At 43.4% G+C, this 72,089-nt stretch overlaps 3 protein-coding genes and 1 pseudogene across 3 annotated transcripts; all 4 read left to right on the top strand.

The window, feature by feature from the left end:
* Positions 1-2,281: 2,281 nt before the first annotated feature.
* LOC136487886 (glycine-rich cell wall structural protein 2-like) lies at positions 2,282-3,300 on the top strand. Its single transcript, XM_066484987.1, has one exon. The coding sequence runs from the start codon at positions 2,282-2,284 to the stop codon at positions 3,062-3,064; it is 783 nt and encodes a 260-aa protein (XP_066341084.1). The 3' UTR covers positions 3,065-3,300.
* Positions 3,301-4,900: 1,600 nt separating this feature from the next.
* On the top strand, positions 4,901-6,279 carry LOC136459294 (uncharacterized; annotated as a pseudogene).
* An 8,541-nt stretch (positions 6,280-14,820) lies between these two features.
* Positions 14,821-19,198, top strand: LOC136459275 (glycine-rich cell wall structural protein 2-like). The gene is made up of 2 exons (XM_066459151.1): positions 14,821-15,131; positions 18,874-19,198. Exons 1-2 carry the CDS (start codon positions 14,821-14,823, stop codon positions 19,196-19,198), a joined length of 636 nt encoding a protein of 211 aa, XP_066315248.1.
* Positions 19,199-24,862: 5,664 nt separating this feature from the next.
* LOC136459263 (uncharacterized) lies at positions 24,863-58,542 on the top strand. Its single transcript, XM_066459141.1, has 5 exons — positions 24,863-25,033; positions 25,154-25,226; positions 25,299-25,367; positions 25,440-25,494; positions 58,337-58,542. The coding sequence occupies exons 1-5, from the start codon at positions 24,863-24,865 to the stop codon at positions 58,377-58,379; spliced, it is 411 nt and encodes a 136-aa protein (XP_066315238.1). The 3' UTR covers positions 58,380-58,542.
* Positions 58,543-72,089: the final 13,547 nt, after the last annotated feature.

Raw genomic sequence — 72,089 nt, 5'->3', positions numbered from 1 at the left:
TGTATTTTGCCGAGTGTTTCGGACACTCGGCAAACTACAGGAGTCCGGTAGTGTATGTTTGGGAATTGGTTGACTGGTTTCAGGAATAGTGAACGAAAACTGATCGTTGTGGGTGTCGCTGCTTTTTTGGGGCTATTTGGTGTACACGGAATGTTTTTTTTTTGTTTTTAAAAGGAAATGATTTATTTATTTTATTCCATGCTACCTTCATGGGAATATACTGGTTGCGGTTTAGGACCCTTTTGCAGTGTGAGGATGCAAAGGTGACCATCCAATTTGAGCAATAAAAGACTTTGCTTATAAACTCATTTTCGCATATGGTCATTTAATGGTCTCTAGAAAACCTCAAAAATAAAAAAATTTATGATTTCAAGGAACTGAAACCACGACCTAGCTATCATTCAACAATAGTATACCTCTCCGCCACTACACCACACACTCATTTATCACTATATATAATATGCTATCTTTTTATATTAATATTTTGTAATCTATATTTTGGCTAATAAATGAACTGAAATGGAAATATTTTTAACTAGAAAGTCTTAAATCTTATCACGCACTAAAAGTTTGGCATAGGATGTATCTCCATCCAAGATTGTTTAAAAAATCAAAAATTTGAATATCAAAATATGTGAATTTGAAATAAATATTTGAGACTCTAAATGACTTCAAATGAAAAACTTATCAACATCAAACATGTAGCCCAGGTTGTCCACTACAACTTTGGTATTAACTATGTGAACATTCAAGGTCATTTAGGAATTCTAAATTTTAAATTTGAAAATGTAAACTTAACATATATTTGGGACTCTAAACGACTTCAAATAAAAAAAATTGAACTACAAAGTTGTAGACTGAATTGGGAACTGTAACTTTCACATAGACCATGTTAACATCTGAGATTGTTTGATAATTGTAAATTTCAAATTTCAAAATCTATGAATTTACAACAATATTCTGGGACCTAAACAGTTTCAGTTCAAAAACTTTTCAACTACAAAGATGTAGATTGCGTCGAGAGCTACAATTTTGATATAGAGTTTGTCTTCACCCGATTTCTTATGAAAAAGTTATAAATTATTTTTTGATGCAATTATTTATAGAGACGGATATCTAAGACGCTCGCCTCCGTAAATCGAATTGAGGAGATGGACGCTTAGAACAACCACCTTCGAAAATCATCGATTAATGGATCTTGTTCATCTTAAGATGTCACCCTCTGAAAATCAATTTATAGAGACGAACATCCTAAGACAACTGCCTTCCTTAATCGCCTTATTAGGACATTCGCCTCTGTAGATGATTTTTGGAGATGGGGATCTTCCTAGAGCCCTTTTGACAATTTACGGAGGTGATCGCCAGGTTTGCCCACCTCCAAATTAATTTGACCCTGTCTTCTAAAATCAGTTTTCTAGTAGTGAACTTGGTTGTGTGCATCACAGACGCCAGAAACATTTTCTATTTTCTATAAAAATGAATGCTATGAATATTGATAATTTGTATTGAGTTTATATTGAGTTTATGTAGAGTGCATGATGGTTCGAATCTCAAATAATCCTAGAGATAGAGATTGGAACTAATCCCATCCTACATAACAACCCGATTCTTTCAGATCCATGCCATATACCAAGAATGAAGCCGGCCAGCCGCAACTGCAAACATCTTCTTGCCAATATAATTCGGTCAAATACTATTATTCGTTGGGATTATTCTGACAGGGTTTTATTGACACGTTCATTTGATTTGGAAATTTTAGACGTAAAACTAGTTGCCAGGTTTATAAGTAACACAGAGTTCCGCGAGTCATCAGTTGATCACTGCGAACCCAAGCCATTGACTTGCTTTAATCTCTGCGAACCCAAGCAGTTGATCACTGCGAGTCATCAGTTGCCAGGTTTATTGACTTGCTTTAACCTTCAGTACCATCTTGGACATATATGTGTGTGAGACATCGTAGAAAAGTTGTACGAGCTTCCCAAATAGTATGATTCAAAGCTCCATTTCAGAAAAAAAAAAACTTGAAACTATAAGCAATAAGGAAAAGGTTGAAGGTTAAAGCGCAAGCAAGCAGCAAGTCGCTAGGCAAGTTAAGCCTGTGGCAAAAAACAAATTAGTCCAAGAGATCACTAGGAATCAAGTTAACACATGGTGGGCATGCATCAAGGTGACAGTAAGATATTGCAACCATGGACTACCGCAGGGACTATAAATAACCATGGAACCTCCTATTAGCTTTCATCATCTCATATTTCCTCTCCTCCGTAGCTACTAGCTAGCCATGGCTACTTGTAAGCTCTTAGCTGTTAGCATCACTGTCCTGCTAAGCATTGGATTAACCAATGCTATTAGGGTGGTAAACCATGCCACAGCTGATGCCCAAGGCAGCGGCGGGGGTGGGGGTGGGGGAACCGGAAATGCTTATGGCTCTGGCTATGGGTCTGGGTCTGGCTATGCCTCCAGTGGTTCCTATGACAGCAATACATATGATAGCGGAGCTAGTGAGGGCTCTGGCTATGGCTCTCCAGGTCCAGCCCCACCAATCAGTTCTGGCTATGGCTCTCCAGGTCCAGCCCCAATCAGTGTCGATGGCCCCACCGGCGTTGCTGACGGGGGCCCATTCGGTAGCTTCACATCTGCTAGCGCAGCTGGTGAGGGCACTGGCAGTGGTGGATGGGAAGGTTATGACCCATCCGCGTCGGGGTATGGAGCAGGGGGTGCGACTGGCTCAGGCCATGGCGACTCTGGTGGCCTTTATGGTAATGGGGCTTCCAATGCAAATGGAAGTGGTGGTGGCGGTGGCTCTGGAGGAAGTTTCGGCAATGGTGTGGGGAGTGGTCATGGATCAGGAAGTGGGGAAGGCTCCGGTTATAACAACGGACCATATGGTAACAGCAACGCAAACAGCCGTGGCAGCGGAGGTGGAGGCGGTGGTGGCCGCGACGGTGGGTTTGGCCATGGTTCTGGTGGTGGTTCAGGTAGCAGTAATGGCTCTCCATGGAACTACCGTTATGGTCCATGGCAGTGGGACAACAGCTATGGTGGCAACAACGGACATCCTTAAAATGTCATTTATTTGGAACAATGTCAGCCTCCAAGGAGACACATATATATATAGTGTCGCTCCATCATGATTGAGCTAATGTTTTCTTCAAATAAACCGTGTCTTTTTTGTTAGTTATACAACTTTAGTTATGGGTTGTACTAATTAACAATCTGGCCACGTTATGATGCATGCTTGCGGCTGATGTGTCAAAGCGTGCATGTTTTGGTTGTAATTTATTAATCGTACAATATGAATTCTTTGCTTTCATCAAGAAGTAATGGATTTGGTTTCTTGATAAATGCGCATCATTTCTTCTTATGTTCATGGTTTGCCTGATACGTGGAAAGCTCGTTGTTAGCACCTAGCACCTAAATGTCCAGGATTTTTTTTTTGTATTTTAATTGGAAATTACGTGCAGTCTAATGGAGAATATATTGAGGTTTTTAATGTCTCTCCTAACATTCCATCTACGGTGATTTTTGTCTCAGCCAAAACTAGTGCAAACAACATAACTATCCAGTTTGTCTCTTATCCATTTCTTTCATTGTTGTATTGCTGACGTCGAATTGGGTCACACACCAGTAAGGGCTAGCATGCATGAGGTCACACAAGACATTGATTGCAGTGAGAACGCAGCGAATTGACAAAACTGACCGACGAGCCGGTTAGCCCGATATTGAGCCCGTTCTTCGCTTGGTAGACTCCTGAAGTCCTGAACACCTACCGAAAAGACCCGTCGGGGAGGAGCACGTGGAGGTTGTCCCAGGGTTGACAAGGCCACCTAGAACACCACAAAATCTCGTGGGGAGATGTGACGAACAACAAGGCAAAGAGAGAGTTAGGGCAAAGGGGGTTGTGTTTTTTATGATTAAAAGTTGGAATACTCAATCTATCATTGATCCTTTCGTTTATATAGAGGGGGTGGTCTTATCCCAATAGAAAACAAGTCCCAAACGAAATCTCAAGTTTCCCACGTGCAAAATAGATCCAAAACCGATTTAAAAATATATTGGTTTGGACAAGGATAGGAAAACCGGCCATCACGGTTCCCAAGCCGGCCTCGCAGATTTTCTCAGGCCAGGCACAGTGCCCGGCTGAGCACTAACATGAAACTGGCCTGTTTTGGGACTAAAACCGGCCTGGCTGCTGGTTCAAGCACGGCTGGCGCCATCTCCTTCCTTTTTTTTTTTTGCTTTGTTCTTTGAATTTTGTTGCACCAAATATTTTCCAACATGTTCTTGATATTAGAAATTTGATGGTGTAACCCAATTTCCATGCCGACACATTTTTTTGGTGTCAACATATGCCCCCTGTTTTAGGTGAAATATTTACATGAACCTAAAAACATAAAAGCACATAGAGCGATGTCCAACACATCGGCTATCTAGCATCTAAGGGCCATGTCTACATCGGCTATATTTGTTCTAAGGGCGATACATGTATCGGCCATTATTTGTTGAGCACTCTAGGTGCTTCTTGCTAAACACTTGGAAAATATTTTTTCAAGAGTAAAGTCCACTGGCGATCCTTTAACTTGCACAGCTGTGTCAAGCCGGTCCCCAAACTCGCAAAAAGGGCGTTTCAGTGCCTAAACGTTGTTTGGGTTTCACTGTAGTCCAATCAGGCGCCTAGCCACGCGTCATTTTTTGCAAGGAAGCCCTTGGCTGATGTAGTACCTCTCATTTCTCCCCCATTTCATCCACGACTGTTCGTGTACCTCGGCGCTGGAGGTAATTCCATGGCTCGGGACGACGGAGGTGATCGACGGCGTTAGTTGGTGGTCGAAGGCTAGAGAAGTGGTGCACGGGTCGAAGCCAACCACGCTGGAGGTGTCCGCATCGGCTTGTTGGGAGGATGCCACTGCGATTGCGAGGGAAAGCGGAAGGACTACCGTCGTACGGTGAGTTCATCATTGCAACCAACATCTAGGGTTATGGATATTCATCTGCATTTTAGTGTTTTTTAGACGAAAGAATAGATTTTGTTTGGTGGATTGTCAATTTGGTGCGATTTGTTAGGGTTTTCCATCGATTGGTGTAGTCTACTGATTTCTGGTAATAATGTAGGTCCTGAACATAGCGATTCATTCACGATTGAGTTACACCATGGGGGTTTCTTTGTTGGGTTTGGTAATCTTCGATCTTATGTTGATGAGAAAGTTAACTGGTTCGACTAGATTGAGTCTGATACATGGTATGTAGTATGGTTTAAGGATTTCTTTGAGGAACTTGGTTATGAGAGTGGCAAACATCAAGTTCTATTGGTTGCTACCAGGGTTAGATTTTAGTGATGGGCTCAGGGTGACTGAATCAGATAGAGATACTAATGCAATGGTCAGTGTAGTTCACAAGGTCAAAATTTTGGTTGTCTATGTTGATCATGAAGACAATATGAACAATGTGGACTGGGATGATATTGTTACCAATCCTGTTAATGAGCTACCAAAGGTATTGAGTCCACACAAAGTTGTGTATGTTGACAAGAACCCAGCAGAGAAGTTACCTGTGATCTTTACTGATTTGAACAAAGGCAGAGTAGACCAAACTAGATCAAGAAAAGAACCTGATGATGCCAGTGGGTACAACAAGATTTTTTTGACAGTGGCTCTGAAATCAGTGATGGGGATGAAGATCTTTTCGAGGATGCTATTGATGTGATTGTGCCAGAGGTTAAAGGGAAGAAGAAGAAGGCCAAGGGTAGCCCAGCTGAAGGCTATTGAGATCAGAGTACCTACTGCAGTAGATGATGATGCAGACATAGAGGATGATGGCCTGGATCTTCCTGAGTCTGATGGTGAAGGAGAAGTGAGAATGAGATTCAATTCTTGGAATCAAGAGGACATGAATAACCCAGCTTTCTCTGTTGGGCTTGTCTTCCCTTCAGTTGAGAGTGTCAGACAAGCAATTATAGAGTACTCTGTTAGGAACAGAGTGGAAATCAAGCTTCCTAGGAATGATAAGAAAAGAGTAAGGGCTCATTGTGCAGATGGTTGCCCCTAGAATCTATATGCATCTTGGGATAGCAGAGTGAACTCTTGTGTGGTGAAGACATATTATGGAAGCCATAACTACCGGAAAGAGTGGGTTTTGAGGAGGTGCACCTCTAGATGGCTGGCAGATAAGTACATAGATTCTTTCAGAACCAATGGGAAGATGAGCATTACCAGTTTTGGTATAGTCATTCAAAAGGACTGGAATTTGACACCTTCCATGGTCACATCAATCAAATCATGAAAGGTAAAGTTCAATGCCCGTTGATAAGTAGCACCCGCATTCTTCAATCAAAATATCATCACAACCCACTTAAAGAGACCAACAAACCCAAGACATATGAAGGTCGTTTTGGACATGTCCCATTCGGCCATAAAAATATAATTGTAGCTGGTGTTACCGTCAAGAAAATTGATAACCCGATGTCACGAAATATTATTAATTAGCATATCGGCAATAGGCATGGGATATTCATCTTTCGGAGTAGCTCTATTTAGTTCTCTGAAATCAACACTCCTAAAACATTCTCACCTAGGTCAAGCTACTAGTTCATACCCCCTTTATAGTACGGTCAAAGGAAAACAAAGTTCTAGACTACTCTAAGTGTCTCTCAATTCTAAACGACCTTAGAACTAATTCATCCTTAACCTCGTTGTCCATCCTTTGAAACCAAAATGATTTTCATCGATAGGGGCATGAAAACCATTTATTGCTCAAACAATCACCATTATTCGTGACCTAACTTAAATTACTTCTGCAAAACACACTTTAATCACAATAATATTGTGTAGACATTAATCACAGAAACTCACTTAGGGCCCAGATGCTTTTACGGAGCTTGGCCCTTGCGACGAGCTCCAACGAGAACTAGGGGAAAGTGTGAGCTTCTCGATACATTGGTAAAAATACTGGAGTCGTCGACAGGAGCTTGCATCTCTATCTCATTTAAAGCTTCAACATTTAATTTGTATACCTAGGTTGTGTGCTTTCATTTCTAGTTTAGTTCACTAAGCTAGTTGATAGGATTGAATCTAAGTTGCATAATTCTTGTGTTAGAGATGGCAACACACTTAGTAAAACTTTAGTTTCAAATCTAGAACCTAGTTTGCATAATACTTTATTGCATAGGTTTTGATAAGTGAAATTTAAAGACCATAGTTTAGAGTAGAAGTTTTAAGTTGTCTAATTCATCCTCTCTTAGACGTCACGTTCGATTAAGTGTCCACCCCGTATAATAAAGATGAAAACAGGAGGAAGCTTAGCTCTCCTTGAGTTTCGATGGATGGGAGAGCGTTGTGTTATAAAATCGCTAGTTTCGTATGTTGGCCTGCGGCGCGCGGAAGCAAAAGATCGGAGACTCAGCGCAGCTGCTGCCGGTGTTTGGTCTTTCCCTGGGGTAACAGCGATGTAAACCATATATGCATGCTTGATGGGTACGTATGGAACGCCTAGATTGTATGGCCGTGCGCGTTCTCGGAAGCAGAGGTGAGTAGTTTAAACTTATCCCAATTGTTACTCAAATAATGCACTACTACACTACAGTTATGGATGACCGCATCTCAGCGTTTTGGTGAAACCTTGAAAAGGTGTTTCTCGGTACGGATTCAATTACATCATCCAGTCGCCGCAACTCACAGCTCGTAAGCTTTATGCATTTAACGTGGCTTGCGAGCTGCTTCGGAGATTCGAGTAAGCAATGCATGCATTTGGCCATGAGTAAGAATCCGATCAGCTGTGAGAATTTGAATGCTGTGAATATCTGATAATTCGTATTGAATCCCAAGCAATCCTACGTAGAGATAGGGATAGAAACTACTCACATCCTACATAACCGGATTCTTTCAGTCCCATTCCATATACCAAGAATACAGCCGGCCAGCTGCCAGTGCCGGCCCTAGGGGTAGGGCACGAGGTGCGACGGCCGAGGGCTCAAGTGGATAGCAGGTTCTATAGTCTATTAGGCATTAGCAAACTAACGAGAAGAGAGACATAGAACTGGTCAGGCGGTCCAAAAAGACAACATCGTCATTTCTTTCCTAGTTTTCTTTCCCCACAACCCTTGGATAGAGAGGAGGCGAGGAGTCACGTTGCACACAGCACACTCTGATTGTGAGTTCGCGACGTGTGCCTTACACACGCAGAGATAGCGAGCCGTGCCGCCGCGAAGAGATAGACTACGGGAGACACGGACACGGCGCGCGAGGACGACGACCAGGCAGGGCTCCACGATGACGACATCTTGATTCTTGGTTTCTTACGAATTACGATCACCGATCAGTTGTTTAGGCCCAAGGTATTTTTTCCTTTTTATTTTTAATCTAAATTAATTATTTGTATAGTATTTTAGACTTCTAGTACTTTGTATTCATATAATCATATTTTTCTTCTAATTTATGTGTTAGAATTTTAGAATGTTACCTAAGAAACATTTGTCATGGGTGAGAAAAGAAAACGAATATATTACTTTTTTAATCTATATTGTTCCTCGATAATTATCATACATCTACAAATATATTGCTTAATCTACATTGTTCCTCAGTAATTATCAGACATGTTAAATTAAAAATATGTTATTGAATTTGCTTTCGTTTTACAAGTAAAATTAGCGTCTATATATTATAAGATTTTATACATGGTCAAGAGGGACCATTACGACAAGATCGCCAGAGGGCCCTGAAAATTCTAGGACCGGCACTGCCAGCTGCAAACAACTTCTTACCCAAATATATAGAATTCCGTCAGATACTGTTTTTTTATTGACATGTTCATTTGATTTGGGAATTTGAGATGAAAAATTCAGTCACCATGTTAGCGACGAGTCAACGTCTGCAGATCACTGCGAACCCAAGCAATTGACTGACTTCAATACCAACTTTGATTAATTTGACAGACATACATGTCTGTGACATCATAGAAAAATTCTACGAGCTTTCCAACTTGTATAATCCAAAGCCACATTTCAGAAATTAAAAAAAAAAACTTGAAACCATGCATAAGCAAAAAGGAAAAAGTTGAAGGTTAAAGCGCAAGCAAACAGCTAGTCTCAAATCTCTAGGCAAGTTTAGCATGTGGCTCAAAACGAATTAGTTCAAAGATCTTGAGGAATCTAAGTTAACACAAGGTGATTAGTGGGCATTAAGGTGATCGTAATGCATTGCCGCCGATACTATAAATTGTCAGCCCATAAGATCACCGGCTCAGGTGAGTCGATCACTCACAAATCTTGCCGAGCACCCGCTTGTGGTGCCGAGCACTCACTAGCTATGCCGACCACGAACAAGTGTTGTCCGGCCATACCTATGGCTAGAGATAGAAGAAGAGGAAGAACAGAGCACACACACAGCACCAGCGTTGGCTGGAGCCCTGTATAGGAGATGGCAAAACTAAACTTTCTTTGTTGAGTTGTAGTGGCAAACTATATGTACAACTCTATTCATCTAGTCCTAGTACAGCTGCCCTGCTGCAACAATGATTAGGTAACACAGCAAGACTGACTTCTGCGTCTGTCCCTGCATGTGGCTATAGTCCGGCAGGTGAGCCGTTCGACGTCTACCTCTACAGCGGCTACAGTACCATAGCAGGGAGTCTTTTCGGTGCCGCCTTCCCTTGTTGTGTGTTCACACAAGGAAGCAGTAGATCATCTAACAATTCTTCCCCTAATCCTACTGCTATCCCTTGTACCCCTCCATGCCGATCATCTCCTTCAGCTCCGTGAGTCGAAGACGTCCGAGCGGCTTGGTGAGGACGTCCGCGTGTTGCCGACCAGTTTCGACGAACTCGATGATGATCTGCCCTCCATCGTCACAGTCCCTGAGGAAGTAGAACTTCACATCGATGTGTTTGCTCCAGTCGTGCAGAACCGGATTCTTCGCGAGGGCGATGGCGGGCTGGTTATCCACCATCAGTGCTGGTGGGTGAGCTTCTACGTTGGTCAGCTCGTCCAGCAGCCGGCGCAGCCACACAACTTGGCACGCTGCTGTGGCCACCGCTACGTACTCTGCCTCGCACGTAGATAGCGCGCACCACCTTCTGTTTCAGCGACAGCCATGAAATTGGAGCCGACCCAAGGAAGACGAGCACACCAGAGGTGCTCCGTCGTCCGTCGATGTCCCCCGCCATGTCTGCATCGCTGAACACAGTGAGCTGTAGCCTACTCCCGCCGGTCTTGGGAAAAATGATCCCCTGATCCATCGTCCCCTTGACGTAGCCTAGTAGCCGCTTCACCGTAGCCCAGTGATCCTCTCTAGGATCTTCCACGAAGCGACTGACGTAGACCACGACGAACGCAATGTCCGGTCTCGTGTGGACTAGGTAGCGCAGACCATCGATGATGGTCTGGTAGAGTATTGCATCCACCTTTGCCATGGTGCTGGCCTTTGTTAGCTTCAGTCGCTCCTCCGTCGGAGTCACACATGGCTTGCACTCAGCCATGCCGCTCGGCTCCAACAGCTTCAAGGAATATGTGCTCTGACCGAGCATGAGTTCCTCCTTCCCCTGTCTTACCTTGATGCCGAGGTAGTAGGAGAGTGCACCGAGATCGCTCATTCGAAAACGAGCCGCCATCTTGTGTTTGAAGCTGTTGATGTCCTCCATGTGCGCGCTGGTGACGATCAAGTCATCCACATACACGCCGACGACGAGCTCCTCCTTCCCCCATTGCCACGTGTAGAGCACATGTTCGGTTGTGCACCACTGGAACCCAAGCTTACCTAGCGTGGCGTCAAGCTTGGCGTTCCATGCTCGTGGGGCCTACCGCAGCACGTAGAGCACCTTGCGTAGTCGGAGCACCCTGTGCTCCTCTCCCTTGATGGCAAAACCTGGAGATTGCCTGACGAAGACCGTCTCTGCCAGCTCGCCATTGAGGAAGGCCGATTTAACATCCAAGTGATGGACGCGCCAGTCCTTTGCTGCTGCCAAGGCTAGTAGCAAATGGATAGACTCCATGCATGCTACTGGCGCAAAGACTTCCTCGAAGTCTATACCCTCATGCTGAACAAAGCCTTGGGCGATGAGGCACGCCTTGTGCTTGACAATGGCGCCCAGCTCGTCCCGCTTGACCTAGTACATCCACTTCAGGCTGATTGGATGGCATCCTGGAGGTGGATCGATGAGCTTCCATGTCTTGTTTTCCTCGATCGCCTTCATCTTCTCCAGCATTGCCCGTCGCCAGTTTCCATCACGCTCGGCCAACGTGAACGTGGGTGGTTCCTTTGCACTGACGAGCAGCAGCTCTTGGTCATTGAGCAGCCGACCAGCCAGTCCTAAGGGCCCTGTGCCACCGACGATGTTATCCAGCCTGTGGAATCGCACCTCCTCACCTTCGTGTAAGGCATCCATGAACTCAGTAATGTTACTTGGAGGTGAGGTGAACTCAATTGGTATCAATGGAGTTTGTTGTTCTGCCTGAGTGCTCAACACAGCACCTGGAGTGCTCAGCACCCCAGTTGTAGTGCTCGACACTACTCCTAGACAGCTCGTCACCACTCCTGGAGTGGTCTGCACCCCTCCTGGAGTGCTCGGCACACGTCTTGCAGTGGTCGGCACCACTACAAGATCCCTCGGCTCCACCACGGGAGTGCTCGGCACCCGTCCTGGAGTGGTCGCCACCACTATAGAACCTCCCGAAACCACTTCTAGCGTGTTCGGCATCCCTCCAGGAGTGCTTGGCACTCCTCTCGGAGTGCTCATCATCCCTCCCGAAGTGCTCGGCACTGCCCCAGGAGTGCTCGGCTCTGCCGCTAGAGTGCTTGGCACCTCTTCCCCAGCATCTCCACCACTGTGGATGACCAGGTGCTCAACGATGAGGGTGCTGGTGAAGCCACCAGCTTCCCCTATACTTGGACTGTTCCAGTCCCAAGCCGCCTTCTCGTCGAACACGATGTTGCGAGACAAGCACCTTATCTCCGCATGGGTCATAGAGCCAGTACGCCTTGGTACCCTTCGCGTAGCCTAAGAACACCATCGGTGTGCTCCTGTCCTCTAGCTTGGTGAGGATCGACTTCGTCTTCCTGATGTGGCCGACACAACCGAATGTCTGAAGGAAAGACACGCTTAGCTTGCGCCCATACCATGCTTCAAACAACATCTTGCCCATTAGCGCCTTGGTCGGTGCATGGTTGAGGATGAATACCGCTGTGGTCGCCGCCTCACCCCAGAACCTTGCTAACATGTCTTTGGCCTTCATCATGGATCGAGCCATGCCGACTATCGTCTGGTTCTGCCTCTCCACCATGCCATTCTATTGTGGCGAGTACGGCGCGGTGTGGTGTCGCACCACACCCTAATCCACGCAGTACGCAGCGAACTCCACCGAAGTGAATTCGCCACTGCGATCAGTCCTCAATACGTGGAGCTTCTTGCCACTCTTGGCCTCCGTGCGCATCTTGAACTTCTTGATCGCTGCCACCGCTTCGTCCTTGATCATCAGGAGTTGCAGCCACATGTAGCGACTGTAATCATCCATGAGCAGGAGGAAGTACCGCCGACCACCATTTGTAGCTAGCGTGATCGGCCCGTAGAGGTCGCCATGGACGAGCTCGAGAGCTTTCTTCGCGCGATACTTGGCCGCCTTTGGGAATGGTAGCCTCCTCTACTTCCTAGCCAGGCAGCTATCACACAGCTCTCCTCCGTGCTTGATGTGGGGTAGCCCTCGAACCATCTTCTCTAGCCGACCAAGCGCATCAAAGCTAAGATGTCCAAACCGGGCATGCCACAGCCATGGTTCCTCGGTGTGCCTTGCCGCCAGACACACCGGTTGCACTACCTTCAGGTCGAGCAGGTACAACTGGTTCTGGGACCTTTTCACCTTGGCCAGAAGTCATTGCTCCTGGTCTATGATCCTAAGGACTCTGTCCTTGATCAGTACCTCGCTACCGCTCTCATCCAGCTGACCAATGTTGATGATGCTTGAACGTAGCTGTGGGATGTAATATACATCTGTTAGCATGTGGTGCTCCCCATTTTGGCACCTAAAGATGATGGTGATGCGCCCTTGGATTGCCACCCTTAAGCCATCACCAAACTTCATCGTACCGGTAACATCGCCATCAAGCTCGGAGAAGGCTGCCTTGGAACCTGTCATGTAGTTACTGGCACCAGAGTCTAGATACCACCGCTACTCCTGGTCAGTGCCCACACGTTCGAGGTGGACTTGGGCACGTGGTTCGTCAAGGTTGACAGCCTTTAGGGCCTTCCTAGGTCCTTCCATCGTCGTCGCCTCTACCTTCTCCTCGACCTCAATGTCGTGTAGTGCATAGAACATCGCCATTAGGATAGTGGCCTCATCATCATCATCAGCTTACGCTAGATGAGCCTCAACCTTCTTCTCCTACTTGTGATTTGGGCAATCCCGTGCCCAATGGCTCGTCTTCCCGTAGTGTTGGCAGGCGTTGGGGTCAACCTGCTTCTTCTTCTTCTCCGAAGAAGCCTTATCATGGCGATTGCCATCGCCACCGTGGCTGGAGGTGGCTACCTTCCCGAAGTTCCTCCGAGCAGCCCACTCCTCCTCTGCCAGCAGTAGTTTGCCGCTATCCTTCGTTACTATCGCCTGCTCTAGGCGCTCGTCCACCACTCGTAGATGGCCTATTACATCCTCAATGGTGAGGGTGGACAAGTCCAACATCATCTCTATGGAGAGAGCGATCTAGATGTACTTTGCTGGCACAGAGTGGAGGTACTTGGAGACCACCTTCTCTTCGTCGATGGTGATGCCGTGGCTATTCAGCTTGCTGATGAGTGTCTGCAGGTGGAGGGAGAAATCCTCCACCGTTTCACCATCCTTGAACTTGAGGTTGGCGTACTCCTGCTTCAGAAGCTGGGCCATCGCCTTCTTTGTGTGGTCGGAACCGACATGCATCGCCTCAATGGCCTCCCACACCTCCTTAGCAGAGCTCTTCACCCCCAATGGCTCCCTGTACTCCATCGGTACAACAGCGAGGATAGCCTCCAATGCTGACATGTCATCTTTCTCATTGTTGGTGCCCTTGTCAATAGTATTCCAGAGCCGTCGGGCGCTGAGCTTGACTTTCATGGTCACCGACCGCTCTCCATAGTTGGTGCGATTCAGCGTCGACCAACTGGTGCCGCTGACCTCCCGCACCATGCGAACAACGACCTCCTGTCGTGGTTGGGTAGCCACAGCAATGCCACTGTTATCGCCCATCTCCGAACTGTTCATCATCGCCAGCGGTTAGTCAGACGACGGCGCTTGTACGGCTTTGATACCACTTGTCAGCCCATAGGATCACCGGCTCAGGTGAGTCAACCACTCACCAGTCTTGCTGAGCACCCGCTAGTGGTACCGATCACTCACTATTTATGCCGACCATGAACAAGAGTTGTTCGACCACACAAACTATGGCTAGAGATAGAAGAAGAGGGAGAACAGAGCATACACACACAACACCAGCATTGGCCAGAGCCCTATATAGGAGATGGCAAAACTGAACTCTCTTTGTTGAGTTGCAGTGGCAAACTATATATACAACTCTATCCATCTAGTGCTAGTACAGCTGCCCTGCTGCAATAGTGACTAGATAACACAGCGGGACTGACTTCTGCGCCTATCCCTACATGTGGCTATAGTTCGGCAGGTGAGCCATTTAGCGCCTGCCTCTACAGCGACTACAGTACCACAGTAGGGAGCCTTTTTGGCGCCGTCTTCCCTTGCTGTGTGTTCACATAAGGAAGCATTAGATAATCTAACATAAATAACCTTGCAACCTCCTATTAGCATTCATCTCATATTTACTCTTCCCTGTAGCGACTAGCTTGCCTTAGCTTGCCATGGCTACATGTAAGTTCTTAGTTGTTGGCCTCACTATCCTGCTATGCATTGGATTAACTAATGTTGTTAGGGCGGTAAACCACATCGCCATAGCTAATGGGCAAGGCAGTGGTGGGGGTGGGGGTGGGGGAATAGGAACTACCTATGGCTCTGGCTATGGCTCTAGCTATGGCACTATCTCTTCTTTCACCAGTTCCTATGATAGAGATACATCTGTTGCTGGCAATGGCAGTTGGGAAGGTTATGACCAATCCGCATTGGGGTATGACCGAGGGGGTGCATCTGGCTTAGGCCATGTTGACTCAGGTGGGTTTTTGTGGCAGAACCACCCAAATTATGCTGGCCCATGTGTACCCGTCATTATCCTAAAGACTTCTGACTGTTGTACACGAAAGCCAGATAATCTGGTAGTTTGTCGGGTGTCCTCGGGGAACCCCGAATTATCCACATTTTACAACTCATACAGGATCAACAATGTACTTACCACAACATTACAACATTGATACAAAAATTTCATAAATCAGAGTTGCGAAAGATTTACAACAGTAGGTTATAAAACATGTTTAAGTAAAACTTAACTTTAAATCCAAAATATGAATAGGACAGCGGAAGCAAATTAGAAGATGCACCTAAGGTAGAAGAGACATCTAGATCATGTTGAGCCCACCGACATGACCTTGATTAGCAGCACAAGTCAGAACCTGCAACAGGGGTTTAACAAACCCTAAGTACATAAGAGTACTCAACAAGACTTACCCGACTAAAAGAAAAGACTCCAAGGGTACGTAGGCTTAAAGGGATAGTCTGAAGCAAGATTAACTTTTTGTAGAAAATCTTACTACAAGTGGATCCTTACTTTCAACTTTTAGTTTCAAACTTAAGTTATTTTTAGTATCTGGTTTTCACCTGATCTAAATCAACCACTTCTTAAAGCATCCCACCTCATTTCATCTCATATCCATAAGTAACCATGCTCCATTGATTTACTACGATGCAGAGTAGTGATCAAGTTTTTCACTATCCGAGAGAGATGATGATTCGAATCGATGTACATACAGCTAGAGTAAACCTTAACTAGCATGATATATGCAGGTCTCAGACCTACATATATCAACCATTCCCTCGGATCCTCCAAAACATGAACGGGTTCGCGCCACCTGAGAGCACAGTACTCCACCGCCCTGCTCCATCCTGGACGGTTAACTCATAGGGTGGGCACACGCTACTCCCACCTTCTCTCCACTCCCAGTGTGCGGTTGTCCTTTTGCATAATGGAATAGCCGAGGTACTCAGGCTTACCGAGGGCATGCAGTTAAGTACTTTCAATCTTGATCATCAAGTCTATAATCAGAACGATCCTTAATCTACACAGGTGGAGCACTACATCAAGACTCCATTCTTGATGCAGGCTAACACCTGCCCAGTCTCATATTAACCATGTCTCATGTTCCATTAATTTATTTTTGAGAAAAGAAAATATTGGTTCGAATGATGAACTCATCATTCGACTTCTAGAAGCTAAGCAAGGCTAAGCATCTCTAGCCTATAACTACCAAAGGGTACCAAGGAAAGTATTGAAATATCAAGGTAGGCATGCAGAAATTGATACTTCAACCAATTCCTATATCACTTAATACACATGTTATAGGACTCAAATTATAAAAGTATTTGTAAATACAAGGAACGATTTAGATGCTTCGGGGCTTGCCTACATTGCAGAGAAGGTTAGATTCCACAGAGGATCACATGAGTAAGACTTGGCACCAACACCACTAGTGGATGAATCTTCTCCGAAGCTGGTCCACGAGAACGTTCTCACTCTCGTTTACTACACGTAATAATGATGTATGCTTTAACATGATGAAATGCAATAAACATGATGCATGATGTAAGGCACACAAGTGCTTAGATGAACTCAAACAAAGCTAACATACTTGAGTACAACTTTCCTTCACTAAGAGCTAGGGATTACATTTATCAAAAGTCATTTAATGATTAATCCTAGTCATTTTGGTAATTATTAACAAATAATAAAGGCATTTAAATTAAGTGAATAACTAAAAAGATCAAAATAGTACCAAACTTTTTTTGGAGCTAGGTATTAGCGCATGACATTTACACAAAAAGTTTCATGATTAAAGGATTATTATTTTGGCCTACAAAAATCTTACATCTAGCATTTTCCCATTAAAATATGGAATTTTTAAGCATATAACAATTATTAATTTTCATCACTTCATATTTAGATCATAGCATGAAGAGACTACACAAAAATTTTCACAATTTTATCACACTCCTAAAAATACTTATGAATTTAACAAGAAACTGCACATTTATTCAATTTTTAGAAATTCAAAAAGACAAAAATTCCTTTTCTTACTCACCCTCAGCCAGCCAATGCGGCTGATAGGCGGGGCCTGGGTCAGCAGCACAGTGCGCCTGCATTGACCATGGCGCGCATGGCCATTGACCGGTGGGTTCTCGCCGATGGCGACCTCGCCGGCGACGAGACCTACACCTACGTGTTCCCCTCGACCTTAGGCACACACCTAGGCTACCGGTCGAACGAGTTAGAGCTCCGCACGAGCTCGCCCATGGCCATGGCGGCACGACAGCGTAGAGCGCGGTGGCACGATAGCGTAGAGCACGGCGGCACGGCGCTGTGGTAGCGACCTAACTAGGGCTCGGGTTAGCACTAGGAGCTCGCCGCGATCACGCTCGGGTACTTGGTTGAGACGGGGACGTGGTGGAGAGGGGTGACCAGTGGTGATGGCACGTGTGGCGGTGCGAACTGGCGGCGGTGGTGCATTCTGGTGCGTCCTGAGGAAGATCAAAGAATCAAGCAAGCCGATGACGAACAAGGGATCATGGCGAACATAGCGCAATGGAAAAGAGAGAGGAATATGCATCGGAGCGAGCTGGCCATGGCGAGCGGCTCACGGCGGCCATGGCGGACCGCTGCGATAGGAACGACGTGTGCAGCCGATTCCGGCGATGAGGAATGGTGCGACTGGGCCAGACAGAGGCGCAAGGAGGAGGTGGCTCTGGTGGAGGAAGGAATTTGTGGAGGAGGAGCAGCAGCGATGAATTTCTCCAACGACCGGAGATGGCCGGCAGTGGGCAGAAGAAGACTGCGACCGGCGCTGGCATTTTAAAGGGCGAGCATGACGTCTCCAGGCACGCCAGCACCTTCATGAGTGGGCCACGTAGGTGTCCGCGCGTCCAAACACGAGAGGCGGCGCGAAGTTGGCCAAACGGCGCATGGCGGTGAGGGAGGCAAGCGAACTGCTGCCGGGTTAGTGTAGCGACAACAGCCCCTCTTCTCCTCTCTTGTTCTCTTGATTTCATGCAGAAACTTGTCAAACTCCAATAACCAAAGTTGTTCATCTATGTCAAATCTTCATCTTTGCTTCAAGGACCAACATCAAAAGATCAACAAATTGAGAGATTTTGAATTTTGAACAGAGAGACTTGAAACTGAAAACTGAATTCGGTTTAAGGTTTTGGAAAACAGATTTAATTAACTAAGTTTGGGTAATTAATTAGTGATCAACCAGTTAGCAAACAACCCAAACAATGACACAACATCAAAGTACAAACTTCATACCAATTTATAGATTCAAATTTGCATAATTTTTATTTATGAAAATTGATTTAATAAGTCTCCAAACATTGAACTTTATAACTAAAATTCAGGGACTTAGTAAAAAATGGCCAAGTATCAGAAATAGTTATTGAATTCAATCTTTGAGCTCAAATTCAAACATATTTGACTTGAAAACATGCCCCAACTTTGATTTCATTTTAAAGCACATACTTTCTACTACAAAATTTATATTGAAAAATTTTAATTGTTTAAGGAAATTTCTAACCATAAAATCACAAAGAACCTTAATTAATGTTTTTCATAACATTTCATGCAAGCACATCTCAACACATATGCAACCTATGAATGCTATAATTAAAATATGCAATGCATTTATGTCTTAATACTTCATGATTATGCATGATGACGAATATGATCAAGGTTTTAATTGCTTTTTAACATCTAGGATGTTACAGTTTTATGGCAATGGGGCTTCCAATGCAAATGGAGGTGGTGGTGGCAGTGGCTCTGGAGGAAGTTTCGGCAATGGTGAGGTGAGTGGTGCCGGCTCAGGAAGTGGGCAAGGTTCAAGTTTTTACGGCGGTCCAGATGGTTCAAGAAACGCAAACAACAGTGGTGGCGGAGGTGGAAGCGGTGGTGGCCATGATGGTGGATTTGGCTGTGGTTCCGGTGGTGGATCAGGTACCAGTAATAGCTCTCAATGGGACAACGATTATTATGACACTCCGCAGGAGAAGAGTTATGGTGGTAATAACGGAACACATCCTTAAAATGCCGTTTATTTGGAATAATTGTTCCATCTTGTTTGAGATAATGTTCCATCTTGTTTGAGATAATGTTTTCTTCGAATAAATCGAGTGCCTTTTTGTTAGTTATACAACTTAGTTATGGGCTGTACTAATTAACAATGTGGCCACGTTATGATGCATGCTTGCTGCTGTTGTGTCACAGCATGCATAATTTTCTTGTAATTTGTTAATTGCACAATATGAATGCTTTGCTTTGATCAAGAAGTAATGGATTTGGTTCCTTGGATATAATAACAGTGTTCATCATTTTTTTTAATTTTCATGGTTCGCCTGATCCTGGCATATGTGGAAAGCTAGCTCATTGTTCACACCCCTAAATGTCCATGGTTTTTTAACTTAATTGAAAATCGCGTAGAAGCTAATCGAGAATATTGAGTTTTATAATCTCTCTTGTAAACATTCCATCCACGGTGATTTTGTCTTAATTAGCCAAAACTAGTGCAACAACATAACTATCCACTTTGTCTAGAAGAAATAAATACATATCAGAATTTTTCCATGGCGGATGTAAGGAACATGAGAGGTGGACTAAGAGAGCACGGCAGAATTAGATCACTAAAAACATTTTAACATAAAAAGCTCCACCTGATTTCCACTAGAAAAAACACAACCACTAAATATAATTGTGTGAACTTAGTTTTTCCAGTGTTCTCTACTTACCAAATCCACCAAGAGTTTTGGAACCAAGAGCCAAACATATCAAGTAGTCTAAACTAATTTAGAAAAGGTAAAGGCACACAAAACAAGTATAGGCAGAAACATAAATGCAATAAGGAAAGAGCTCAAGTCAAGAGGGTTGACGATAACATGACGCCCCGGAATTGTCCATTGAGGACATAATCAGCTCCTCCCTAGGCATTGGCTGGATCGGGCCGACTGTTAGGACATAGGAAGTGGCTACTGGAGGGGGGTGTTGAAGCCAATTACCATTAAAAGCACAACACGAGTGAAACTTTGGTTAGTAACAAATGAGGCCCTAATAATTCTACCTCTAACTAGTGTTTTGCGGCTTAGGGTCACAAATCCTAGTAGTTCTACTCTAGGAAAGCAAAGAACTCAAATTAAAGCAAGGAGAGATCAAGCGATACCACACAAGAAACACACGATGGTTTCCCATGGTATTGGTGACTTGCCTGTCACCTCTAGTCCACGTTGAGGTGAACTCAAGGTTCACCTTTCCCCTACCAATACTCAACCCCTCAAATTTGTCTCACCACTTGAGAGCTTCATCTCGAGCTGGCTAGAACATGATAACTATTCACACCCTAATTCCACAAGAGATGTTATTTGCCTCTCCGACGGAGATGATCTTAATAGCCCCCACACAAATCCTCCTCCCGAGCACTACACAGTCTCCTCTTGTGTGCTTGACAAAGTCTCGCAAGCTCTAAGTCGTCTAGATGGCAGCAACCACTAAAAATAACAACAAATCACATATGCAGTATGATCTCCTAGTGTCACTCAATAAAATCTTTCACTGTAATGCACTAGCATCTTGATCTCTCACTCAAAAGATGAAATTCAAATCAAGATTAGTGGAGAGACTTAGTGCTCAAGTTTGTGTTTAAGGTGTACCAAGGGTCCAATATAGCTTACATGTCTGGGCAAGGTATGTATATGTAGCCCAACCACTCAATTAGTCATTATGCTCTTACTGGGCAAAATAATGTATACACTAGATAGCTCCGGTGAGGATCAGAGTCCACAACCGGGTAATTCCACCAACCATAACTAATACTATGCATTGTTGTTAAAACTCCGGTGATCTCTCCCGTGTGGCACTGGGGAGTTCAGGTGTGTGTTAAGCTCAACTGCGCACAAAAACACCTACTTTGTTGGACCACTTTGGTGCAAAACTCTGATGCTTCACCAGAGACTTCTGGTGCACACTGATAGCTTAGGGTTTGCTTGGTGCACAGAGTCAAAAGTCTTGTGACTACTGGTGTCATAGGTTTTTGCCTCGATAATGTAGATCACAGTTTTGTGAGTAGGGGATCAAAGGGGTAACACAAGGGGCACGGACGTATATTGGTTCAGGTAAAGTGTACTGTCAACGCAAAAACGTGATGACCGGCGTTCGACACACCGAGCAAGCCGAGAGAAACTACGTAGAGCAGGTCTCGAGATCTCCTCGACTTTGAACACCGGACCAAGTGGTCATAACCGAGGGCGTGCCAGTCAATTTGACCCTGCAATTGACAAAGAGGAGAAAAAATGATCAGTAATTTAAGGCGAAACATGCCGGTGTTGGTCCAAACAGTTCCATATTTGCGGCTAAATAGCCGATAAAACAAAGGCTATCGACCAAAGAGTCGACATCCAGCATGCTTATGATAAGATAATAAAAAATATATGTTATCGGCAATTATTAAGTATTAATCATGTAAATCTAATAGTTAACAATCATGAAAGCATGTAGAAACACAAATGGATGATTTTATAAGTAAAGACATTTGCATTGATTGACATCATACCAGCTTCATTAACCAAGACAAGAATAAGTACAATACGGAAACCAGTATACATGTAGGCTATCGGCTAAATAACGGATTCCGGTAGTTTTGTTGTGTAACATACAAACACTCGGTCATCTGATATGAACAAACCTACGGACTTATCAAATCTAACTCATCACAATCAACAGTGAGGTTCGACTGGATCGATGACAGCTATAATGATAATGACAAATTAAACTCTCAAAGTAAGCAAGTCTATTCATACTCCAACAAAATCGTGAAAGCATATTACACGCATGAGAGCTCAAACTGTCGGCTGAATAGCCGAAGCATATGAAAATAGACTCATAATACGTAAACAATTAACTATTTTAATATAAGCAAATCTATGAACTCATCAAATCTAGCCTATCATCATTAACAGTGGGGTTCGACCGGATCGATAGCAGCCGTGATAATGATAACAGATTAAACTCTTAAAGCAAACGGATCTACTCATACTTCAATAGCATCATGGATATGCATTATGAACATGAAAGCACAGGGGATCGGCTAAAGAGCCAATGCAAGCATAGCAAGTAATCAAAAGTCAGTGTTTGACGGTAAGCAAATATACTAATTAACAATTTCCAATCTACTTTGCTATCAGTGGGGATCGACCGGATCGAGGCAGCCATAATAGCGAACTATAGACCAAATCTTGTTAGCTAGTTGACCTACTTAAGCTCAAACATACTTTTGACCCCATGCTATGCACGATCAAGATTGAAATAAAACGGTCGATCTAATCACCGCCATCTTCTGTCGGCAAAGTCCATTCTCAAGATGATGACGTCACAAAACATCCTAAATTAAGATAACTTCGACTTCAATCTTTCCCTTCCATGAAGTCCGACGTGTCTTCTCACTTCTAATCACCGCCATCTTCTGTCGGCAAAGTCCATTCTCAAGATGATGATGTCACACTATTCAGCCAATTTTGATAGTTTTCAAGTTAGCCGATTCTACATATATTTTGGCTTTTCTCAACAAATCCCGAAATCCATGGTCCTGTGTACCGCTCCAAATTTTGGTGTCAACACATGCCCTCTAATTTTGGGATAAAATAATTTTATTCCAAAATTACCACTTATGACCATTGCATATGCCGTGCTCTCAACCGTCCATTCCGAAACCTTCGCTCAGTTTCCAATTTTCAGGCCAAAAGTATATATAAACTTCAAAAGTGCCCTTGTCTTCTCCATTCGGCCATTTCACCTTCGCTCTCCTACTTTCGCATCCGCTAGCCGCCGGAACCTTCCAAGCTTCAAACCCTAGCAAATCCAGAGCTTTAACGCACCAAAGTATTCTGCTGCTCTTCGCATCCCTGGAGACAACAACTTAGTCAGGAGACCGCTGCACCAAAACCTATCCGCAAATCCGGATCCAATCTTTCAAGTTCGTCAATGGCGACCGTCGACCACGTTCTAGAGGTATGAATCAGGAATCCTCTTATCAACTGTTTATGATTCCCAATTGGTTTTAGCTCGTAGATTCATTCCCTTCTGTTCATTTTAGGAGCTTAAAAATGAAATCCTGATTCCAACCAATGTTGAGAACATAAATTTTCTGGGACCCACGGGTGATCTAGATCCAACTGAGCTTATCAATTTATAGACATATAGGCTTCCATTCAAGCAATCCACCATGAATTTGTTAGCATGGAACAAAACTTTCAGAGCATGGCTTCTCCCACATGACAGATGGAGGGATTGGTACCTCAGAGTGGCCAAAACTCATCAGGCCAGATGGGTCACCTACGATCTGGACCAATGTATAGCCCTGTCTCTATCAAGTATAAAGAAGAGTGAACCCCTGCTGAAATTGGCTTCCTATTTCTGGTCCAATGCCTTTAATGCCTTCTTATTTGGCCATAGGCCAATGATAGTTACTCTGGCTGATAACCATATGTTAATGGGCCTCAGAATCACAGGACCCCTCCAACCTTATAATCTTATCGGCAAACCAGAGCATAAAGTTCAGAGCATCAGATCTGGAGGATGGGGTGGTTACATTACCGCCTACAAGGAGACCAAAAACAGGAATCCTGATCCCAAAGAACACACAGCTTTCTTGAACATGTGGCTAGAAAAATACCTCTTCTGTGGATCAGCATGTAGCCCAACCGCCAACCATTGGTATCTAGCAGAGCAGTTATTATCTCGCGGCGCCGATATTCCACTAGGAAAATTTCTGCTTTGTTCTCTATATCACCTGATGTACTTGGTGTCTTCAAAGTTGATAATGAACGGACCAATTGGCACAATTAGTGGACCATGGTGGCTTCTGCAAATGTGGCTGAATTTGCACATGCCAAAAGCTGCAGCCAATGATCTCGGGACCTTGAGCTTTCCCTCCTTAAACTATTCAGAAACTCAAGAGAAAAATCTGAACAGAGAAGATAAATTCCGCCGATGTCAGTCTTTTGGCGAGGCAGCATCAGCTATTTCAATCAAATGGAGCACTGGCCAATTCTTCAAAGGATTCTACAAAGGACTCCCTGTTGAAATCTTGACTTGGTTCGTCTACCCAGAGATTGCTGAATTTGAGCTCCCAATCTCCTTCAGATTCGAGACTGCCTCCTCAGACAAACTGTCAACTACAATCTTCTAATGTATAGTCAAACCAGGGTTGCTCCATGTAGAATTCAAGCATGGTCGAGAAAAGCCACCAACGTCTTATGAATTTTATAATTCATCCATTGCTGCCCGTGAACTTGGTTTTGGACAGCTGCCCCGGGGGCTATTTTTTGCAAATAAACTAAGGCCGAGGGAAGCTGTAACTCAGCCATGGGAATTCCTAGGGATTTGGCAGTTTGAAGAAGCTTTACCTCAAATCAATGCCGAGGGATGGAAATGTGGTCCTTTCTCCTCGAATCTATTCAATGTTTGGTGGCAAGAATGGGCTCAACATTTGTTCTGCAGCTCAGTCACACCTTTCTGCCAGTCCCTGGATCCCAACTTTCAACCTGACAATGAGGTAGACATTCTGCCTGTATTCATAACTCGTTTTTCAGTATAGCCAATGCAATGCTTATCATCACATTACTTGCAAGATCTCGATTCTACTCCTCCAACAATCAGCAGGAGTAACCGGCCAATCAAATGTCATTTGGTGTCCAAATCCAAGGATGCAATGCCAAGCACCTACTCTGAAGGCCGTTCTAAAAATGCAAGCTGGCCCTATTGTGACTCCGCCAGCTCCAACCTCTAAACGCAAAGCTCCCAAGGGCCAATCCACAAAGGTTATTTCACGCAAGAAAGCGCGAAAAGATCTCACAGCATCATCATCGGCTACCCAAGTAAGTCTTCAAAACATTTCTTTGATAATCATTTACTGCACTTGTTAACTTTATTTATCCTTGTAGCCAACAATTGCCAATACTTTACTAATAAACCGCACGGCAAACTTGCTGGCCCAGGCCTTTGGAGCAATAGGATCATCGGCTACTGCTGAAGAAACAGCCAATGATCAGCGCTTATCAACTTTGGCTGGTGCTGTTATTGTGGTTGCACTTTTTTTCTGTCAATAATCTGACTTTTCACTAACTGATTTCTCACCGTTAGGCCAATCCCTCACCAAATATGGAGGAAACAGGACAAAATCCACAAACTTCATCACTGGGAGGAACCGAGGTATTTCTTGAAAACTGGCCTCACTCGTACCTAATTTGCCAAGTATAAATAATTAAATCTGATCCCTTGTAGATTTTGTCTGGAGAATCATCATGAGCAGGGCTCCCAGGACACATCAACCACTCAGGTATAATAATTCCTTCCAGAACCCAATTCACTCAATTGCTTCATTGACCATTTGTTATCTAGCTAATTGGTGATCAAGAAGAAGAGGACACTGGGAATGCTGACAAAAGCCCAGTTAATTTTTCTGTTCAAGAACTCCGTCATGTTCATCTCTTGTCTGAACTTGTGTGAAATGTCTTGTTAGAATTGATCTCGCGTGATCTATTGACGTCCTCTCAAGTTAATCCTGTGTGCACAACTGACATCTTCATGAATCAAAATTTGCAGGACTTGTAATTTTTTGTGTTTTTGCACTATAGGCGATGCATATCGCATTGGCTTTTACTCCCTTAGGTTAATGCAGAATTACTCGGTTTTTTGTTCTAGAGGCGATACTTTTCAGTATCGGCTATTAGAGCCGATGGCAACTTAATCGGCCGTTTTTCATGTATCAACCCAAACATTTGGGTAATATTTCTTAAAAGGTTTTGCAAAGCACGTAGCTGATCGAAAGGATCAAGATGCTCAAGAGGGAAGTGAATTGGGCTAATTCTAAATTTCTTTGCAATAATTAAACTCTACGGTTAGCCCAATTAACCCTTTGTGCCTAGAAAGTATTTCTATTGATCTAACGCACAAAAGTTTAGCACCCTAGGTTCCAATCCTACTCTAGCATGGTAATTCTAGGAATGTAAAAGACAAGAATTGAATTGCTCAAAGTAAAGAGAGAAGGAGGAACACGACGATATTTTACCGAGGTATCGGAGAGTCGTCACTCTCCACTAGTCCTCGTTGGAGCACCCGCGCAAGGATGTAGCTTTTTCTTGATCCACGCAAGGATCAAGTGCTCTCTACGGGTTGATTCTTCGACACTCCATCACGGTGAATCACCCACAACCGCTTACGACTTGAGTTGGGTCATCCACAAGCTCCTCCGGATGATCACCAAGCTCTCCAATCACCACTAAGCCGTCTAGGTGATGGTGATCACCAAGAGTAACAAGCACGAACTCTCACTTGACCACGACAAGCCTAATGAGAAGGGTGGATGCACACTTTGCTACTCTTGATCTCACTAATGAGGGCTTTCTTTGAGATTCTTAAATCTTAATCACCTCACTAGGACCTTGCTCTTCTTGGCACTCTTAAAGGTGTTTCTTAGTTGTTGGAATGAGTAAAAGTGCCTCACACACGAATGGAGGAAGTATTTATAACATAGGCTGAAAAATAAACCGTTATGTGCCTCTGCGGGGTGACCAGACGCTCTGGTCATGTTGACCAGACGCGCCGGTCAGTTCACCTCGAACTCTAGTGTTTACAGTGTGATCGGACGCTGGCCAGCATCCGGTCAGCACTGACCAGACGCGTCCGGTCACAATTTTGCCTCTGGAACCTTACTAGAGTCGACCTGACGCTGGCCCTCAGTGTCCGCTCACTTGACCTCTCAGCGTCCGGTCGCACCAGATGAAAATATCTCGGTCAAATGAACTGACCGGACCCTGAGCCAGCGTTCAGTCAGTATTTGACCCTTCATTCACTTCCAACTCTCGAACGTACGTGAATAAAGTTTGCTCCATTGGATCTAAGGACTATTTTGGGGCTACCTAGTGCTAGATTTAGCAAGTGTACACCATACCTAACTCACTAGACTCATCTAGGTCAAGCTACCCGTCCATACCCCCCTTAATAGTACGATCAAAGGAAAACAAAGTCCTAAACTACTCTAAGTGTCTCTTCAACTCCAAATGACACTTAGAACTAGTCCATCCTTAACCTTGTTGTCCATCCTTTAAAAACCGAAACGATTTCCATCGTAGAGGCATGACCACCATGATTGCCCAATCGATCTCCATTACCGTGACCTAACTTAATTGCCTCTGCAAAACATACGTTAGTCACAGTAATCACGTATTGTCATTAATCACCAAAACCCAACTAGGGGCCTAGATGCTTTCAATCTCCTCCTTTTTTTGTGATTGATGACAATACTACCTCAAGTATGTGAAAGAGATGAGGTTTTTAACAAGCTTGGTTCATATAAGCTTTTGACAATAAGAACAAAAAAAGTTAGGCAAGCTTATATGACCCAAGCCAACATAATGTACTCAAAAGATATGAAATAAGCATGAGTACAAGTAACAAAGCTCATTCGTATCGGAGTAAAACACGGAAGCAAGAGCAAATGAGCTTAGCACAACTGATATGACATGTAAATAATACAAAGTAGAGAGCACACATGTCATGTATCACAATCACATAGATATCACTATCATATAAAAAGTTTAATTCATAAAAGTAAACACACAACGAATGCATAATAGTGTATCACACATAAAAACCAAATATAATAGATAGTCTAAGTAAACTAAGCTCCCCCCTAAGTCGGTCCCCCTAAGTCTAGCATACTCGATCCCTCTCCCCCTTTTGCGTCAAACACCAAAACCTAAGGGTCGGTCGGTGGGGCTACAGTAGACGAGTCGGGCGCTGAGGTATGAGGAGCAAGCTAGAACTGAGTGCCATCATCATCTGAACCCGAGCTCTGAGCTGTCTGACCCTCTATAGCTGGAAGCAACGCTGAAGCGGTCTAGGTCATATCAACAACTGGAGCTGCTGTAGACTATGCAGGTATGACTAAAGCAGCTGGCTCTGATGATGCCACTAACGAAGGGAGCGTCTCTGTAGTCCCGGTAATAGGTGCAACGATAGAAGGACCTGGGACATGCAAATATGGGGGAGTAGGCTGCCCTGTCAACTCACTGAAGGATGCACCAAGGCTCCTGGACACTATAGTATCTAGCACTAGCAGCGAAAAAGTCTGAGCCGATGTAAAGCCTATCTGGAGAGGTGTGAACTATGGGGCTATCATGGGCAAAGCAAACTACTAGGACATCTGCTCTGTAGGTGAAGCAAACTATGCTAGTGGCTATCCCTAACTCTGAAGCCCACTAGGCTGTAATACTGGAGTTATAGAAGTGGTGGCAGGCTGACCAAGCTAGGGTGAAGGCTGTGGCGGTGGAACCCCAATAGCTGTCACTACATGTTGCATAAATCCAAGGAGCTGTTGCTGCATGAGGAGTTGCTGCTGATGCATAGCCTGCTGCTGCTCCTGTATGGCTTGCTGCTGTCGCTGAAACTCATCCTGTCGAGCCTAGAACTGTGCAAACGTGGTGGTGGTCTCCTGAGCCTAGCGAGCCTGATCCTGCCTCATCCGCTCAAGTATGGCAAGTAGAGCAGGGTCAGTCTGTGGTGCAGATGGAGCTAAACTGGAGCTACCGGCCTCATGATCATGTCATCAAGGAGGCATCTGAGGTATCTTGTGGTAGTCCTCATCTGAGCTGTCACTGGGGTCACTCTCGACCATCCCCTCCTACTGAGCATCCAACTACTCCTCCTCTATAGCTGCTATGCCCCTGATAGTATTATCCTACTGGGCTGTAGTCTCTAGCACCTCTAGACGACGGCGTGGCTAGCTAGGTGCAGTCGGTGTACTATGGTGGATCATCTAAGTCAGGTTATATGTAGGGAACTCTGTCGTAGCACCACTATACTCAGCTAGCATCTTAGGCGGCCTCACTATAACTGCCCTATGAATAAGAAACATGATCTAGTGGGCATAGGGTAACTGTCGGTGACCTTTGAACCCCTCAGCAATAGTGTCCTCCATATCTAATAGAAGGAGATCCCAAATATCAAATATTGTCTGCTGCATCAGACAGTTCAGTAGCCACAACTAGATGCGAGTCAAGCTCTCGCGATACCCCATCCTCAGAAGCAGTGTCCTCCTCATAATGACATCAAGCACTCTAGCAGTAGGAGTAAGATCAATAGGTGTCCTGCTCAACCCCTCATCGAATGGCTCTATAAAGCAGTGGCAGACTAGATCTGTAGGGGGCACCATCCCACCATAAGGATGTCTGGGGGCGCTATCTGTCCATAGCAAACCTCTTGTAGTCGGATGGGCTGCTTCTGAAGCCTGAGTATCTCTCTGACCCTGGTGCTCGTCAGCCTGTAATCTCTGCCACTGAATGCAAAGTGTATGAATCTATGCTGCGGGTCAATCTAGAGAGAAGCATAGAACTGACGGACCCAAGATGGAACATACAATCCTATCTATCCAAGTAAATCTATCAACCCTGGTAGGTAAGAAAGGTAGGGGCGAATGTGCTCTCTAGCTGTTGCAACAATAGACTCTATGTTGCACACCCTTTGAGATCTGAAAATAGCTCCACTGTTAAGATATGCATTATAGAAATCCTCCTACAGTGGTGTGTTGAAGCCCTCTGATGCACGCTCATCTTGCCTCGATGGAAACCACTGCTCAAACTCCACAAATCGGAGCTGCTGCACCTGCTTGGCCGTGGTGGCCCTTAGATCTAGATGAGTCACTGGAAGTGGACCCAGTGGTTTGGGCAATGGACGAGAACCCCTCCGCTGTGTATCTGCCCTCAGTATGACTGGAACACGGGTATGACTAGAGCAGCGAAGCTATGGCTGAGGTGTCTGCTCTATCTCCTATGCCTACTATCCCTCTAGAGTTTGGTCTACTACCTGTGACTCCTGCTGCTGTGACTCCCCCTGAGGCTAACCCTCATCAATGGCAACATGCCATCCTCCAATCATGAGAGTCCTAGGTGGAGCACCATGAAGGCGCTCAACCTACTCAAGTGTAGCCATCGCTTCTGGTGAAAGCTGATCTATGATCCAGACTCCACTATGAGCACCTCCTCTCTCGGCACGCTCTACAGCCTCTGCAACTATAGCTGCTCTAGCTGTATCTACATCTAGATACTTGCGCTTCTTTGTTGCTAGCTTCTTTGTCGCCTTGCCTTTTGGATCTATAGGCAAGCAAGGCGGACGCCTTGGATCCTCATCACCAGGACCACCTCCAACATTCTTGATGCGAACCATCGGTTGGATCAGAAAAGAACAACTACCAACTGTCACTTTTGAGGCTTGGCCTCGATCCATACTCGCGAGCTTGGCCCTGAGTTGACTGACAACTGCAAGTATGACCTCAACGACACCGACTCGCTGCACGATAGAATAGATAGGATATATAGATAATCTTAATTATTCATCTAGAGATATGAAACACTAAGAAAGCAAGCAATTAGGTATGAAATTGAATCAAGGGCTTGCTACTTGATGAACCAGCGATCCAATGAGAAAAGAAGCGACACGCGGGGAACCACCGGGTCGGCTAGGGCTTGGGTTGCAATGCAGCAAGAAAACGGCCATGAAGCAGAGGCATGGGGCACTGGTGCTAGAGCATGGCGGCTCGGCCGCAAGAGCTCGGCTATAAAGCTAGGTAGCTTGGCAGCGTTGGTGGCGGCGGCACGCGGAGGCGGCGGCGCGCGGAGGCAGCGGCGGCAGCGCGTGGAGGTACGGCGCGACGGGGTTAGTGGTGGCGGCGCATGAAGGTGTGGTGCGGTGGCATCGGTGGCGGTGGCGTGGAGGTGCGGCGCGACGGCGTAGGCCACACGAGCATGGTGGCGTGAGCGGCGCATGGAGGTGCGGTGCGGAGGCGTCGACGGCATGGGCAGGGGTACGGTGGTGAATCCAGAGGCTATGGCGTGATGCGGCAGCTCGGGGAAGATGGCACAGCGAGAATAAAGATTAGGTCAACACGTGCTTGGACTATACGGGGGTCCCCCGTGGAGTAGAAAAGGAAATGGAGAAAGAATCTAGGTGCCGCATGTTTTCTACTGACCAAACGCTCCGGTGGCAGCGACCGGAGGCTACCACCCAGCGTCCGGTCGATTCTAGTAAGGTCCACATGACCGAACGCGTTCGGTGGACACCGACCAGACATAGCCAGAGTCCGATGCAAGCAGTCTTCATTGTCTTCGATTGACCAGACGTAGAGCCACCATCTGACCGGATGCTAGGAGAACACTGTTCCAGCGTCCGGTCACTCCTTCGTAGCGAGTTCACCTCCTATGAACTAACCGAACACTAGACATTAGAGTCTGGTGCAGCGTCCGGTCACTCCTTTTCTAGCGAAATTTCAAAGTCCTTCGTGCTGCCTATTCCCAATCAAGTCCCAACTCCAATAAAATCCAAATAAACACCAATTGGAACTTATGTGAGTGACCTCTCTCAAACCCTCAAATTTTTGAAAATATTTTGCCTTAGGCTATAATTCTTTTTAAGAAAATAGGCAATAAGAGGGTAATTGAAGATAAATGACAAAACAACATTCATGCATATGCAATGCAATACTTGAAAGTAAATCTAGTTGCTTGTCAAGTTTGATCCAAGGTTAAGCTTCTACACACGCTTTACGGCGGTTATCTTAACCATGTTAGACAAGCCCTATATGCATTACCAAAAATTAAATATGTTGTATATTACAATGCAATGCAAGGGACAACACAAGCTCATCTTTTAGTAAAGTTGCTAAAATCAAGAACATTGAGCTCATTCCGCAATCTACAAAATGTTGCCTCATCTAGCGGTTTAGTGAAGATATCCGTCAATTGATCCTCGGTCCTTACACCTTCTAAGGATATATCATTTTTAGCAACATGATCTCTAAGAAAGTGATGGCGGATATCTATGTGCTTGGTGCAAGAGTGTTGAACTAGATTATTTACAAGTTTTACCGCACTTTCATTGTTGCACAAAAGAGGTACTTTATCTAGAACTACACCATAGTCTAGCAAAGTTTGTTTCATGTAAAGTATTTGTGCACAACAAGCACCCATGGCAATGTATTCCGCTTCGGCGGTGGACAAAGCCACACTATTTTGCTTCTTGGAGGACCAAGACACAAGTGATCTACCAAGCAAATGGCACCCTCCGGATGTGCTTTTTCTATCAACTTTGCAACCGGCATAATCCAAATCAGAATAGCCAACTAACTCAAATATAGCTCCTTTGGGATACCAAAGGCCAATGCTTGGTGTGTGCTTAAGATACCTAAGGATTCTTTTTACGGCAATTAAATGAGTTTCCTTAGGATTAGCTTGAAATCTTGCACACATACACACACTAAACATGATGTCGGGCCTAGATGCGGTTAAATATAACAAGCTATCAATCATAGAGCGGTAGATAGTTTGATCAACCGTGTTACCTCCCTTATCTAGGTTGAAATGTCCATTAGTTGGCATTGGTGTCTTAATTGGCTTACATGCATCCATCTTGAATCTCTTGAGAAGATCATTTGTATATTTCTCTTGAGAGATGAAAATCCCTTCTCTCATTTGTTTGATTTGAAAACCAAGAAAGAATGTAAGCTCTCCAATCATTGACATCTCGAACTCCTTTGACATTAATTCACCAAACCGTTTGCAAGAATCTTCATTTGATGATCCAAAGATGATATCATCAACATACATTTGATAAATGAAGATGTGCCCATCAAGATTCTTGGTGAATAGTGTGGTGTCAACCTTCCCGATGGTGAAGCCCTTCTCAATAAGGAAGTCCTGAAGGTGCTCATACCAAGCTCTTAGGGCTTGCTTAAGCCCATATAATGCCTTGGACAACCTATAAACATGATTAGGATATGTAGGGTCTTCAAACCCGGGAGGTTGATCAACATAGACTAGTTCATTAATAAAGCCATTTAAAAATGCATTTTTCACATCCATTTGATATAGTTTCATTTCATGATGTGATGCATATGCAAGGAGGATACGAATCACTTCTAGTCTTGCAACTGGTGCAAAGGTCTCTCCAAAATTCAATCCTTCAACTTGAGAGAACCCCTTTGCAACTAGTCTTGCCATGTTCCTCACAACTACGCCTTGATCATTTTGCTTGTTGTGGAACACCCACTTTGTTTCAATGACTCTTGCACCTTTTGGCTGCTCTTCAAGAGTCCAAACTTCATTGTGGGTGAAATTGTTCAACTCTTCATGCATGGCATTTATCGAATCCGGATCTTGAAGAGCTTCTTATACCTTGGTAGGCTCACAGCAAGAGACAAATGAGTGATGAGCAATAAATGAAGCAAGTTTTTGTGAGCGAGTCATTACTCCCTTTGATGGACTCCCTATGATGAGATATTGTGGATGATCTTGTAGTAGAGGTGTATTTGTTCTATTGGCCACTTGATGAGGAGGTTGTGGAGCATCAACATCTTGTGCTTGTGCCACCATTTGATCATGGGAGACATGAGTATCTTCATTTTCTACTCTCCCATCCTTATCATCATCTTGTGGCACACTTGATGAAGAAGGTGGATCAATCGCTTGTACATCATCTTCATCATCTTTAGGCTTGATGTCTCCAACTAGAATGTTCTTCATAGCCTCTCTCAATGGTTCATCACCTACATCATCAAGATTCTCATGTGCTCCTTGGGAGCCGTTAGATTCATCAAATTCCACATCATATGTTTCTTCAACCAAGCCGGTGGCATGATTAAATACTCTATATACTTTGGACTTTGATGAGTAACCAACAAGAAAACCAATATTACAACGTCTTTGAAACTTCCCTAGGTGTTGCTGCTTCTTGTAGATGTAGCATTTGCAACCAAACACCCTAAAGAAGGAGACATCCGGCTTCTTCCCATTGAGCAACTCATATGGTGTCTTGCCAAGGAACTTTTGAAGGAATAGGCGGTTAGATGCATAGCATGCGGTGTTGATAGCTTCCGCCCATAGAGCTTCGGGGGTGTTGTACTCGTCAAGCATTGTTCTTGTAAGAGTGATCAATGCCCGGTTCTTCCTCTCAAATACACCATTTTATTGAGGAGTATATGTTGCGGAGACCTCATGTTTGATTAAAACTTCATCACAATAGGCCTCTATGTTTGTGTTGTCAAATTCCTTCCCATTGTCACTTCTTATCTTCTTGAGCTTCACTTCAAATTCATTTTGTGCTCTCTTGGCAAACTTCTTGAAGCATAATGCAACTTTGGATTTGTCATGAAGGAAGAATACCCATGTATATCTTGAATAGTCATCAACAATCACAAGACAATAAAGATTTGCTCCCAAACTCTTGTATGTTGTTGGCCCAAATAAGCCCATGTGAAGGAGTTCTAGCACTCTTGTGGTTGACATGAAAGCTTTGGTTGGATGAGTATTTGCAACTTGCTTGCTGGCTTGACATGCACTACAAAGCTTGTCCTTCTCAAACTTCACATCCTTCAACCCTCTCACCAAATCATTCTTCATTAGCTTCTTGAGTGAGCTCATCCCAACATGAGCAAGTCTTCTATGCCATAGCCACCCAAGTGTTGTTTTGGTGAAAAGGCAAGTCTTCAAATTTGCATCTTTGGAGGTGAAGTCCACTAGATATAGGTTGTTGTATCTAAATCCTTTGAATATCACTTGATCATCATCCTTCTTAGATACAACAACTTCCTTCTCGGTGAACAAGCATTGAAAGCCAAGATCACACAATTGTCCAACGGATAGCAAGTTGAAGCTCAATGAAGCAACATATAGCACATTTGAGATAGAATGATCATTTGATATTGCCACTTTGCCCAATCCTTTAACCTTGCCCTTTGAGTTATCTCCAAATGTGATTCTTTCTTGTCCATCTACTTCTTCATCTAGTGAGGTGAACATATGAGAATCACTAGTCATATGTTGTGTGCAACCACTATCAATAACCCAATGACTTCCACATGTCTTGTAGTTCACCTACACACAAGAGATCAAGCTTTAGGAACCCAAACTTGTTGGGGGCCCTTGTGGGGGGTATGGCCCCCGGTATCCTCAAGACAAGACATGGGCCCACCATCAGAGGTGGCCTGGCCCACAAGATCAAGGCATGCACGACGTTGCTCGGCGTGCACCGCAAGCTATTGTATAGTACCAAATAGGCTACTTTACTTGAAACCCTGTCCCTCCAGACTATATAAGGAGAGGCAGGGGTCCCCTAGCAGACAAGATACATGAAGATCTGTCTACTACATCTCAATACAATACACCAAAGACACAGGACATAGGGCATTACGTCGATCAGACAGCCCGAACCTATCTAAATCGCTGTCTCTGTGCCTTGTGTCACCATCCGGTTCCTGATTACGTGCACCCCCACTGACAAATCTACCATTGCAGGATACCCCTCGGTGGACTGCCAAGCATATTTTGTTGATAGTTGGCGCGCCAGGTAGGGGTGTGTGCTTGATCCATGGTGAGCTAGATGGACCTCAAATCAACAGCGCGTTCTCATCATCAATCTCATAGAGATCCATGCCGATCCATGACGACGATTCATCGCTGGCTAAACCAGCCCTCGCGACAGCAGATCCGATCTCGGAACCACCTCCAAGGTCATCTTCACCGACAACTCACCGCCCATCAGGTGCTCACCGTCAACGCCAACCAGATAACACCATATGTCGTTGACCAGACACTCTGTCTAAAGCTAAGTCATGCTTTAATATTCTTCTAAATATTCTCCGATCTTCGTATATCGCCATAATGTTTCTCTGAACTATTTTCTCCATATTTGCTCTCCAAAAGATTTTCTGAACCCCCGAACAGTGCATTGATGCTCGGACGCCTCTAGAGATGGCCCTGTCTCTGGCTCCTCCCTACACGTGCTATGGGCTCCATGCTCTATGTTATGGGTGGTCGGCAGTGGCTCCTTGGTCACGCCTGTTCCTCCTACACGTGCACGGGCTCCGCACTCGACGTTATGGACTATGGGCTAGCTAGGGCTAGAGACTCAGCTACACACTAACTGGTCGGGCGGTCTATATTAAATATAAATACATCTTCAGAATAACACTAAGTGTTCACACCAACATATCACCAAGTTGCATACATTATTTCATTACCATTGCTGATTTTTCTCCAGAGTTCATTTATTTTTACATCATGTACTACCCATTCTACATGTTTGTATTATAGGGTCATCATCCAGGTGATCGGACCACCTAGTGTTCAGACTTCTCCACCGATCAACTGGTAGGACCGCTTGGTTCATGGACTCCATCGCCGACCAGTTGATCAAACTATTCACCGATCGCTTCTACTCAATGCTCACTTCGCCACCGACCAGTTGACCAGACTGTTCGTCGCTCGTGCTTCATTGCTAGCTATGCCAGTTACTCCTCGGCGCACGGATACTTTGTGCTCGAGGACTAAGTGGGCACACTTCACTGCACGGATGTCGTCAGCTACGTCGATGTTTGGACCTCACCGCCTACGCCGGGGACTCCTCGGTGCTTGGACGTCGCCAGCTACGCTGGGGACTCCTCAGTGCTCGGACCTCACCACCTACGCTGGGGACTCCTCGGTGCTCGAACCTCGCCGCCTATGCTGGGAACTCCTCGGTGCTCGGACATCGCCAGCTACGCCCGAGGACTCCTCAGTGCTCAGACCTCGCCAGCTACGCCAGGGACTCCTTGGTGCTCAAACATTGCCAGCAATGCCGGGGACTCCTCGGTCTTCGATACTCGGATATCGCCAGCTACGCCAGGGACTCCTTGCTCTTCGGTGCTTGGACATCGTTGCCTACATCGGGGACTCCTCGCTCTTTGGTGCTTGGACATTGCCGCCTACGTCGGAGACTCCTTGGTGCTTGGACATCGCCGCCTACGCCGGGGACTCCTCGCTCCTCGGTGCTTGAACATCGCTAGCGATACCGAGGACTTGTCGCTCCTCGGTGCTTGGTCATCGCTGGCGACGTCGGGAACTCCTCGCTCCTCGGTGCTCAGACATCGCCAACGACGTCGGGGACTCCTCGCTCCTCGGTGCTTAGTCATCGCGAGCAACACCGAGGACTCCTCGCTTCTCAGTGCTCGGACATCGCTAGTGATGCTAGGGACTCCTCGCTCCTCGGTGCTCAGTCATCGCCAGCGACACTAGGGACTCCTCGCTCCTTGGTGCTCAGACATCGCTAGCAATGCCGAGGACTCCTCACTCCTCAGTGCTCCCTCGGTGCTCGGATCTTGATACGTCTCGTCGGTGTGCTATCAAGCTACTCCATGCTATTTGGATCAAGGTGCTGATCTTGGGCAGCACGCCTGGGGTCTTGATACGCGCATGTCAGACGACGTCGTCAAGCTTTTAGACTTCTTTTTCTTTGACCCTGCTACAAGATTCATTCTTCATCTTCTAGTAGGCTCGGGGACTAAGTGGGCACACTTCACCTTGCGGTGAATGTGCTTGTTCTCATCTCAAGGCTACGCCTGGGGACTGGCTACCTGCTTAGCTGGTCTTCTACTTTCTGACCCTAGCACCACGTGACTATGTCACCTACTATCAGGCTCAGGGACTAGCTATGGGGGGTATGGCCCTCGGTATCCTCAAGACAAGACTTGGGCCGCACCATCAGAGGTGGCCCAGCCCACAAGATCAAGGCGTGCACGACGCTGCTCGGCGTGCACCGCAAGCTATTGTATAGTACCAAATAGGCTACTTTACTTGTAACCCTGTCCCTCCAGACTATATAAGGAGAGGCAGGGGTCCCCTAGCGGACAAGATACACGAAGATCTATCTACTACATCTCAATACAATACACCAAAGACATAGGATGTAGGGTATTATGTCGGTCAGATGGCCCGAACCTGTCTAAATCGCTATCTCTGTGCCTTGTGTCACCATTCGATTCCTGATTATGTGCACCCCCACCGACAAATCTACCATTGTGGGATACCCCTCGGTGGACTGCCAAGCATATTCTGTCGACAGCCCTTCACCTTCTCAACAAGTGACTTAGTAACCCAAATTTTCTTAGGCCTATTCTTGTTGGGGGGTCCTAAGAACATGACTTTCATCTTTTCACTAGAGTCCTTTCTAAGCATGTAGTGAGCATTGAAGGAAAAAGGTCTAGCATGCTTGGGCAAGGGTTGTGGTGGTGGAGTTTGGCACTCATGAGCAAAGTGGCCTTCTTTTCCACACTCAAAACACTTCTTTGGCTTTGGCTTTTGTTGTTGTTGGGCTTGAGCCTTCTTCTCTTTGTTTGCCATGTACCCAATGCCACTTCTATCCATCTTCATGACGGTGTTCATTAGTAGCTCACTTTGAAGATACTTGCCTCTAGTGAACTTGCTCAATCCAATCTTGAGATGCTCTTTCTCCAACTTGAGCTTCTTGTTTTCTTCCTTAAGAGCATCATTGTTTTTCTCTTCCTTGAGCTTCTTGTTTTCTTCTTTGAGCTTCTCATTCTCAAGTATCAATCCATCATCATGATCAAGAGTTTCTAGCACAATGGACTTGGTGGTTTTGAGTTCTTCAAGATCTTTCTTGAGCTTTTCATTGTCATTCTTGAGCTTGACAAACTCATCATAATCATTGGCCTCAACCACTTGCTTGCCCTTGCTACTAGAACTTTGCTCAACGCTCTCAATGATCAAATCATCATATGATGTAGCTATATCAATCTTAACAACATTGTTAGTAGCATCATGTGGCTCATTGAATAAATATTCTTGAGCAATAACTAGATTATCATGATTAATCTTGAGAGTAGTATATTCATCTTTTAGCATATTATGGCTAGTGATGAGCTCTTTATGCATCCTCTCAAGTTTATCAAGTTTATCTTTAAGCTCTTTCTTAGAAGATTTGAGCTCTTTGAGTTTGGATGACATAGCTTCATTTGCTTCTCTAAGCTCAACACTAGCCTTTTTGGCTACATCACATTTAGCTAAAAGAGAATCATTTTTTGCTTCTAGCTTGTCATTCTTAGCTCTAGTCTTTATAATGATCTTGGAGTATTTATTTAGTAATTTAACAAGATCATCATAAGAAGGTGAGTCATATTCATCATCATCACTATCGCTATCATTATTACTAGCATGTTCATCACCACTACTCTCATCATCATTTGATACCTTGCATTCACCCTTGGCCTTAAGGCATAGGTGTGTAGAGGATGATGGCGATGGTGGCGGTGAAGATGATGAAGAGTCAATAACAATGGTGGCCACCTTCTCATTGTCACTATCATCATCAGATGAGCCACTAGATGAATCAATGTCCATGAGCCAATCACCGACGATGTATGCCTTTCCACTCTTCTTCTTCTTGTGGAAGTCCTTCTTCTTTTCCATCTCTCTTCTTGTATGGTTTGTCTTTCTTCTTCTCATCTTCATCACTTGAGTCATCTTTCTTGCCCTTGTTCTTGTTCTTGAACTTGTCTTTCTTGGGCTTTGTGCATTGGTGAGCTAGATGACAAGTTCACCACAATTGTAGCAATCCATCTCGGAGATTGGCTTCCTTCTAGAGCTAGTGAAGAACTTCTTCTTCTTGCCATCAAACTTGATGCCACTCTTGTTGAGCTTCTTTAGCATCTTGGTAGTTTTTCTCACCATGAGAGCAAGGCTTGCATCATCAACTTCATCATCACTTGAGCTCTCATACTCAAGCCTTGCTTTGCCCTTCTCTTGACTAGCTTTGAATGCTAAGTCCTTTTCTTTCTTCTTGTTAGAGGATGAGCCATCTTGAGGTGTGATGTGCATGTACATCTCATGAGCATTGATCTTTCCCAAGATTTGTGTCGGTGTAGCAGTGGAAAGATCACCTTGATGAAGTACGGTCACAATATGCCCATATTTGTCAATGGGGAGGACACTCAAGATATTTCTTACAACATCGGATGGTTGCATTTGAGTTAGACCAAGCCCATTGACTTCCTCTACAAGAATATTCAAATGTGAATACATTTCATTAGCACATTCTTTAGGAAGCATTTCAAAAGAGTTAAGCTTTTTCATGACGAGATGATAGCGTTCCTCATGCTCACTCTTTGTTCCCTCATGGAGTGCACAAACATCCGACCATAGTGCATGGGTGTCTTTGTGGTTCCTCACCCGGTTGAACACATCTTTACAAAGGACTCTAAATATGGTGTTTCTAGCCTTTGCATTCATTTTTCATAATTCAGCTCATCACGTTGTAGGTTAGTAGCATCTCGAGGTTTTGGGAAGCCTTGTGAGGCGGCTCTATGTATTCCAACATCTAGAGCTTCTAAGTACGCCTCCATGTGAATTTTCTAATATGGAAAATCATCCCCCTCAAAGATAGGAGGAGGTCCATCCCCGTGAGCATCTTTCTCTAGGCGGTTAAGCCTAAATATATGAGCATGAGGCTCTGATACCAATTAAAAGGATCAAGATGCCCAAGAGGTTGGGGGTGAATTGGGCTAATTCTAAATTTCTTTGCAATAATTAAACTCTATAGTTAGCCCAATTAACCCCTTGTGCCTAGAAAGTGTTTCTATTAATCTAATGCACAAAAGTTTAGCACCCCAGGTTCTAATCCTACTCTAGCATGGCAATTCTAGGAATGTAAAAGACAAGAATTGAATTGCTTAAAGTAAATGCTCAAAGTAAAGAGAGGAGGAACACGGTGATGTTTTGCCAAGGTATCAGATAGTCGCCACTCTCCACTAGTCCTTGTTGGAGCACCCACGCAAGGGTGTAGCTCCTCCTTGATCCGCGCAAGGATCAAGTGCTCTCTACGGGTTGATTCTTCAACACTCCGTCACGGTGAATCACCCACAACCGCTTACAACTTGAGTTGGGTCATCCACAAGCTCCTACAGATGATCACCAAGCTCTCCAATCACCACCAAGCCGTCTAGGTGATGGTGATCACCAAGAGTAACAAGCATGAACTTTGACTTGACTACGACAAGCCTAATGAGAAGGGTGGATGCACACTTTGCTACTCTTGATCTCACTAATGAGGGCTCTCTTTGGGATTATCAAATCTCAATTACCTCACTAGGACCTTGCTCTTCTTGGCACTCTCAAAGGTGTTTCTCAGCTATTGGAATGAGCAAAAGTGCCCCCACACACGAATGGAGGAAGTATTTATAACATGGGCTAAAAAATGAACCGTTATGTGGCTCTGCGGGGTGACCGGATGCTTCGGTCATGTTGACCGGATGCGCCGGTCAGTTCACCCCAAACTCCAGTGTTTATAGTGTGACTGGACGTTGGCGAGCGTCCGATCAGCACTGACCGGATGCGTCCGGTCATGATTTTCCCTCTCTGGAACCTTACTGGAATTGACCGGACGTTGGCCCTCAGTGTCTGATGACTTGACCGCTCAGCGTCCGGTAGCACCAAACAAAAATATCTCGATCAAATGAACTGATCGAACCCTGAGCCAGCGTCCGGTCACACCGGAGCTAGTGTCTGGTCAGTATTTGACCCTCCATTCACTTCCAACTCTCGAACATACGTGAATGAAGTTTGCTCCATTGGATCTAAGGGCTATTTTGGAGCTACCTAGTGCTAGATTTAGCAAGTGTTCACCACACCTAACTCACTAGACTCATTTAGGTCAAGCTACCTATCCATACCCCCCTTAATAGTACGGCCAAAGGAAAAACAAAGTCCTAAACTACTCTAAGTGTCTCTTCAACTCCAAACGACACTTAGAACTAGTCCATCCTTAACCTTGCCGTCCATCCTTTGAAAACCAAAATGATTTCCATCGTAGGGGCATGACCACCATGATTGCCCAATCGATCTCCATTACCGTGACCTAACTTAATTGCCTCTGCAAAACATTTGTTAGTCACAGCAATCACGTATTGTCATTAATCACCAAAACCCAACTAGGGGCCTAGATGCTTTCACCAATGACGATTCAAATTTTCTAAATCATCCATCATAAGAACTTTATAATTGTCGGCTGTCAAATCTTCTTGAAATGCAACATGTTTTGATCCAGTTTTGATTTCCCAAGAATGGCGGTATGTCCATAAATCAACTCATAAGGGGAGCTGTGTTAGCGCAAAAATGTGGCGATGTGCCTGACACACTGCAAGCTGGAACGATCAGAGCGGAGTCAACCCGGAGATCTGCTTGGCTTCAATACAGGACCAGTCTATCCTAAAAATCCCAAAAATGTGCCAGTCAATTTGACCTATAATTAATAAGGAGAGAAAGTTTAGGGTGGAACATGCTGGTGTTGCCCAGACAGTTCGAAGTATGCTGCTTTAGGAGTAGCCAAATAGGGGAATCGACTAAATAGCTGATACGAGAAAAAATCGACTATTTGGGGACTGTGATGCTCGTGGGTCACGATTGATTTATGATAATAAGTACAATGCATTCAGATATAAGTAACATCATTAGCTATATGAATATAACTAGTGTAAAGCATTGAGCCGATAAGTTTAACGAAAAGGGATATAACATGCGAATAAATCGACTATCTGGTACAAATGAATCTACAAATGCTCTGAATCTAACCTGTTACCAACAATAGTGAGGTATGACCGGATCGATGCAGCTATGATAATGATAACAAACTAAGGCCAAAGAATCCATAAAACTATCTATATATTGATAGGCTCATGAAAGCGTGCTATATATGTGAAAGCACAGGTGAATTGGCTAAAATAGCCGATGCATGCATAGCAAACAAACAGAGTACATATCTCGACCATGAACAAAACCACTAATCGATAATCTCTAACCCAAAGTCTTACCAGTGAGGTTCGATCGGATCGATGCAGCTATGGTAGTGTCATTAGATTGGATCTCATTAACTAGTGAGTTTATTTAGGATTGAAACATGCCTTTGAATGCACACTATGTTTGATTAGAATAGAGATAAAATAGCTGATCTAGCATAATCAAGTCATCAATCATAAGATTCAAAGCGTGACTAGACTAAAAGACGACCAATTGTGATGATATGGTGCCGAACTATCTCTATCTCAATCCGGTAATTTGTTATAATTAATGGAACATTAATTATAGCAAGATCAACAACTGGTGAATCAGCCAAAAATAGCAAGGAAAATCTTACTAATCTTAGCAGATTCGATAACTGGTGATATTGTATTAAACAACAAGTTGTTCAACACAAGATCGATAACTTTGATCTATATTATGATTTGTAAGAGATCAATCAGCTGATGTAGCCTTACAAATAATGATACAGATTGATAACTAACTTATATTATACTCGTAAAAGATCAATCAGCTGATGTAGCTTTACAAGTATGATACAAGTCATGATGGTACTCACAGACAAGCCGGAGGTCGATCGGTCATGCAACCTTGCTTGTTGAAGAACTCGTCCAGATCTACAGTACTACAACTCCTAAGGATTGGCGTGAAGCCAAAAAAGTAATTGTATTGATTGATTGTGTGTGTTCTTTTTACAATAACTGGGGTCCAATATTTATACCCAGAACCTAAACATGAATCATACTCAAATATGACTCATTACAATTCTTGGAACAAAAGAAAATATTCCTAAAAAACTTGGACCCTAATCTTTTCCTTTTTGTAGAGTCTAACATATTTTTCCCCGATGCCATCCGTACGTAGTCCATCGACTTTATCTGCTGACGTCATCTATAAAATAGTCGATTCTGACACTGCCTCAAAACCAGCCGATATCGATTCACATCTGATTGATTCCTTGATGATACAATCTTAGAAGGTTCGAGTTCCCGCTTTCTTCTTTCCAAATTTTGGTGTAAACAGATGCCCCCAATTTTGGGATAAAAATGATTTTATTCTAAAATTTCTATTTACCTGTTCACTGTGACGTAACCATTTATTCTGAAATATACGCTCGACTCCTTATTTCTTGGCCCAAATTTTATATAATACCCCAACATTATTATTTCCAGCTCACTTGGCCTATTCACTTTTCCCTTCTTTCTCGAGCAAGCCTCAACAACCAAAGCCGCTATCACCAAGGCCTTAACCCTAGCAAATCCTCTGCTCTATCAAGCTGTTATTCAAGTAACCTTCCTCAGATTTAGATCCATTTTGGCTGCGATGGCGACCAGCGACCACATCCTTGAGGTATGCTTTCAAGTTCCCATCTTCCAAGTATTAGCCATTACCTTGTATTTCCTTTCTCAAATTTATTCTATCTGGTTTCTAGGAAATGAGGAACAAAATTCTAATTCCATCGGCTATTGTTCCCAATGTCTGTTGTCTTGGGCCTATGGGTGACCCTGATCCATCTAACTTTATCAGTCAAGAAACCAACCAAATCCTCTTCAAACAATTTGTAGTAGATTTGTCCTAGAACACCAAAACTCTCTTTAGAAACTGGCCCAAAATACATAAGGGATGGAGAGATTGGTTTCGTAGAGTATCAGAGGAAAAGGTTGGAGATTGGGAGATTTATGACTTGAATCAATGCTTGACACTCTCACAGTCTGGAATGGAGAGGAATGATTCACTTCTGATTTCTACATCTTACTTCTGGTCCAACACCTTAAATGCTTTTGTTTTCGGTCATGACCCAATGACCATCACTTTGGCCGATGTTTATATATTGACTGACATTAGAATAACAGGATTAATGGAACCTTATAACTTCTTAAGTGCTGGATCCAAGAAACTAGCTAAAATATCAAACTGCACAGGATGGGCAAGCTACATTCTAAACCACATTGGAGACAGATCAACTGTTGCCAAAAGGGAACATGTAGCTTTTTCTTGAACATGTGGCTAGAAAGATTCATCTTTTGTGGATCATCTTGTGGTCTAACTTTCAATCATAAATACCTGGCAGAGCATCTAGCAGCTGGTAATGAATTTCCTCTTGGAAAATACCTGCTATGTCTACTTATCATCCGATGCACCAGGTAGCTATCCAGTTGTTGAAGAACGAACCAGTGCATACCATTAGTGGCCCTTGGTGGTTGATACAACTATGGCTGAACCTGTATATGCACAAGATTGTAAGACCCAATCTCAGAAATCTGACCTTTCCTTCTTCCAACTTTGCTGAAGATTACAAAGGAAAAGAAGGAAGAATTCGATAGTGTATGAATTATGGTGAGGCTACATCAGCCATAACAATTGTTGTAGATGTAGGCCATCTCTTTAAGAAATTCTAGAGAGGATTTGATGCAAATATCTTGATTTGGCTGCCTTATGATGAAGATGAAGACAATGAATTAGTTCTGCCAGTCAAATGTTGGTTTGAATCAGGCTGCTCAGATGAAACAGCTGCAGCAATTTTCAGTTGCATCATCAAACCTTGTGTTTTGCCAGCTGAATTTCGCCATAGCCATGGTTAAATGACTACCGGTGCTTTTCTTCCAGAAAATGTTCCAACTTATGAATTCTACAATCCTTGTTTTGTGGCCCGTCAATTTGGCCTTGGTTAGCTACCTCCTCAACTGTTCTTCAAGAATTCACTAAAGCCAAGAGAAGGTATTAGTGAAGTAATGGAAGCCTCCAGAGTCTTTCAACTAGGATCAGATCTTCTTTCTTTTTGCTTGCATGACAGGACAAGAGTCACCTTCTCTTCCAACTTGTTTGACTCCTGATGGCAAGAATGACACTCCCATCTCTTTTGTGGGTCAGTCCATCCTAACTACATAGCTCTGGATGAAGATTTCGCTTCTAACAGTGAGGTATCTTACCATTCCTTTTTAGAAAAATTATTCAATAAATCCCCCTACCAACTGTTCTAACAAACTTTTTGAGGACACTGAATTTGATCCCCCAAGCATGGACAGGAAGGGGCATCCCATAGAATACTATCCACCATGTCTAGCCTCAAGAATGGGATCTACAGCACCCATCTTAAAGAAGCTGATGAAGACCCCAGTAGCTCCAGCAATACTTACATACCAGTCCTCCAAACGTAAGGCAACTAGAGGTGTGACTCAAACAATGTTTTTCTAAACGGTAAACGGTCTTCACACGGTCACCCTTTGTTCATCATTTAGGCTATTTACACAGTGTTTAAATGAAGTTAAACGGTCTAAATGGTTTTGTACTTTTAAAAAAAGTACATATAATTATATATGTGCATGTAAAAAAATCAAGTATTCTAGCATTTATACATATTTATCCGAGTAAAAATCAATTATTTTGGTATGTATATATATTTATGCATGTGAAAAGAACCAAATATAGATATTTATGCACGTAACATATCAAGTGTACATATTTATAAATATAATAAACTTAAGTATACAAATTTAACCATACAAAACTGAACTAGATTTATCTCGTGTTCGCCTAAACAACCCTTTAAACAGCTGTTTAGCCTGTTTAATATAGTTTATCTCCATTCCGTTTAGACCGTTTTTCCATGTTTTTTTGACCGTTTAAACGGTCAACCGTTTAATTTTCGTTTACCCCCTAAAAAAATAGTTTACCACCATTTACCATTTAGTGGCTGTTTAATCGGTTGTTTAGGCAAACACTGGACTCAAAAAACTTCCACTGGGAAAAGATTCCGTAGAATCAAACCATCAGCTGCTCAGGTAAATCAACTGATCTCTCTTCTCAAATTAATATTTAATTTCTGATCTGATTCCCTTTTGTAGCCATCAAGTATTGCATCACAGTCTATTTTGGGTGCTAAACTACTATCCCAGGCACTTGAATTAGCATCCACCAACCTCTCATCGGCTGTTCCCCCTAAAGAGTCGATTACAGTTGAAACAATCGATGTTTCTAATAGACCTCAGGTGATAGAAGATGATCATCTCTCTATTTTACCTCCTGATGCTACCAAGGTATCCTCTCAAGCCTCCTAATTTTATATAATTTTATTCTCTTTTGACCATTTACCTTGTCAGACTCTATCAGAAAAGTCATTTGCACAAGAACAAAGGTCCAATAATTCACCAGTTGATGATCATCCTACTTACGCTGATGCCCAAACTACCGATTCCCCAGCTCCGCAAACAGTTGATGGTAAGAAATTCTCATGTTCATCTATCATTTCATAGCAAACATAAACTGAAACACTCCTTGATGCTTATAGACATTAACCCTAAAAACCCAGAGCCAATTCAATTGACTATTGGAAAAGATGCTGGCACATCATCCGCTGTTCCTTCTCTTCAACTAGAGCCTCTTCCAGACAAGGTACTATGTTTACTTCACCAATTATCTAGTTATCAACTGATTCGATCCTCCTAATAAAATTTCCTTTGCTCATATGTAGACACTTAATTCTCTAGCTCTGAGCTACTCATTCAACTTTGAAGAATACATAGATGAAGGTGAGATTAGCTCATTAGCCACCTCTCTCCAAGAGACTTTATCAGAAGAGACCAGAAATCGGCTAAGGGACATATTGCCAATGCTTGAGAAGGATATAGCCGATTTGGTCCAAGATGCAGCTCCAATGCGAAGAATCTTCTTAGCTATCAAGGATAATTTGTCCCCATATCTCATCAAAGCTTTGACACATTTATCCATCATTAAAGATCAAGCTCCAAAAGTGAAAAGGGCTTAGAGAAACCTTGTTGGTCGCAAAGCTTTATTGGCCAAGAAGAACTCCAACAAACAAGAGTCCAAAGAGCTAGCACAACTAATAGATGACTTGAAGAACTCCTCCCTTAGGATTGAACCAGAGCTGAACCAACTAAAAGCCAAGTGTGCAGAACTTGAGAAGGAACTAGAGAACGTGAAGGCTGCCATCGATCGCCATGAGTCCAATCTGACTCAAATACCCAATGCCATTAAACTGAAGAAACAGGAAATACTGGCCAAGGTCAAAGAAGGTAAAGCCATCCGCAGTAACCTCAAGAACATCCCTGGATCAGCCAAAGAAGACAAGCAACAAAATGCAAAAGTCTATGCTATCTATCTAAAAGCATTGAAAGTAATCTAGGATGTTCTAAACTTGTAATCTGCATACCAACATTTGTAATATATATTTTGTGTGGAACCATATTTTCTGCTGATCTATTGTATCTCTTAGCTTGGCTAAAGAACCGATTTAAAAATAGTCGATTCTAGACCTTGGACTTTAATCCAATTAAGTATGAAAATGTGGCCTCCACTAAGAAAACTCCTCAATCTTCCATCCTTAGTTATCAACACCGCATTCTCTTCGACATTAGTGGGGCAACGCTTCGCCTTCTATTAATGCGGTTGCCTTTTGCACATCCCAAGATATCTATTACCTTGCTTCATGGCTATAAATACTACCCGAGAGTCCTGGCCTCAAACACACACATCTTGCAACTATTTCTGTTCCCTATGTTTCTCTGCCTTCACAAACCTTGTAGTAGTTCCTTTCATCTTCCATGATCTAAACCAGTACCCAATGGTAGGAGAGGATCACCGCGGCAAGCGCATAGCAGAAGATCTCCCAGAGGAGGAGAGCCCAGATAGTGTAGTTGGAGAACCTCTAACTAGCGACAAACATGGCTATGGTGGCCATCAATGCCCGGGGCCCTCTCCTCAACAATCGCCTATACGACGTCCCGATGCCCATCCAAGAGATTGCCCTTCACGACGTTCATCATGGCACGGCGATGGCCTTGTCTGTGGCGCAAGTCCAAACCAGGAATGACCTTCACACCATGGAGCCAAGCTTCCCGATGGCCAATCACCCGACATGCATGAGGACCTAATTGAGGACTTTGATGATGCCGCAGCAGCCATCGTGGACATCACCTCAGCACAGGAGGTTATAAATAAAGTTTTTGATTAGCTTGTACCTAGGACAAACTGATCAATGAATGAAATCTTTGTTTTTCTATGATCGCGTCTCAACGAATTTTCTACAATATCTTTGTATACATCGTGATTGTCTCTATATTTGTTTTTGCTCTATAGGCAATACATATCATATCGGCTTTTACCCCTTTGAGTCTATTTTTTAAACTAGAGGCGATACCCTTTGCCAAACTTATTGGCTATTAGAGCCAATGACTGAACAAATCGGCTATCAAGTATTAACCCAGACACTAGGATAATATTTCTTTAGATATTCCCCATTGATCGCTCTATCAAACTCCTCTTCTCCTTCTAGCATTTCCAAAATATAAGCCTTGCTAGACGCACAATGTTTAATCCAATAAGGATCTTCCCAATTAGGTGACCATTTGCCAAACTTGCTGTCCTTAGACCCAATCGACAATTTTACTTTCTAGACTAATTCTCCTTCACCAAACTACTTGTTCTTGACCTTTTTGTTATAATGCCTTGCAACCCTTAACTTATTAGCTTCAATATTCTCAAGAGTATGCAACCGATGACAACTTAAGTCCTCTAAATCATCCATCATTAGATTCTTGTAGACTTAGGCCGTCAAATCATTCTGTAATGTAACACGTCTTGATCTAGTCTAGATTTCTCAAGGAAGAACTGCACTATACCCATATACTAACTCATAAGGTGATGATTTAATCGATCCATGGCAATCCATCCTATATGCCCACAATGCCTCATTGAGTGTTAAGTTCCATTTCCTTGGTTGCTCCTCAATTTTCTTCTTAATCAATTTAATCATAATTTGATTGGACGCCTCTGCCTGGCCATTAGCCTGAGCATAGTAAAGAGAAGAATTTAATAACTTAATTCCCATACTAGCAGCAAAATCTTTAAACTCTTCTGATGTGAACATTGTCCCCTAATCAGTAGTAATAGTTTGAGGAATTCCAAAACAATATACAATATGTTCCTTGACAAAATCAACCATATTCTTTGAGGTTACCATCTTTAAAGGAATTGTCTCAACCCATTTGGTAAAGTAATCTGTTGCTACCAATATGAACTTATGTCCTTTACTTGAAGGTGGAAAAATCTAGCCAATTAAATCAATTCCCCAACCTCGAAACGGCCATAGTTTAATTATTGGATTCATAGCCGATTCAGGCAATTTCTGAATATTACCAAAACGTTGACAATCCTGACACCCCTTGTAATATTCAAAACAATCTTCTAGTATTGTTGGCTAGAAATATCTACACCTGTGAATAATCCATTTCATCTTATAAGTCAATTGATGAGCTCCACATATCCTTTCATGTACCTCACCCATCAACACTTTAGCTTCTTCTTGATTCAAGCATTTATGCAACACCCCATCGACTATCTTGTAATATAGCTAATCATCTAGCAAAACATACTTAGTCAATTTATACCTTAGTTTCCTGGTAACCTTCTATGATGGATTCTCAAGGTAATCGGCTATTTCAACTCTCTAATCATTAGTCAAGGTTTCGCTGCTTAAGATTTCTTGAAACACTCGATAACCTGACGCACTCTGAGCTAACCGATTAGCCTCTTGATTCTATGCTCTTGGAATATGCTGAAGAGAAATATGGGGAAACTCCTTGAGTAACCTCTAGCATTCATCATAGTATCCCCTCAGAATATCATCTTTACATTCATATAGGATGATCAACTGATTAATAACTAACTGTGAATCTCCAAACACTTCAATTGACTCAACCTTTACTTCATAAAGAAGTTGAAGTCTCTTAAGAATAGCTTCATATTCTGTTTGATTGTTGCTAGTCATTGGTTTAATTGGAAAAGCAAACTCAAAACTTGCCCCCTAAGGTGAAATAATAACAATACCAATGCCACCACCTTGCTTGCACGATGACCCATCAAAGAACAATGTCCAAGGTATCAGTTCTACATAGCCAATACTTGGTTTATGATGCTAAGTAATAAAATCAGCTATTACTTGCCCCTTAACTACTTTAGCTGATTCGTACCTTAAGTCAAATTCCGATAATGCAAGAATTCACTTTCCCATTCTCCCATTTAATATTGGTATTGATAACATGTGCTTGATCACATCAGCCTTAGAAATAACTGTACACTCAGGTGATAACAAATAATGTTGCAACTTAGTGCAAGAGAAATATAAGCATAAGCATAACTTTTCAACAGGAGAATATCTTGTTTCTAGATCCAAAAGCCTTCTACTTAAATAGAAAACAACTCATTCTTTTCCTTCAAACTCTTGCATTAAGGCCGATCCAATTGTTTGGTTATCGACTGATACGTACAACTTAAAAGACTTACCTTGCTGAGGAGGGACTAGTACAGGTGGACACTTTATATATTCTTTTATCTCCTTAAACGCCTTTTGTTGTATGTCACCCCATTTGAATTCTTGATCATTTTTAACTTCAACAAAGGAGAAAATGGTAGAACCCTTTCTGACAAATTTGAAATAAATCTTCTGATAAAATTAATCTTACCAAGCAAAGATTGTAACTCTGTTTTAGTAGTCGGGGGCACTGCCTCACCAATTGCTTTCATACTTTTTTGACAAATTTTGATTCCTCTCTCATGAAGCATAAAACCCAAAAATTGTCCAGCTGATACTCCAAAGACACACTTATTAGGATTTATCTTTAAACCATGTTTTCTTGTGCACTACAAAGTCTCCCGTAAATCAGCTAGATGTCCTTTGTACCCTTTTGATTTTACCACCACATCATCAATGTAGATTTCAACAATCCTGCCGATCAAGTTATGAAAAATATAATTCATTGCCCTATGATAAGTTGCACCAACATTCTTCAAACCAAAGGTCATCAAAACCAATTCAAATAAGCCGATTGCGCCAGGGCACCTAAAAGCTATTTTTGCTATGTCTTCCTCAGCCATAAAATTTGATTATATCCTATATTGCCATCCATAAAACTAATAACCTTGTGCCCAGCTAATGCATCTACCAACATATCGACTATTGGCATCAGATAACCATCCATGGGTGTAGCCTTGTTTAGATCTCTAAAATCAATGTAAACTCTTAACTTCCTATTTTTTTATATACAGGAACAACACTCGATATCTACTATACATAACGGCACGGTCAGATAAATTTTGCTTCTAGTAATCTTTCAGTCTCCTTTTTGATATCATCAAGAACATTTGGGTTAAATCTCCTCAGAGCTTGTTTAATTGGCCAATATCTAGGTTTGATTGGCAACTGATGTTCGACAATTGATCGATCTAGACCAGGTATCTCATAATATTCCTAAGCAAAACAATCTTTAAATTCCTTTAATAAATCTATCAACTCTTGCTTATACTCAGGATCCAACTTAGCACTTACATACGTTGGCCTAGGCCTATCTCCAGAACCAATATTCATCTCCTGTAATTCATCAGCTGACATAAAGCCATGTCCTAGTTTACCATCTATACCATCTATTGGATTATCTATTAAAATAAACTCTCAGAATCAACTATTTGGATTGGTTGTTGGCTTTCATCATTGATTTTAATGAAGCCTCCTTCCCATTGCTTGCTAGAAAAACACTCAAAATCTTCCAGTTCCAAATACATTGGATCAATTGTTGCTATACTCATGGAATCATCAGCATGAGCCAGCTCAACATCATCTCTGTGCTAGTGAATCAAGCATTGATGCATAGTCAATGGTACTCAATAATTTGCATGAATCCAACCACGACCAAGGAGTAAACTATATGAACCCTTTCCATCAATGATAAAGAATGTAGTAAGCAAAGTCTTACTTCCAATTGTCAGTTCAATGTTTATTGCCCCCCTAGTCTTGGATGCATTACCTCCAAAATCCTTAAGCATCATGTCAGTCTCAATCAAATCTCCTAGTCCCTTACCAAGCTTGCAAAAAGTAGTATATGGCATAAGATTAATAGAAGCACCTCCATCCACCAACATTTTGCTCATCAGCTTCCCATCGACGAAACCTTTCACATATAAAGCCTTTAAGTGCTGATGCTTGACTGACTTATCAAATATAGCTTGTTGTATCACTATCAACTTGGCAACTATCTCCTCATATTCCGATTCATCAAAATCTAAATAGATTTCTTGATCTGCTGGATCTCTAAACTCTGACGGTAAAAGAAAAGTCATTTTAATATTAGCTGATGGTTGACCCTTATCGGTTGTTTGTTTAGCATGCCATACTTGAAGTTTACTAGATTTCTGAGTCTATTCTAGCTCTCTACTCCTTAGGCGTTGTACCCTTTTTTTCTGACTTCTTGTTAAACCTCCTAGACACCATTGCCCTTCCTGCCAAATATACTCTTCCTCATCACCTTCTTCTTCATAATCAACCCAATTTTGGTCAACAACTCGCTTTCTTAGCTGATCATGAACACTTCTATTTTTTAAGCGCCAATCCATGTTATCATGATGATACTCGATTCAAGCATGGATAGACTGGCGGTTGGCTTGAGATTGACTAAACTCCCAATATTGTTCACTACACTCTGGACAATTATTTCTAGTAGGCAATTTCAAACCTTCATTCCAACAATGTCTGAAGAAAGGACAATTCCAATGTGATTCAGCTTGTGTTCTTTTATACCTCTCCTCTTCTTATTGATGCTAGTATTCTTTCTCTTCTAACCAACACTAATAATCCTTTTCTTTCTGTCGTTGCCATTTATTCAACAAACTTCAAGATGTAACATGCAGCCTCATCGCCCCATTTCTTGATATCTCTTCCTGCTCATATCAGCTCTTCTGCTAGTCACGATGCTTTTTAACTTCTCTATATTCATCAGCCGATATTTGCATCTCTGAATCAACTGTTTTAGTTTCTTTTGCCTTAATTGATGTTAGAACTTTAATCTTCCCTTTGAGCAACTTAGCATCAACCATATTCTGATCTTTTGGGAAAGGATTATCATCAACTTTCATCTTACAAGGTGTATCAAATTTAAGCTTCCCTTGCTGAATAGCCCTCTGTATATATCGCTAGAAAATTCTACATTCGTTAGTAGAATGGGAAGTAGCATTATGAAATTTGCAGAACTTATTATTCTTCAACTAATCTAGAGGTAACATAACATGATTGGTGGGCAATTTGATCTATCCTTTATCAAGCAAGAAATCAAAAGGCTTGTTTGATTTTGTGACGTCAAAATCATAACTTTCTTCAACTCGTTTTCCCTAAGGATTCGGCACCATCACTATCTTCTTACCCCAATTCCATTCAGCTACATCAATCTCCTCTTCTTCTTCATCCTCATTATATTAATCAACTAAATATGGATTAAAAGCTTCAGCAACTACGGTATTCTTCTGGAATCGGGTATCTCTGTGCATATTCTAGAATTGGCTATTAAGTGCTGCCACCCATTGAGCCAACTAACCTAAATTATCAAACTCTTGACCAAGCAATTTTTCTCTCTATGTTGGCAACATTCCTTGAACAACCAAAACAACTAGCTGATCATCAGTCAGATTCAATGAAAAGCACAAATTCCTTATTTCTCAAAACCTCTGAAGAAACTCAGCACCCAATTCATTAGTTCTTTGCCTTATGGTTGTCAAATTTGTGATTTTCTTTTCTCCTGTCCTAGTTTAGAAATATGTATGAAATTACTTCTCTAGGTCAGTCCAATTGGTAATAGAATTAACTGGTAACGACAAAAACCAAGTGAAAGCTGGTCTTGATAGGGACAAAGAGAAGAAACGAACTCGATGAGCTTCTTCAATGGATGCTTCACCCAACTAAGTAAGATACGAACTGACATGTTCTATTGTACTTATACTATCTTGACCAGTGAACTTAGCAAATTTTGGAAGCCTATAATTCATAGGAAGAGCAACTAAATCATACCACTCTGGATATGGATGTTTGTACGAAAAGGTCTGCCCCTTTGGTTTTAAACCAAACTAATTCTTTATCATTTTAGTTACTCTGAGAAACAACTCATCGGTATTTGTATTTGGATTTCTTTGCAATTACTGACCCATCTATGGATTAAAATTTTGGGTACCTCGATACCCTGGATTTGAAATCATGTGAAGGGTATAATCTATGCCATAATGATATCCTTATGGAATCTCTATCTATTGAGTCCTTGCTAATTTGCTGCTTGAAGTCTCTGATTGTAAATGTTGTGATCTATATCTCTATGAATCCTTTTGAATTAATGTTGCTATTTTTGAGCCGATGGTGGTATTTGGCCTAATGTGCCAAAATTAACCATCTGATTCTGAATTTGCCCCATTGGCTGTTGTATATGCTACACTGATGATCTAGGATTATACTGTATTTGATTAATAATAGTACTCTGAGCTTGCTCAGATGAGCTATGAACTGCCTAGACATCATCATTGCCAGCTAGTGCTGCTTCTTGGTGGCTAGTACCGACTTGATTAGTCCTCTGAGTTGACAGATGTGGAATGTTGTAATAAGCTGGTCCAATCTGATCAATTGGATATCCATGAAACACCTCTTTCATGGTATTATGGAATATGTTCAAGAAAGCTATATTATGATTCAACATGGCATCATGAACAGATTTGTTGACAGCATCCACAAAGAAACGCCTATCATCACCTTCATCTGTATCTAACTGCCCATGTATTAAAACTCTTGGTAGTGGATATTTCTGAATAACTTTATTGTCACGTGTCTTGGTGTAGGACAACAAACATCTGTTCTGAAACTCCTCTATAGCCTTACTAATGACATCTTTATCCTCATCAGGTAAGTCTTCATAAGGAATCATAAGAATGCCCCTATTGTTGTGAGCTGCCATGATGATTGTGTCCCACTAGGCATGCCAAAATGTGTGTCAGCGCAAAAATGTGGCGATGCGCTTGACACACTGTAAGCCGGAATGATCTAAACGGAGTCAACCCAGAGATCTGCTTGGCTTCAACATAGGACCAGTCGATCCTAAAAATCTCAAAAGCATGCTAGTTAATTTGACCTACAATTGACAAGGAGAGAAAATTTTATCAGTAGTTTAGGGTGGAACATGCTGATGTTGCCTAGACAGTTGCAAGTATGCTGCTTCGGGAGCAGCCAAACAGGGGAATCGACTAAATAGCCAATACGCGAAGAAATCGACTGTTTGGGGACTATGATGCTTGTGGGTCATGATTGATTTATGATAATAAGTATAATGCATCTAGATATAAGTAACATCATCAGCTAGATGAATATAACCAGTGTAAAGCATTGAGCCGATAAGTTTAATGAGAAGGGATATAACATGAGAACAAATCGACTGTCTAGTACAAATGAATCTACAAATGCTCTGAATCTAATCTATTACCATCAACAGTGAGGTTCGACCGGATCAATGCAGCTATGATAATGATAACAAACTAAAGCCAAAGAATCCATAAAATCATCTATATATTGATAGGCTCATGAAAGCATCATATATGTGAAAGCATAGGTGAATTGGCTAAAATAGTTGATGCATGCATAGCAAACAAACAGAGTACATATCTCGACCATGAACAAAACCACTAATCGATAATCTATAGCCCAAAGTCTTACCAGCGAGGTTCGACCAGATCATGCAGCTATGATAGTGTCATTAGATTGGATCTCATTAACTAGTGAGTTTATTTAGGATTGAAACATGTCTTTGAATGCATACTATGTTTGATTAGAATAGAGATAAAACAACCGATCTAGCAGAATCAAGTCATCAATCATAAGATTCAAAGCGTGACCAGACTAGAAGACGACTAATTGTGATGATATGATGCTGATCGGTCTCTATCTCAATTTGGTAATTTGTTATAATTAATGGAACATTAATTATAACAAGATCGATAACCGGTGAATAAGCCAAAAACAGCAAGGAAAATCTTACTAATCTTAGCAGATTCGATAACTGGTGATATTGTATTAAATAACAAGTTTTCAACACAAGATCGATAACTTTGATCTATATTATGATTCGTAAGAGATCAATCAGCTGATGTAGCCTTACAAATAATGATATAGATCGATAACTAACTTATATTATACTCGTAAAAGATCAATCGGCTGATGTAGCTTTACAAATATGATACAAGTCATGACGATACTCATAGACAAGCCAGAGGTCGATTGGTTGATGCAGCCCTGCTTGTTGAAGAACTCGTCGAGATCTACAGTACTCCAACTCCTAAGGGTTGGCGTGAAGCCAAAAAAGTAATTGTATTGATTGATTGTATGTGTTCCTCTTACAATAACTAGGGTCCAATATTTATATCCAGAACCTAAACATGAATCCTACTCAAATACAACTCATTACAATTCTTGGCACAAAAGAAAACATTCCTAAAATAACTTGAACCCTAATCTTTTCCTTTTTGTAGAGTCCGACATATTTTTCCCCGACGCCATCCGTACGTAGTCCATCGACGTTATCTGTTGTTGTCATCTACAAAATAGCCGATTCCGACACTGCCTCAAAATTAGCCAATATCGATTCACATCTGATTGATTCCTTGATGATACAATCTTAGAAGCTTCGAGTTCCCACTTTCTTCTTTCCAAATTTTGGTGTAAACAGGAGCATTTAATCAACCCATGATACGCCATCCGATAAGGCCATAATGACTCACTCAACGTTAAGTGACATTCCCTGGGCTACTCAGACTTTTTTAGTTTGACTACAGAATCCATTAAAATAAATGTTCAGAGCCAATTGCATGGATTGGCTGTTAATGCTCATCATTAATCTTGATGATGCCTCCTTCCTAGATTTTGCCAGAGAAACATAAACAATCTTCAAACTCCCAATATGCCGGATCAGCTGTTGCCACACTAATAGATGTATCAGCTTGAACCACCTCAATTGATGAGGACATCACCAAGATGGAGTCGAGGATGACTCCAATTCGAGAAGGGGAGGATGATGAGGACATCGCCACGCTGGACACACCGACACCATGGTCTTCCCCAAGTTCCAATTCGTTCCCAACTCAGCTGCCACGTCGCCCTCGGATTCAGCAGACACGTCGTCACCGTTTTGGTCATAACTTCCTCATACGACATCGAAACGGGCCGTTCTTGGATGCGTTGGAAAGGGGACGACGACGCCGTCGTTTTGGATCTGGTCCCAGCTCCAGAAGGTCCGTGGATCATTCTGTGTGACCACGGCAAGGTGCTGCGTCACCTATTTGGGCCAACTTGGCCATGTATCGTGTCGGGCCTTAAGCCCAAGTTGTGGGTGCCCAACCCCTGGCCGTCCCCAACCCTAGGTCGAGTCTTAGACTATAAACATAGCCGCCGCCGCTGCTACACAATTGGGTTTTGTTTAGAGTTTAGTTTTCCATCGAGAAACTGAATCATTCATTGTAACTGTGGTGACAAATCCTTTTACAGTGATCCAGGGCCCCCGTTCTTGATCTCCTCCACTGTGTCGATTAGTCCTTTGGAACCGAGTTCTTGAATCCTTTATTGATATTCGCGTCATTCATATTTGCAATTTCAGATTGCGTGTTTTACCTTCTTACTTGTGCTCTTCGATTCGCTTGCAGGAAAAGCCTTCTTGGCGAGGTCAATCAAGTTGTGCTTGGTTGATAACCAACGGAGCAGTGGTGTAACGGTTGCAGGGTTCGAATCATGTCTAATTTGAAGCTGGATCGCCAACAACGAGATCTCCACAAATCGAACTTACCGGCTACCTCTCGGAAGATCGGGCCTGTACTCATCAATTAGTATCAGATATTTCAGGTTTACCGCGAGGTATAATCTCGTTTGCCTTAGATTCATATTTGTTCATTACCTAGAGTCCACAAAAAGCCCAAAAATATTTCAATTTCCGCTGTCCTATCGCCCTTTGTGCCTTTACAATTTCGTTTCAGATTCGTGTTGTTGAGTTTGTGTCAGTGGTCGAGTCTTGTTGCTGGTTTAGGATTGTGTTCATGGTCGTAGTTCAATCGCCCGTTGCTGTGATTTTGTTTTCCGCCGCTATCCCATCCACCGTTCCCAAACAACAAGTAAAAGCCACCACATTACTCGACTTGCCCCGCTAGCCGCCTTGTGTAACTTCTCGCCGCCGCGCAAACCCTAGATAGGTTGCCAGCCGCTCTTATTTTGCCTGCATCGCAGCCATTCTTACATCATCAGGCGAATACCTACTGCTGTGATCAGTGTTAGAGTTTAGGGACGCTTTGCCCTAACTGACGCCGCCATGTTGTGCCTCCCGGAAAACATACCTTGAGATACCTTTGGTAAAATAGGCATAACTTTTCGCTCGTTTATCAGAAAAATCTGAAATTTTTTCAGCAGCTTCTTGACACCATTTGGACCCGACCCAAACTCGGCTTCGCCCTGTTTGGTTTCATCAGAATTGCCAAAAAAATTCAGGAAAATATAGAAAAAAATTTGTCAAAGTTTTTGCACGCTTTTCAGAGAACGTGCTGAATTTCTGTAGACCACATCCCACCTCAGTTGTAGGTGCCAATTTTTGTGGTTGCATCTTTTGTGATCCTTGTTCAGAGAAAAGTATAAAAAAATAGTAAAAAAAAATTGTTTCCTACTAGTGCCTTTTGGAAAAATCCAGGAAAAATCAGGAAAAAGGAGAAATCCGGGTTATTTGCTTGTTCTGTGAGTTCTTTCGATCGTCCTTTGTTTTCACCTTGTTGCGCTACGTCTCGACACGTCTTAGCCAGCACCTGTGATTTGTACTTTGGATCCAGATTGAACAATCGCTACTCTGCACTCGTTAATTGCTAATCCTTGCTGTCATATTGTGTGCCTACCCATAGCTCCACATATTCTTCTGTCAGCACAGGTTCATCTTGCAACTGTTACCCACGCTCAACAACAGATTGCTTCGCCACTTTGGTTTTGCTCTTGTTTGGCGTTGGTAAGAATACAGGCAAGACGGTGGTAAGCCGCTTGTGATTTTGCATTCCACTTTCACCACCATCACCACCACTTGTTTCCTTTTAGTTGATAGGGATAATACTTTGGTGTTGTCTTTTTCTATCTTCTAACCATGGCAGGAACTCCGACGGACTTCAATGAGTGCGTGTCCAAGGGCGAGCTTGCAACGTTCATGACTGAACAACGCAATCTTATGACCGAGCTGACGCGCAACGTGAACAATCTGGTCACCCGCATTGAACAGCTTGAGCAACGCCCTCCACCTTATCGTGCTGATGATGAAGATGCGGATGCTTTTGATGATGAAGATGCGTATGCTGACGGTGGTGCCCGTCGCCGCCTCAACTTCAATCGTCGCGGTATGGCAGGTAATAATCATGGTAATAATGATCCTTTTGCTAAAATTAAATTTAGTCTACCACCTTTTGCTGGTAATGTTGATCTAGAGGCATATTTAGATTGGGAGCTTGCTGTTCAACAAAAATTTGATTCTCATAATATTCCTGCTAAGCATAGAGTTAGACTTGCTACTAGTGAGTTTACTAATTTTGCTTTGTTCTGGTGGAGTGATCTTTGCAATGCCAATAATGCTGCTGCTGTGCCTCAAACTTGGAATGTTTTAAAGCAACGTATGAAATCTCGTTTTGTTCCTCCTTATTACCAACGTGATTTACGTTTGAAACTACAAACTTTAAAACAAGGTGATAAAGGAGTAGAAGCATACTATCAAGAATTGCTTATTGGTTTAGCACGTTGTGGTATAAATGAAGATGATGATGATGCTAGTGCTAGATTTTTTGGTGGTTTAAACCATGATATACAGAACATACTTGATTACAAAGAATGGCGCAATTTTTCCCAATTGTATCATCTTGCTATTAAGGCCGAACGAGAAGTACAGGGACGCAAACAACACCAGCCTTTCAGGTCTAACAATGGGAGGAATTTTCAGCAGCGTTCCGAGCTGGAGACGCCCAAGCTTCCTGTTGCACCACAGCCATCTACACCTCCATTTTCTTCCGGGGTAAGTAAATTGTCTAATGTGCAGTTTCCACAGCTAAAGAAAGGTGGCACTCCGGGTGCTTCTACTAGCTCCTCCTCGTCCAGCTCTAAAATCATTTGCCACCGATGCAAAGGCATGGGACATGTCATGAAGGAATGCCCCAGTCGTCGCGCTTTCATTGCTACCGAGGATGGATATGTAAGTGCTAGTGATGTTGAAGATGATTTAGCCCTTGCTACTAACATTGATGTAGATCCCATCGAGGGCGATCAAGACAAGAAGGCCATCACCATTGACTCCGTGGCTGCTGCCGCGGACTACCCTAGCCTTCTTGTGCAGCGTGTGTTGAGTACATGTGTGGGTCATGAAGAAGAGATGAAGATCCAACGCCACAATTTGTTCCACATGTATCTCATTGTGCAGGGTTGTCGTGTTCTCACTATCATTGATAGCGGGAGTTGCAACAACTTGGTGAGTTCAGATTTAGTTGACAAGCTTGGCTTGACCACACGACAACATTCGTATCCATATAAACTTCAATGGTTCAATAATAGTGGTAAGACTAAGGTAACTAAATCAGCACGCATTAGCTTTTTCACAGGCTCTTATAATGATACTACTAATTTTGATGTTGTCCCTATGCAAGCTTGTTCCATTTTGTTAGGTCGCCCATGGGAATTTGATAATGATGCTTTACACCATGGTAGAACTAATACATACACTATCATACATAAGGACAAGAACATTACATTGCTGCCTTTGTCTCCTATGGATATTATTAAACATGCTAATGAGATAAAAAATAAACCTCCAACAGACATTGCTAAAAATAATGGGATTAAGTTAAAAGGAGGTGCTTTTCTTGCTACAACTCCTGCTATTGCTGAGTTATGTGATAATCCTAATGCACCATGTTATACTATGTTTTGTCAACCTTTTATGTCTGGTGCATTGCCTGCTGTCACTAACCTTTTGCAGGAGTTCGCTGATGATGGGATGGAGTCGAGGATGACTCCAATTCTACAAGGAGGGGATGATGAGGACATCGCCAAGATGGAGTCGAGGACGACTCCAATTCGAGAAGGGGAGGATGATGAGGACATCGCCACGCTGGACACACCGACGCCATGGTCTTCCCCAAGTTCCAATTCGTTCCCAACTCAGCTACCATGTCGCCCTCGGATTCAGCAGACACGTCGTCACTGTTTCGGTAATAACTTCCTCATACGACATCGAAACGGGCCGTTCTTGGATGCGTTGGAAAGGGGACGACGACGCCGTGGTTTTCGATCTGGCCCCAGCTCCAGAAGGTTCGTGGATCATTCTGTGTGACCACGGCAAGGTGCTGCGTCACCTATTTGGGCCAACTTGGCCATGTATCGTGTCGGGCCTTAAGCCCAAGTTGTGGGCGCCCAACCCCTGGCCATCCCCAACCCTAGGTCGAGTCTTAGACTATAAACACAGCCGCTGCCGCTGCTACACAATTGGGTTTTGTTTAGAGTTTAGTTTTCCATCGAGAAACTGAATCATTCATTGTAACTGTGGTGACAAATCCTTTTACAGTGATCCAGGGCCCCCGTTCTTGATCTCCTCCACTGTGTCGATTAGTCCTTTGGAACCGAGTTCTTGAATCCTTTATTGATATTCGCGTCATTCATATTTGCAATTTCAGATTGCGTGTTTTACCTTCTTGCTTGTGCTCTTCGATTCGCTTGCAGGAAAAGCCTTCTTGGCGAGGTCAATCAAGTTGTGCTTGGTTGATAACCAACGGAGCAGTGGTGTAATGGTTGCAGGGTTCGAATCGTGTCTGATTTGAAGCCAGATCGCCAACGTCGAGATCTCCACAAATCGAACTTACTGGCTACCTCTCGGAAGATCGGGCCTGTACTCATCATCAATGTTGTCTCCTTGCCATTGAATAAGATATTGGTGCATTTTTTAAGGGATGCAGCAATTAGCATGGATCTAGTCACAACCAAGGCACAGACTATATGTACCTTTACCATCGATGACAAAGAAAGTAGTAGGCAAAGTCTTACTCCCAATTGTCAATTCAACGTTAACTACCCCCCGGGTCTTAGATGCATTACCACCAAAGTCCTTCAACATCATATTAGTTTCAAGCAAATCTTCAAGACCCTCCCCAAGCTTGTGAAAAGTGGTATAAAGCATCAGATTAACAGCAGCACCTCCATCGACTAACATCTTAGTCATCGGCTTTCCATTGACAAATCCCATCATGTATAGAGCCTTCAAGTGCCGATGCTGAGATGGCTTGTCAAATATAGCTTGCTGTGATTGGAGAGTTAGCCGTGCTACTGCTTCTTCCAACCCTTCTTCATCAGACCCCTCTTGTACATATTTTGAAGGAGCTCTGAAGTTAGCAGGTAGAATCAAGACCATACTAATATTAGCCGATGGCTTACCCTTATTGGTTGTTTGTTTGGCGTGCCATATTCAAGGTCCGTCAGCTTTCTGAGCTTCTAATTCTTTGTTTCTTAGGTGCTAAACTCTTCTTTTCAAGCTTCTTGTTAAACCTCCTGGGCACCATTGGCCTTCCAGCCAAACATACTTTTTCTCTTTTTCATCACAATCGGCCCAGTTCTGATCATACTCACGTTTACCTAGCCGATCATGAACTCTTTCATTTTTTACATGCCGATCCATGTCATTATAATGATGACCTAAATGCTCACGAATAGATCAGCGGTTGGTTTGAGATTGCCTAAACTCCTAATATCGATCACTGCACTCAGGGCAATTGTTCCTTGTAGGAAATTTCAAACCTTCATTCCAGTAATGCCTAAAGAAGGGACAATTCCAATGTGATTCAGCTTGCTCTCTTTCATATCTTTCTTCTTCACATTGGTGCCTATATTCTTCTTCTTCAAGCCAACACTGGTAGTCTTTCTCTTGTGGGTGCAGCCACTTATTCAACAGAATCCTAGAAGTAATGCAAGGGCGCATGGCGCTAGCCCTAGAAGTCCACTAGTAGGAATATCCACTTCTATGATGATCAACTTTCATCATAGAATGATCCAAATTCATCATAATTTTAGTTTTATGATGAATTTATAACAAAAACCGATTCATCATACAAGTCGCGTCACACGTGAAATTCTATGATGATTTTCGCAAAATTTCACAAAAGTGGCTTGATCGGTGATGAAAATACAACATCATAATACTCTTTTGGTGTGCGTGACAGGGGGCTACCTCGCTAGTGGGTGCTTCCGTTGGAGATGCTTTCCACGTGTACATGCTATAGCCAGTTGCATTGGAGATGGTTCAGGTATGTGTCACCTTCTTATTGCACAACGTGGCCATCTCTGGTTCTTGCACGTTTTAGGTTCTTACTGGACCACTTCATGTTCCTATTGTTCCACATGTTAGTTTTCTATGGGCACACGTGTCGTGCTATGGTTGGATCATGTGTCACTTCTTCGTTGGACCATGTGGCATATTTTTATTGGTCCACATCCATGTTTCACATTTTTATTCGGCCACATGGCTTGATGACATCCTTTCGCATGTTGGATTTTTAATAGCCCACGTGTCATGCTTTGGCTATTTCACATGTCATGCACTGGTTCCTCTATGTGTCACTTTTTTATTTGATCATGTGGCCTATTCTGGTTCTACCGCATGGAGTACAATCAATTCATCATAGAAGTAATTCGAGATCATCACTACTGCACAGATTGACTACATAACAAATCAGCCTGGCAATCAAATAACCATAATTAACATTTCACACGTTAGCAGCGAACCACGGACAGAGTATCACAACATCAAACCATCACATGCATCCACACAACAGACCACAAATGTTCACCGCATCAAGCCATAGGAGTTGAAGACAAAGAGTTGATTACTAGGAGAGCTTAAGCGCAAGACTAGCTCATTGAGCCTATTGTACTCCTATTGCTATTGCTTGAATTCCTCAAGCTCCCTTTCAGCCTTTTCAGTCCTCACCTTCAGTTCATCCACTAGTTCAATGAGCTTAGATGTAATTTCCTATTCACCAACAAGCTACTCCCGAAGTGTCATCTATGCTGATGTCTTTGCTCTGGTGGAGCTTCTCAGGATACTAGCATTCTTCAAAAAACGGTTTTTGTTGCTTCCCTTGGAGGGGCATTTGCCCTAGTAGAGGCAAAGAACCTTGGAAACAACATCAGCACTAGTCATTGATTGCTACCCATTAGCAACAGGTTCCGCTTGCATAGGTTCCTGCAAAATTCAATCAGTAAAACATTAGGTTATAAATAGTGGAAGAGGACTTCAACTAAAAACCCAAGAGATTAATTCATAACAAGTAATTCATAGGACTTCCTTAGTACAATGCATAAGTCTTTTGCAGTCTACTACCGATAGAGATTACATAAGCACAAGTGTACAGGTACAATATTGAATGGTGTAAAGTTACAACTACAAAATTAAATGATGTTGCCACATTAGGCTCCTGGTGTGTTTCCTTCTTTTATGGAAATGGGTTTAGTAGATTTCAAGGAAAGGAAATGAAGGTACTTACAACTGCTGTTCTTGCAGCATCGCTCAGGCACTTTTTTGTACTGGTATGGAAGTCCTTGAAGACTTCCACAACATTAACATCAGGTTGACCTTGTTGTTCAAGTCTAGGATCATCATGTTGTTCATCAAGTCCTTGATCACATTCTACGACCTTCCTCTTGTTCTCCTTCTGTTCACATTACACATGAGTTTCTATTTATATATATACAAAGGCAAGAGTAACAATAAAACACAACCATCACTTACAAATATTTGCAGGTGGACAACATAGGAGCCAGATCCTGTAGACTAGTGTGTAACACCCTAAAAATTTGACCTAGTTTTAAAAATCACTAAAAATTTAAACTTTTTAAATTTTGCATAGGAGATGACACATATAGCTAACCTAAATAAATTTTACAAGGGACAATTGTCTAGCGGACATCCAAAGTGATGATCGTTTGCTGGCGGACACCCCGTTTTGAGCATTTTGTCAAAAGACACTCTAGTTCGATAAAATTAGGCCACAGGACACCATGGACCGGTTGTAGCCGGTTGAGGAGAGAGAAATTTTTGTTTTGACATCCAATGCCCCTAAGCCATAGTTGGGTCTACCCCTCTCCGTCTCACTGATGCGTAGGCCCCACCTGTCATCTACTTCTTCCTCCTCTTCTCCTCTTCTCACCATGACCCTGTGCCTCCTTTGCTCATGCTCTCTACTTCCTCATTGGTGGAGGTCGTGCATCCCCGGCCATAGACGAGCTATGCCGCATCTTTCCATGTGCGATCACCGGCGAGGCAGCTTCCCCTGTCGCCAGCTTCCTCTACCTAGAGCAACAGATGAGCGCCCCTTCTCTAGGCTGGCGCAGGCACAGTTGGGCGACAGTGCCTCGAAGACAAGCACGAAGCAGGACAGCCCCGACAGCTTGGTGTGGTGGAGGAGGCTGCTTCAGAGCTCGTACACGGCTATAGCCCGCTATAGCCCACTGACCTACTGCCATCATGAGCCGAGCCTTGCCTGGGCAGAGCATAGAGGCGTCAAGCATAGGGTGTGCTCAACTCTGATATGGTCCTGGCCTAGGCATGGCCTTCAGCTCTGACGGTAGTGGCTCTAGGTGGGAGAAACAGAGCAAGGCAGGGAAGGGAAGGGGAAAGAAAGAGAGTGAGCAAGCAGAGGGAGAGAGATGGAGATGGAGTAGGGGAGAGTGCGGCAGCGGCAGCATGGCTAGCGAGGGTGGTGGTGGCATGCGGCGAGTGTGAGGTAAGGGAGGCGCGGAGGATGATGATGTCAGGCACTAAGCGACGGTGGTCACAGCGGTGCTCCACTCTGGCATGAGGCTGGTCGGAGCTCCGGTGCGAGCTAACCGGGTGGCTCACAGTGACGGCGCCCGACGTGGAGGAGAGCAGAGCAGAGAAGGAAAGAGAAGCAGGGTAAGGGAAAGAGAAGCAGAGGGGAGAGGCTGACCAGGGAGAGGGAATGAGCAAAGCAAAGCACGGCGACGACGGCGACGTCGATGGTAGCGACTTCAGCTTAGGCGGTGGGACCTCACGGCGTGGGGCTAGTCAAGGCCTCTGCAGCCATGGTCGGCTTTTATAGCCGAGGGGCGGCTGGGTTTGCCAGAGATATTTGTTGGCAATGGGGCAGGGCATAGCTTGGCGACAGCTGTGGTCCTCATCCGTCGGCGTATGACATCAATGGTGGGAGGTGGCTGGTCGGTGATAGTGTCGCCTGCTCAAGTGTGCCCCCATGGCCCCACCATGGATAGGAAATAGAAAAAAAGAGAAAGGGAGAGAGGAAGAAAAATCGGTAGGGGCAAGAATGTCATTTCACCGTTGTTCTCTCTCCTCAATCGGCTACAACCGGTCCACGGTGTTCTGTGGCCTAATTTTACCGAACCAGAGTGTCTTCTGGCAAAATGCTCCAAAGTGGGTGTCTACCAGCAAAGGACCATCACTTTGGATATCCAACAGACAATTGTCCCTTTCACAAATAAAATAACATATGAACATAAAAATATATGTGTGCAACCTTGTGTGTGAATGCTTGCTTGACTTGTTGAACTTATGGTGGCACCCTTTTACACACTCATGCATTCAAATTTAAATTGAAATCATTTAAACATATGCATATAGAGATAGGAAATAGAAAAGGAAATTGGAAATAGGAAATAGGAAAAGCTTCATGGGATCATTCTCCTCCCCACCCTCCTCTCGGCCCATAGCTGTAGCCCAGCCCTTCTCCTCATCCCTCCCTTCCTCCCGTGCGAGCTAGCCTAGCAAGTCATGGCCTAGCTCAGCCTGGCCTTGCCTGCTTCCCCCGCTCTGCATCTCCCTCTCGCTGATGAATGGGCCCTACCCATCAGCTCCGTCGCCTACCTCGTGACCGGCAGCCATCCACAACACAATGCCCGTGTCAATGCCCGCCAGCGCCACCTCATTGCCAGCAGGATGTCAATGGTGGCATGGCGACAATGAGACCCCATGGCACCCCCTCTTTCTCTCCTCTCCTCCCTCTTCCCCCTCACTGTGAATGCATCAATGGTTGCCGCCATGGTTGCCGCCATGCCAAGCCACTAGAGTAGCCACCAAGGCAACTCTAGTGTGCACACGAGCAAGCGCCAGCCATGGTGATGTGACTGGACGAGGTCAATGGCGTGGCCACATGATGGATAAGGATGGCCGTGAGAAATATCTCACCGTCGGGACACCGGCCTAGCCAGCCTATAAATAGGCCTGGCTGGCAGAGCTCTCGCCTCACCCTCTCCACCACCAGCTCTGCCGAGGGCAGGAACACCCCATCTTCCCTCCTCTTCCCCTTTCCCTTTCTCTTTCACCTCTTTTTCCACTTTTTCCTTTTCTAGAGTTCACTAGCGCCATCAGCGCCGCCCTCTCCTTCCTTCTTCTCTGCTGCGTCTCTGGCCAATTGGAGCGACCAGTGAGTCCCCAAGCCTCTCCTCTTCCTTATGCAGTAGCTAGTAGGTAGTTTAGGTCTTTATGTTGCACTATCTACATGAGCCCCACTCCACCGAGCCGCCATGGCCATCAGCCATCAACGGTGAGGCCACCCTAGTGCACATCACCAGCCCCACTGCACTTCTTATTCATCCATACCCACATACACGTAGATAGCTAAGTGGTATAGGGCCTCTAGGGCCGAGTCTAGTGCACAGCGGTGCCGTGACCACTCTAGTGAGCCACCACCACCGCCATGGGCACTCGCTGTCAACGGTGACCCCACCATCGGCTACAGCGTGACCCTACCGACCCCATCCACCCTCATCCACCACTCCTGAGGACTAACACAGCCAGCGTAAGCCACTTTGGCATGCCCTTCTCCCCCTCCTCTGCTCTATCATCGGTGCGAGCACCTCCGTTCACCACCGTCCCCCTCTTCCCCCTCCCCTGTCTCTGCCAGGTAGGACCAGGAGGAAATGGCATTGTCGTCCCCCTACGTCCCCGTTAGTCTCTCTCCCTCCTCTTCCTTCACCGACATGTGGGCCAATGGCCTAAACATTGACGACGCCATCACTACTGACACAAGCAGGTGGCCCACCTATCACACACACATCACACACAGCATGGGGTATGCTTTAGAAAACGCTGGGTACACCCGGCTAGTGTACACAGAGAGTTAGAAATACATTTCCTAGCTTAGAAAAATTCTTAGAAAATTTGTAAATAAACTAGATGCATTAGGTAAATTAACCATGTAGTTTGCACATATTTTCATGCACCAGAAAATGCATATAAAATTCCACCTAGTTAATTAGCTATAGAATAAACTTCTAAAATACATAACTTTTAAACCCTAACTCCTTTTTGCATGAAACCACATCTAAAATTAATCTAAAATCAAACCCTACCATTTGCATCTAGTGCCACCATATAGTTCTCTATTTGCTTTTGCCTTTTTCTTTCACGTATAGCGGTAGTCTTATTCGACCGATATATCTGACAGACGATGGTAATCGTCAGGAGGACGAAGACTTGAATTTTGTAGACGTGCTGGAAAGTGTCAACGATGAAGGCAAGTCCTAGCTACCCTCCCTACCATCTTGCTTTAAACCACTGAAATGCTAAAACATGACTATGAGATTATTACCCTAGTGAATGAGCTCGGTTAGTGTGATATGATTAAGATAAATGGATATCTTGTTATTTTATGAGCTCCACACCATGACTCGATTTAGGAATAATAATGGAACCTAAAACTTGATAAACCTAAAACTAAACCCTGACATGGGGCGAGTAGTGGTAAACTATGGAAGTAGTTTATCATGGTAGGGATGCCTAGAGAGGATTCCTATGGGAGATGCTTGCCTCGGTCACATAAGGACCGGTTCATAGTTCCTCTCACCTAGTGAGTTATTTTCATACAGCCACATGTCTATATGGGTAGGCTTTATCTCATACCTTGTTAGGGAGAAGTATAATATGTACTAGGAGGCCAGTGTAGGCAGCGGAATATCATGAGCTGATACGGGGGATAGGTTTTCTTCCGTATCTGGTTGGCATGGTTGATATGCGATCTTCCACGTTAAGCTTTTGGTTTTTAGGCCGCATTTGAGCCATTGTTTTCTTGGCCATGTTCGAGCCATGTTTTCTTTTGTGATGATTTGGTATCATCATGTTTGGGGAATTTGGTATCTTTCTGGTTTTGTGTCTCCAACCCCTGAGAAGCCATAGTAGAGTTATATGGACATCTAAGGTTGCGTACATTTGGGTATGAGGTCTTATTAGGTCTATTTCGTCCACTGATCTTGGATGAGGTTGCACCTATCATGTGGGAAAATTTGTACACCTCTGTAGAGTTTATTAAATCTATTCGAATAGCCACATCCTTGGAATGGGCAAATGCTAGGATGGGATACTATGATTAGCTTTACTTTTATGTGTAATGAAACTGGTAATGGAATTGATGCTAACCTGAGTACTAGTGGGAATGGTAATACTCCGCTAGGACCCAACCCTTAATTATAATCACCACTATACTTCTATTTCCACCCTATGGTTGGGACTTCCTAAGTACGTATGTACTCACCCATTGTTGACTCACAGACCTCAGCACAAAAGAAGACTATTACTTCAAAGATGAAGCGTACCATGAGGATTAGGTTTCCCGTAAGGAGATACGATCATAGGAATGTGACATCGAGGCTAGGGTTTTGTCCATGCTCAAGTTGTCTATGGAATAGGATGCCATTTTGTTGTGTTATAATTCTGCTTTAGAGACCACTAATAATATCGTTTCATGGCCATAGTCTTCCACTAGCTATGTAGCCTATGACTAAGCCCCCTTGGGCCACTGTTGTAGACCTTATTTTAGATATTAATAAAGCTTGGAACCTTTTGGTATATATATATATATGAGTGTGTGTGTGTGTACCATCCCTGTGATTAGTGCATATTTATGCATGATCCTGGCGCAAATACAGATGCTCTGAGGACTCTCAAATTGAGGGGCCGATAGAGTGGTATTAGAGTCGAGCTTGACCGTAGGATAAAGCCCTAGGATTGGAACCTCTTAGATAGTTTTATAGCAATAGGAATAACTGCAAACCTAAAAGTAGTGAGGGCAACAAACCCTTCTCATTATCATTTCTCATTTTGTTGCAAAATGTTCTAACCCTTGTGATAAATTCTATAGCAATGGATGACATATGGGAATGTTTGAACTATTTGACCGCTAGAGGATTCCCACCACTCCTTTGGGAGACACTTCAGCGCTTGGGGCAGACCGAGCCTCCCACGTACTACTATTGCGAGTGCGATGTGGAAGGTGTACTTCAATGCAAGATGCACCTGCATATTACCGAGCATCCAATAAACACTGAGTTTAGGGTCAGATGCATCCCAGCAATTGGAAGAGAATTGAGTGACACATGTCAGATTGTAGCATGATGGGCTCTCATGAACATTTGTCAGGAAAATGAAGCAGAAATCAACAAACCCATGCAAAGTTCTTCCCAATGATGGATCAGACTTCTCTGGTTTGGCACAAGAAGATTAAGGCATTGGAAAAGGTGAAGCCACAAATGCCAGAGTACACTCTCATGACTATAGCCAAGTACCTACATGCCCTCGACAGTCTCTATGAGAACCAAGAGATAGAGTTGAAGATCAAGAACACCAAGCTCAAGGAAGCAGAAGCTGAGGTTCAAGCTTAAGGAAGAAGCTACTCATGCTAAACTCATAGCTATCAATCATGAGAGAACAAAAAGGAACAATGCAAGCAGGAACTACATAAAGCCCTCGAGCGCCCGAAGACAAGGAAAAGATGAAGGAGAACCTACTGAGGGAGCAACTATCACAACAGCAAGAAGACTACTGGGGATGCAAACACCATTGGACCCACCCAAATTATCAGGAACAAATGGTAAGGGGCATGCATGCGGACCTCATGATGGGACCTTCGCATGATACAGTTCTTGCAAAATAAATAATGAGAACTATAGTAACAAGTAGTACTGTCTAGTACCCAAGTAGTAGTAGTGGTAAGCCTAGGTGTTGCTTTGATGTCATTAGACATATGAGTAGATGCATAGTAATCACTCTAGCAGTTGTTGTATGATGCACCCCTATATCATATATGTTTGACTATTCATGTGATATATGTATTGTGTGTTTCTGTGTGTATGTGCTTGCTTGTTATTTTATTTTTCTCGCACCCAAATCCTAGAGGATGTCTTCTCATCTTTGTCATTCCATGGCAACAGATGGAACGAAGGTCCGATAGGATACGGGATCGTTGTGAAAGGGCCACCGAAAGGCAGGTTCATGAGGAAGAAGGGCCTGTTGCACCTAGACCTAGAGGCAAGCAAAATAGAGGCAATCGTAATCATAGGCATGGGCTTGAACAACCGCAAGACAATAACATCCAAAATATA

This window comes from Miscanthus floridulus, chromosome 1 (genome assembly GCF_019320115.1).
Source record: "Miscanthus floridulus cultivar M001 chromosome 1, ASM1932011v1, whole genome shotgun sequence".
Classification (NCBI taxonomy): domain Eukaryota; kingdom Viridiplantae; phylum Streptophyta; class Magnoliopsida; order Poales; family Poaceae; genus Miscanthus; species Miscanthus floridulus.
This window is presented reverse-complemented; position numbering and strand designations above follow the sequence as displayed.

Excerpts from the sequence above, each read along its gene's own strand:
- LOC136459263 (XM_066459141.1), top strand. The coding sequence starts at position 24,863 with ATGCAATGCCAAGCACCTACTCTGAAGGCCGTTCTAAAAATGCAAGCT. Across the intron at positions 25,034-25,153 it reads CATCATCATCGGCTACCCAA|GCCTTTGGAGCAATAGGATC; the intron begins GTAAGTCTTCAA and ends TTGCTGGCCCAG. Across the intron at positions 25,495-58,336 it reads AGGACACATCAACCACTCAG|GAAAAGCCTTCTTGGCGAGG; the intron begins GTATAATAATTC and ends ATTCGCTTGCAG.
- LOC136459275 (XM_066459151.1), top strand. The coding sequence starts at position 14,821 with ATGGCTACATGTAAGTTCTTAGTTGTTGGCCTCACTATCCTGCTATGC. Across the intron at positions 15,132-18,873 it reads GGCCATGTTGACTCAGGTGG|GATGTTACAGTTTTATGGCA; the intron begins GTTTTTGTGGCA and ends TTTAACATCTAG.
- LOC136487886 (XM_066484987.1), top strand. The coding sequence starts at position 2,282 with ATGGCTACTTGTAAGCTCTTAGCTGTTAGCATCACTGTCCTGCTAAGC.